Here is a 63,940-nt window from a genome sequence, read left to right as displayed (position 1 = left end):
GAAAGAAAGAAAGAAAGAAAGAAAGAAAGAAAGAAAGAAAGAAAGAAGTAGAATTTGAATGGGATTTCAAAAAACTGGGTTGGGTATTGACAAGGAAAAATGTAGGAAAGGCCATTAAGAGGCTGAGCAAAGTAGGAAGAAGAGAATGTTCCAACTACCAAGAAAAATGGGGACAGGGAGAAACTGCACAGAGGGGCACACAGTTTTCTAGGCACCCCATCTCAAGTATTTACCATGCTTCCAGCATTGCCTATAATTTCAGAGAAATTCCAGAGGGTCAAATAAGCAGAGTGATACTGGATTTGGGGGTGGAGGTCCCTGAGGGATAGTCAGAGAAAGAATGTTTGGAAAAGAGAGGTTCAGGAAGACCAAGTCAAACCTGAATATTGTGACCAAGAAGGGAATCCTCTAAACACATTTCCATTCATTCCTAGACTTCTGAACTGATCTTAGAAGCCACCCAGGGGATAGGGCCTGGCATGAGTACTCTCTACTGAGTGGCTTCTCCTCAGCCAGCCAGCTCAGAACCTCACCTAGCCTCTTCTCTCTGTTCTCATGGCCACCTATTCTCTTGAATCCTCCAAGCCACTCTCCAGATCCAGCAACACCTCCACCCCACCATTTTTTCTCTTTCTCTTTTCTTGCTCCTCTTCATGCTACTGCCCAAGACCTTTCTTCTTCATTTTCCTTCATACTCTTGTGCTAAGTTGATTTAGCTGTTTTTGGTCCAGGAGGTAGGAAGACAGTGCTATTAAAAGTCCTTAAAAAAAGACCAAGTCAGTTGCTCCCAAATATTTACATAGGAAAAATGGTGTATTTAACTGACTTGGTGAGGAAAAAAAAAATTATGTTTGCTTAACTGGGGAAATTGCTTCTTCAGTGCAATGCATTTCCATGGCCTAATAAAGGATTAACAGCACACCTACTGTGGAAGTACCTTTTAAAAGCCTCAACCTATGCCTGTAAACTCTAAATTGCTGTTTTCAAGTGTCTACTTCCTGCTGAGCTGCTTTTGTTCTTTTCATGAAGCTTCCCTGATCTATTATGACTGCTGCGTGCTTCTAATTTTCCTGAGCATACAGTCATTTCTAAGGATGACTTCATACATCTTATATAGGGCTTTTAAAACCATTTGTGAAGAAAAGTGAGTATTTAAGAGCAAAATGCATTTCTGAGGGTCTCCAACAATGGGAGTGATCTCTTAATTAGACATTTCCTTTGCTATTAGGGATAAGATTCTTTTGTAAGCCTGTCTTTTCCCATTGTTGTTCAAGTTCAAAGATGGAAATTAGTGATTTCCTGAAGATTCATGCTACCCCTCTTTAAATAGGAGATTATTGAGAGGTAGGCATATTTTGGGCCTTGATCATTTTAGACATTTTTTACCAACATGAGTACATCGATGTAACAATGAGTTTACTTTTTCCAGTTCATAAAAACTTGAAATAGTTATATATTAAAAAAATGTTATTTTCCTACCCTAAATGAAACCTTATTTTTTTCTTTTACTTCAGGAGAATTTTAGGTAACCAAAAAAAGCTCCTTCACCTTCACTTTTAGAGTCTCTTTTCCCTAACAGTTTTCTTTCATTAATAACATTAGAATAATTTTTATCCCTACCTTTGTCCAACAATAAAACAAAGAATTAAGAATAGCTCTTTTTAAAAGTATAGTTGACACCCATGTGACATCAGTCTCAGGTGTACAACAGGGATTAAATGCTGTTTGTTACGCTATGCTTACCACAAGGGTAGCTACAATGTCATGGACTATATTCCCTATGCTGTGCCTTTTATCTCCGTGACTTATTCACTCCATAACTGAACGTCTGTATCTCCCACTCCCCTTCACCCATTTTACCCAGCCCCCAGCCCCCTTCCCTCTGGCAACCATCAGCTTGAACTCAGTATTTATGGAAGAATAGCTTCCGTTTTTTATTTGCTTTTGCTTCAAAGGTGCAGCAGTTGCTAGAACTGCCTCTGCCATTACAGTCTGTATTATAATTTATATTGTAATGTTCTTTGTTAAAGGAGGAAGGCAAGGTTAAGCTTCTCCTGGAAAGGAGAATTGAAACAACAAGGACTGCTTACATGCAGCTTGTGAGAGATGATATAGAAGAGATAATTTTTCTTTTCTTTATATCTCAGTCTAAATTTCATTCTTACAAATGAAATCCCAAAATGCTTAGCAAATGGAAACTTCCCAGCTGTAAGGCTTGAGCTAAACTTATCCAAATTCATGGCCTTCTAAGATAATTCAAAAATAAACAGTCACCTCACTGATCTATTATGACCTATACCACTTCACAAATCCAGGCACTTGATCCACCAATGGATGAACTTTGCCCGATCTATAGTCCTGGCTAGAAGGCCAAAGGTAATAAAGAAATCTGTGTGACACAACCATTTTGCCCCTGTGTGAGATAACAATGAAAGCTTCTAAATATTTATTTCTCCTAAATTAAAAAATTAAAGATGAAAATACTGCAAGATAATATCAAAGGCAATGAATCAGTCAGGTAATGGCCTGGGCCAGATTTGGGGTAAACATTTATTCATCGCTACTCTCACAGAAAATGTGCCTGGTGCCTGAACTCCCTGAGCCATGTGGGTCTGACCATCTGAACAAGCCTCTTCAGTCATAAGGTCAGTACTTAACCTGATTACACCTTTAGGCTAATTTCTTTTTAATGTGGTTATAGAACAGGCTTTTGGAAAAATTAGTCCATTTGTTGGCCACTGAGTACAGAAGATGTGCATTGGCAGAGTTAGAAGGAGACAGCTCAAGGGTGTTCCAAGACTGGTTTTGCCATGTTCTAAGTCTGTGACCTTGGGAAAGATAATTTTAAAAAGTCACATGCAGAAGTTAATTCATGGTATTCTCTGCATTGCTAAAGATACCAACTATTGAATTGTATTCAAGTCATTTAATTATTCAGTGTACCCAAAATAATACTGCTCAGAGTCATTCTGAGCATTAAACAGGGAAGAAGAGATGAGGAGGTGACTGGTAAAATACACAGGAGCATACATGGGTTGATATGGCCCTCATATTGCCCATTAACAAATAAACATTTCACATGAGAAACCATTTTGTCCACCTCAGTAAGGTAAACAGTGTGGTCCTAAAATGTGTATTTGGAAAACCACTAGGGAATTATTTTTAAAGCAAATCATTCTTTTACAACATCACAAATACCTTCCTACTACTCAAGCTATTATATTAAAATGGACAAGTCTGAAATAAAAGTACACATGCCTGGCCCTTGCTGTACAACTTTGTAATACCTCTGACTAAATGTTAGAGTATATTTTCCAATGACTTTGGGCTTGGCCATGTTTCTGCTTTGTAAACAACACACAATACCACTTAATATTCCCTTCACCTACACATGAGAGCACCTGTTTCTCTGTGGCCTTATCAAAACTTGACATATCATATTCATTAATTTTAACAAATCTGGTAAATAGAAAATCATGTTATTTTAACTTGCCTTGACTTTCATATACATATTGAACATGTGTATTTATGTTTCCATTGAAAATCTTTTTCATATCATTTCCCCTATACTTTACTGGATGCAATCTTTTTGTTTATATCTACAAAAATTATATTTTAAATACTCTTTACTATAACAACTCAACTGTTGTTCAATTTATCCCACTGAAAATTACATTCTTGAGAATGTAAAGATATATATATATATGTACAAGTTGTTCACAATAGTATAATTTAAAATAATTCAAAAAAATTCTTTGAGGGAGAAGTAATGGGAGGAAGTCCTGCATTTTCTTGTTCTTATCTTATCACAATGATAAACATATTCTTTCACAGTTATTAAACTTAAATATTTAGACTGGCAAAAGAAAACTAAAACAACACAATCAGAAAGAAAAAAACACTACTAGCATTTCTACTGTTGAACAGTCTTTCTATTCTACCCATATGTGTATCAGTATGTATTTTTATACTGCATCATTTTGCAACCTACATGTTTCATTTAACAATATATAATGATAATTTTTCTGATGTTAATACTCTTCTACAACATCATTTTTAAAGGATTTCCTTTATTTTATTATTATTATTTTTTTAATGTTTACTTCTGAGAGAGAGACCTAGAGAGTGTGAGCAGGGGAGGGCAGAGAGAGTGAGACAGCTCTCACAGAGCCCAACACTGGACTGGAACTCATAAACCGCAAGATTTGGACGTTTATCTAACTGAGCCGAAGTTGGACGCTTAACTAACTGAGCCACCCAGGTGCCCCTACAACATTATTTTCAATGTCTATAAAATTTCCCTTTGTACTGTAATGTATTTAGCTAATCCTTTCTTTCAGGCATTTATGTTTTTCCTACTTTTCACTATACTAAATAGTGCTTTAATAAATATTTATATTGCCATAGCTTTATGTACTTATTTAATTGTTCTTTTTACTAATCCTTACTTTCAAATATATTATTGTAAATAAAAGAATCATCAAAACTTCATCCACAATATCAATTGTTTCCTTCATACTTTGGGCACAAACCTGAGGCTAATGGGATGATTTTTGATGCTCTACTTATTACAGGAAAAAAATTAAGGGTGAAAAAAGAAATACATACACATTTCCCAGGACTTCCATCCAAATTATCCTGAAAAGTACATTCCCAAATCAGGCAGGCAAGGTTATTATTAAATACATTTCAAACCCATGTTTGAGCTAATATACTGGTTGTGGCCAAATTTATAACCTACCAAAATTCTGCTTTGTGAACTTCATGTAAATTATATATAATAGGTTAAACCATAGGAAATTGCCATTTTTTGACAATTACAGACCTATGAAATGAAAATATACTGCTAGCTCTTGTATGTAATATAATAATCTATTTCTTTTTCTAAAAATGAAAGTCAATTATTGAATATTTATAGTGATGGTTAGCTATCCCTGATTTTATGTTTTGGGTTTAATTTATAGGTTTATATATTACTGAAACCTGAATAAGAAATATGATTTTGAACTCTAATATTGTTTATGGGAAAACAGGTTTCACAGCATTATTGATTTCTAGGAACACATTCCAGCAAAATGGTCATTTCTAGAAGCTATAGAAGAAGAAATGATCAAAAGTGGGCCATTTTTCTCATTTGGTAAAACTATGCAAAATTTAAGAATTATAGGACAAAGGATATTTGGGATCCTTTGTCCAATGTGGCTGAGCATAAACTTTGTAAATATTTACTGATATGACTACTATATTTCACCTATGAGCTTTTCTCATTTTATAGGAAAAACTAATTAATAGAACTAAAATATTTACCTTAACTGGGTATTCTGTGCTTCTTTTACCAGAATTCTGAAATAGGACAACAAGCTTTCCCTTTTAACTGCTGTCTTCAGAGCATAATTTTATAAATGTGAATGATTTTAATATATATCTATATATTCTTTATTTGCACAGTACAGTTACCAAGGTAGAGACCAGCTCCTTGCATTTTAATTAAAAGAGAGAATAAAAGGAATGAATGCTGGAAAGAGAGTCACAAAGCAATATTACTTGGGTTCTCAAAGCACCACCATCCTAGAGTGGTAAGAGTTCTTGATTTCACCTCCAGAGCTCACTGGGGCAAAAATGACCAGCTTCCTGTAGAGATGAAGCAGAAACTCAGCTAGTCTATGTTCATGCTATTGCTGACACCAAAGCCTCCGTATCACTTCTTTCTGAAATGAGAGTATCCCAACCTAACAGAGTGACCAACTCACCTCATCCAGATATCTTTTGTTATACTTCTTGGTGTCCTCGCTTCCATTACAAGGTCTCTTCCAATTTTCCCAGGCCAAAGTAGATCCTCAAGTTGGCAGAGATGTCACATCTTGTCAGTGTTCTGCTTAGTCAGGGGGTGTCGACTTCAAACTTAGCCTGAACTCCAATTATTACACCAAAATTCCACAATATATGGGATCTAGAACTTAATATCAGAGTACAAGCTGAAAATCTCATATAGTCAATGTGCAAACCTTTAAATACTAGCTCTCCTTCCATGTGGAGAGATGCTCACACTATCAGAGGCATATGTGAGCCAAATTCAAAAAGGAATACAAAAGATAAAGTCTTCCATTGCACACCGTGGTACATGCTCTTTGAAATTTAGTGATAGTGAATCTAGAAAGGTCCATAAAAATTAAATTCTTATTTTGACTTTCTAGTTTCTGTCATGTATGTATAGTTGAATTTGAAAGTTTAATTTCTGTATTAATTAAGCAAGTCCCATGTCCTCACACAGATACATCCCAGGGGCAAAATTTAGCTTATGAGCCACACAGTGTCTTCAGCCTCTAGTCCTCCATGCAAGAGTCAACCCTAACTGAGAATCCTGCTCCTCTCAAAGCAGATTCTTGGGATTATTTTTCTTCAAGATGGACTGGTAAAAGCCACTCCAGTCCACAAGATTAGCTTTAACAAATTTGAATTTCAAAAGAGAAGTCCCAGATCTTTTCCTCATTTAAATTTGTTGGTAGAAATAGAAGTGGTACAATTCCTGCACTTAAAACTATATAAGATCATCCAAGCTCCACATAGAGAAGAAAATGACCACCTAGATATGGAGTCTTCATTTGGGTCATTTTACTCCCATATAGAGAGTAACTGCTACATATAAATGTCATTCCATTTGTTTTCTTCCTCTAGGTGCTGTTCTGAAAAGGCATGAAAGTATGAACAGGAGCATGTCTGATGTCTAGAGGAGGGAACTGTATTAGCATTAATCACCACTATTTCTTCTTTGACAGTCTTATTTCCTACATACAAATCTATGCAAGAAATGATATGAATCACTCCTATACTCAAATGGAAAACAACAAACAAGAAAACCAACAAAATTTCTCCAAAGTTATTCTCTTTAATTTAAAAATAACCTATATTAGGGCACCTGGGTGGCTCAGTCGGTTGAACATCCGACTTTGGCTCAGGTCATGATCTCATGGTTTGTGGGTTCGAGCCCTGTGTCAGGCTCTGTGTTGACAGCTTGGAGCCTGGAGCCTGCTTCAGATTCTGTGTCTCCCTCTCTCTCTGTCCCTCCCCCACTTGTGCTCTGTCTCTCTGTCTCTCTCTCTCAAAAATGAATAAACATTAAAAAAAATTTTAAATAATCTATATTAAACGGTTTCCACTACTTTGGGAACTCAAACGGTAATAATCTCAAACCGATGTCAGAGAAATGAGAAAATATTTGAGTTAGTAGAAGTATTTAGAGTGTCTTCTAACAATGGACATTATTTTGTTCTTTGTTTTAGTAATTTAAACTTAATAATTCAACCATCTTTGGATCGCCCATGATAATGATAATCTGAAAACCAATTCCCACATGGACTGCATTATTTTCCCAGTCTTATAGAATTCTTTACAGAAAATTAAAAAAGATATATGGAAATTTGTGCCACAATTGTATATTCAGCTACTTATCACTTTGTTCACAAGGTATTAGAAAAAGAAAATTGTTTTGAAATGCATTTTTTACACTATTTAGTCATCAGTAGGTTATTCCTTAACAAAGTACATGGTCATAACCCACATAACCTCCAGAAAAGCACAGTTGGAAGGTCGTATCATTGCTAAACTAAAACTATTCAATATGTCAGTTTCAAATTTTAAAAATCTCAAAGAATATTCAAAAGAATCAATAAAACATAAAGTAGTAGAATTATGGAGCTATGAGAAGCCTTACATTTTTCTAAGAAAAATATAAAAGCACTTAGTAAACTGTAAAGTACCATACAAATCTATAAAATGTGTGCTGTCCTCGTCTATGTAAAGCCCCTCATTTTACAAGTAACAGAATAGAGAGATTGAGAGATTTAAAAGATTCTTCAAAAGCCTTTGCAATGCTATTCAGAAATCATTAGGACTATCAACACTCGTCCCCAGGCAAATTCCCATTAACTTTAATCCACAATTACTGGTCAAGCGTCAGCAGTTTTTCTAGCCATTTTCTTTTAACTCAACAGCTGCATATATCACTAAACGAATCCAGAGAATATAAGAATGTGTATGTAATAGGCATTTTCCAAATTCCCCACAACTGCATATTTTCTCAAAAAGGCAATGAAAGACAAAACTTAAAGCATATTCTGTTTTTCTTAATGTGGCTCACCAAATCCTTTCAGGTTCTAATATATTATTTTCTTTTGTAACTGATAACATTTAGCTATTTAAACATATAGATACAACATTAACCTCTCACCCTGCAAGCTATTAAGAAAAGCTGTTTAGAGACAAAAAGGCAGCAGATTTTACCTTAAGAGTTCAACAAAAGCTGAGTTTAAGTAGTAAATGAAATTGTTGCTGTACTCCCTGGAGCAATGGCTTTCAAATATTTTATTCATGCATTTCTCTCTTCAAAAGAAGGCTTTCCATAAAGCCAAGGAACATGAATGAACAAGGAACCTCTCTGAAATAGGAGTGGGAAGTCCTTAGCAGTGCGACCTTTGACAGGAGCTCCACAGACTATGAAAATCAACTTAGGAAATAAAGCCCCAACTCCCTAAACCGGCACTTTTGGTCCAGTCTAATTCAACTTTAACCCTGAGATTTAATAAGCAAAGGATAAGACAGCAAGGTTTATCAGTCTCTCTGTGGGCAAATTAGCATATTAAAAATGTACAAACGCAACTGGGTGGTAACTAGGAATGGTAGAAAGAAAATAATGTTAGGAAACAGAAGACTTTCTTTCTAGTTTATTCTATGTAACCTAGAGGGCGTGTCCAAATTTCTAGACCTCAGGTGACCCATTTGTCAAACATGAGGAGAGTATCATACTTTATCAGGATACTGGCTAAAATCATTTCTTTGTGTTATTTCACACCCTAAGATATATGAATCAATTCAACAAATATTTTTTTGAATGACTGTTTCATGCTAAGGCACAAAAGATATAATGATAGACAAGACAGACAAAATCTTTACATTCAAAGAGAACAAAGTCTAATGAAAGAGAAATTATAATAATTGATACTTGGTAATTCACTTGGGTCAGGACTGCACATGTTAGTGACAATCTGAAATTAGACTGATATATGGACTAGGCCATTTTCCTTACATTTCTCTGACCAGAGAACAATGGTCTTAGATTTTTAAGTGTCACAAAGCCACCCTCGCCGTGGGAATGGATCAATTTAGGCCACTGGAGTTGATTTTCCTACAAAGGAATAGGGATACTAAGCAATCAAAGCAATGTATAATCCATAGGCAGCTAATAAAGAAAGCCTGCCTGGAAGAAGTGATATCTAAACTGAAACCTAAAATATGAGAAGGAGGTACCCTAACTGGGGTAGGGGCAGGAGCAGCTGGGCAAGAAGAGTCCTCAGACCAGGCATAAGAAATAGTTTCAGCAAAGACCCAGAAGTGGCAGAAAAGGAAGCATGTGGTAGGGGATAAGGTCACAGAAGAAAGCAGAGGCCAGATTATTCAGACTTCTGTGGACCTTGTCAGAGACAGTGGAGAAGTAAACATGAGAATGGAAATGTTTTAAGCATGGACAATATTCAATTTTATTTGCATTTTTAAAATATAGTTCTGTATTTAGTGTAAAGAGTAGAGATGAAGTATGTATTGCAGACAGTGAAGCTCTATCTAGGAGGTTACTGCAGTAATACAGGATTGTGCAGTGGCACTGGGAGAAAAGAGGTGAAATTCAGATGTGTAGGAAATAGTATTCATGGGAGGTGACTGGAGGTTCAGGGGGACGAATTGAGAATGATACTGAGGTTTCTAGCTTGAGCCACTGGGTAAATGTGGTGTCATTTGCAAAGTTAGAGAACTTCAAGGGAATAAACTTTCAAAAATAATAACTAACATATATATAGTTTTTACAATGTAAAGTCACACATATTAACTCATTCATCCTCATCAACTCTGTGAGATAGCTGTTATCTTTATCCCTTTTTATAGATGAGGAAACTGAGACACATAAAAGCGGAGTGACCTCCCCAAGCCCCACACCAGTAAGTAACCAAGTCTGAATTTGAACAATTTGGGAGCCAGGGAGTAGAAAATAATCAGTTTTAGTCATGTGAGTTTGAGTGATCTATGGGACATGCCAGAAGGAATTTGAACATATGGGTTTGAAGCTCTGGAGGGAGATTTGCAAGATTGGGAAGTAACTAAAACCATGGTAATGGACTATACAGCCCCATGCAAAAGAACCAAGAATAGCCCATTTAGGTTACATAAAAAATTAACAATAAGCATTTTATAGAGGTTAATGAAAGCAAAAGAGTAACATTAAGCAAATTAAACCTTGAGCCCATGCATAAGCAGAAAAGAAAAACAAGGCCTTTGAAATAAGAGTTCAACCCAGAATGGCTTGGGCATAAGACCACGGGCAGTACGGCCATATGTCCATGGAATCAGATCTAATGTCCATCCTCTCTGCAATAATTGGAGAGGATACAGAGGACTAAAAGCCCTCACCAAGCTAATAGGAGAAATTGTAAGTTTATATCAAGTCCCGATACATCAGCAGTACTGCACATAAATGATAGCTTAAGTTCATTATGTACTATTTTCATTTACTCACAACTACTGCATTTGGTCACTCCAAACTAATTGTTTTTCTGCCTCCCTAAAGTTCTAATTAAATAAATTCTGTTTTTTGATAGGGAGACCTTAGCAGACAAGATTTTGTCCTCAGAGTGGAGAAATGCAGATTAACAGCACCCTTTAGCAATTATTGCTTATTGCATCAGTAATGCCCATTTTTATTTGTATATTCCGGGCACTAATTAGCACCATCCTATGCACTGAATAAGTTTTCACTAATTGCTTAGTTATAGCAGAACAGCTAGTAACTGCTACTCTGGATTTAGCCAGTCAAAATGCTAAGCATTTTACATTCTCAATTTGCAAAGATTGAAACACTGTCAGCACAAAAATGATAAAAATGTAGTAAGTAAAAAGAGTCAAACTAATCATCTGTATACATGCCTTCCTTTTTCACATATTTTTTTGTAGCTGTAGAGTTGACTAGAATTCTCTACCCACCAGAAAATGTCATTATAAACCAAGGTTAGATAAGGAATCGAAAAGGTATCATATGAAGAGAACATAAAAGGAAAGAAAACCTGGTTTTGCTATCTCTTCCACAACTTCTACTGGAATTTGTCTCCTTGGAGCCCCAGCTATCAAATGAATTAACCCCTGATAATTCTGAACACAGGTACTGCATGTCTGACATGTGTTTATAGAAGGTGATGGTTTCTCCTGCCCACACATCAGCAGAGCAGAGGAAGGCAAATAGTATTCATTGAGTTCATCCTCTGTGTCCTTTCACTTCCAGTATCTCAGGTGATCTTCCAATTAGTCCATTAATCTTTGCAGAGAGTCATATGGCAGACACTCGCTCTGTACTAGGGATGCCATGGTGAATAGGAAGACATGCCCCCTTTGATTATGATCTGAGTTTTTCCCAGCTATGAAGTGTGGGGTTGAGAATTAGTCAAATATTTGTTTCTTAAACCTCTTGCTTTCTACTATAGCCACCTTTCCTCCCGGGCATTTCAACTCATTCTGGGCGACACAACCACAAAATGTCTATGTCCCTCAAAAGAGGTGAAGAATCAGAGACAGAGGGGCGCCTGGGTGACTCAGTCAGTTGAGCATCTCAGTCAGTTGAGACCTGACTTTGGCTCAGGTCATGATCTCATGGCTCATGAGTTCTAGCCCTGCGTCGGGCTCTGTGCTGACAGCTCAGAGCCTGGAGCCTGCTTCTGATTCTGTGTATCCCTCTCTCCCTACCCCTCCTCTGCTCATGCTCTTTCTCTCTCAAAAATAAATAAACATTCAAAAAAGTTTTTTTAAAAGAGTCAAAGACAGAAATAGGAATAATAGCAAAGTTTTTATTTATACTTTAAGGAACTTGTGAGAAAGTAGAATAATTAAAATGGGCTATTTGTTGGCTGTCATGGTCCAAAGAACAATGGGTAAGGAGTTTTCCAAGATAGGTGCAAAGAAACTATGAGGTAAAAGAGAAGGCACACCTCCTCTAAGCTCAGTTATGGGCCTGGCGAACCATGAAGAGAGATCCATGATTTATTTCTCTATGCCTGCTGTACACTCCATAAGCCCAAAAATGTATCTAATGTTAAATTAGAAAATGACAAAATTCTCCTTCCATTCTTATGCTTTTCTTTTGTTCACAAAGTGGCCATGTAAGGAGCAAGTAGGCAATGAGTTGCCACAAAGTGTTGTACCAGGTCAGTTCACTCCTTGATAAAATTACTATAATATGATGCAATCATAGTCCAAGTGACTAAAACTAGAAGATTGCCAAATATAATTTGCTGAATCACTGCTTCAGAAAATCAAGGTGCTTCTTTCTGAGGACAAAAATCACTAGTGATCTTCCAATTTGACTAAAAAGTATATGAGGCTTACCCCGGTGAAAAGAGCATTGTGAAGCTCCATAGAGGACAAGCCTCCATCCCTAGCCTTGGCTATAAAGTCAGGATCCTCATCCTGCTGGCTCTTCCTTCCTTCAACTCATTTCAGCTTGGGTGAGAATTCCTTTTTGTGCTAACTTCTAACATGCAATCAACTTAATGTAGCAGATGAGAACCTACTCCCTCACTATTTGTATATTCTTTCATTTACTATGTAACATTAAAAGTGTAATAAATGTTTACTAATTTGCCAACCACAATTTTTATCATCATTATAAAGTCCTTAAAGTAAAGCACTGCCTGCTGACAATGGTAATTCTTATTTCAAAGATATGTCTTCCCTCAGCGGCAAGATGACAAAATGGGTATTATTCTCTCATTTCTCAGATTAGGCCTTCTCCTCTGGTGAGGACCATCTACCGAGAGCATTATACTTCTAACACTGCTCAGAGTACATAAATGTCCTCTCAACTGTGAGCCCGGGCTTTGGAGAGAGAAAGTGATGAGGCAGAACAGGGTAGTATAGGCATAGCTCCCTTGGCCCAAATATGCTCTATCATGGAAAGCAGCAATTTCACTTAAGCATGTCCCATTTCAAAATGCAGACCAGGTAAAGGGCTTGGGCAAGGAGTCTGTGGCAGCGTTGTGCCCACAGAAAGGAGATGGGCCTTCTCCAAGGTGCTGAATTCAAGCAGTGGAAGAAAAACCTTGCCCCATAGCTCTTCCCGTATAATACTATATTCTTATGCTCACTGACATGCCGGAAGGAAGGTTTTCTGCTTCTAGACTGGTGTCTAGACTGAACACAAAGCAAGGTAGAAAAATTCCTAAAGATCCACCACCAGAAGAACTTCCTCAGGCAATTGGTCTGGCTTCCTTTATCTCTTCCTGGATTCAGGAAAAGTAGCAAGTGACAATATAGCCACAGACCACTAAGCAAAAGTTCGATTATCCTCAGTTCATTCAGATCTCACCTACAAAGGATCTATTGTCCTATTAAGGACAATCTGAACTAGGGCCTTAATTTATAGTCCTTTTCAGTTATAAACAAAATACCTTCAGTAAACTGTCTACACCACAGATGACTGAGTTAAAAACTACATAGGAATAGCTTAAAAGTTACTTTAATACAAGACCCATTAAATGGAATAAAGATTCACGCCTGGATTGTCCTTTAATAAAGTTTTATTATTTCTTCATATTTATGGGGACCACAGTTACAGAAAGGGCTGACAGCTCTGGAGTTTTAACAAACTACTGCTCAATTCCTAAGGAAAATGAGGACCTCAGAGTCCTTTCTCCAGTCTCAGAGTGAATTATGAATAGGCTGACCTACACTAGTACAGCCTTAAAAAAAAAATTAAAAAGGCAGGAGAATTTGGGAATAAATCAGCTGTCCCCTGAGGACACAAGACAGAGATGAAAACTAGCTGACTTCTTTGAGTTCTCCCAGAGTGACAACTAGGACAAGGAAGCTAAAAAGAACAAAGACTGTACGAGGTAATAAAAATGTCTACTCTGAATTTTAGGCTGTCACCCCACAAAGAAAATCTGGTATTTGAGAGTAATCTGGTTTGATTTTTGTTATCCCAAAGGTTCTAAATTGCCAGGCAAGTCCTATAGAGCCATTGTTTTTAACCAGTTGGTTGAGGCAGAGTCACCTTTAGATCTTTTTTAAAGATATTTTCTGCCCTTGTATTGTTGAAAGGTCAGTGGGTTTAAGGTGGAATCAGTGTAATTTTTCAGAGTTCCTTAGAAGATTTGGAGGCACTCCATTGATTAAAAACCACTGTTAAGGAGACTGACAATTTCCAGGAAGACAGTGCTTCTCCAACTAATGTGCTCGTGAATCATCCCATTACCATCCCCCGACCCCAGGATATTAAAATGCAGATTCTGACTCAGTGAGTCTGAGATGGGACTGAGTGTCTACATATCTAACAAGCTCCCTGGTGATGTCCATGATGCTGGTGTGGGGACCCCACCCTGTGCGATGAGTAAGTAAGCTTTACACATCAACTTCAGAAGGCTGCCCTCAGGTGAATGAGCATGAGGTGGAGGCTAGGAGCCTGGTGCTGGTGCATGTGTGGTTTGTGGATCAGTCACTACAAAATAAGTACCTGAGGTACTTATTAAAATTAGGATTCTGGGCCCTCACCTCAAGATCCCCAATCAGAGTCGGTTAAACAAACTTCCTGAGTAATGCTTTTGTACACACTAAAATTTAAGAACCACTAAAAGTTAGAGAATTATCAGCCATGGATAATTAAAAGAATTATGAGTCCTAAAATCATTCAATGATGAATTATATATTTAAATTCATTATTAATTTAACATATTTCAGCCTTCTCTATTCTCTAGTTAAAACTGTGAGATTGAAGACAATACAGTCACCTTGATACATAACTTTAAAATATATACAGAAAGAACAAAACCAGAAATATCATTAATATTGCTTATCTCTACATTGACTATCCTTTCACCCCTGAGACTGTACCCAGAAGTGTTATACTATGGGATCACTTACCAGCTATGGTAGTCTATTTTCCCCACTACTTTTCCTTTACCAACAGCTGCTCACACTCGCCTTCTTTCTCTCACCTACATATTCCATGTATTCTCTATCCCTGTCAGAGAAAATCACTTTTAATTTTACCCAGAAAATATTGTGGCTGATACTGTGAATTCCAAATCCCCAAATGTCATTTCTGACACTGAAATATAAATCCAAAAAATGGAACAACCAAAAGTCTTTTCTTCTCCAAAGTGATCAGAAGTAAATGCCATTTGCCTGCATATGAAAAAATAGAGAAAATCTACATCTACAAGAAGTTGAGTAGATATAGAATTTTAAATGAAAGCTGTTCATGGAAGCTACACTTGTAGTGAACATAGCATTATGTGTAAACTGGTTGAATCATTAGTTGCGCACCTGAAATTAATGTAAAATTATGTGTCAACTATATTCAAATAAAAACAAAATTAAAGCTGTACCCAGGCATTATAAACTTGGGACCTGAAAATTGCATATTTAATTGGATACTCAGGCCTTAAAATATTTTATTCCTCCATACACAAGCCAGAATTTTTAGTCATATTTACATGAAATTGCATCCTTTTAAATGTATTAAATTAAATATATAATTCTGTATAATACATTATGCAAAATGTTCTGTACATCTTTAGAGTACTTTCATGTGATTAACTATTACAGATTTGACAAATATCTTCTAGCACATCATTTCTCACAATTTAGTCTGGAAAATGTTTGATGGGACTATATGCCATACTCACACATTTGTTCTTACTTTATTTTCATAGTCATACTTCCTGTGTTTACATATTTTGTTGATAATAACAGCAGAGATTGCTATGAACAAGCAAGGGTCAGAAAGGAATGGACCCATTGTACCAGAAAGAGTGGCATGATTATTTGAGTTTCCTAAGATTGCTATAACAAATTACCATAACTTTGGTAGCTTAATACAACATATTTATGATCTTACATTTCTGGGGCTAAGGAGTCCAATACGGGTCTTACAAGCTAAAATCAAAGAGTTGCATTTCTTCTGGAATAAATTAAATTAAATTAAAAAGTAAATAAATAAAGCACAGTTTGCATATCATAGTCTTTAAACAGGAAGCCTCTAGATGCAAGGAAAAGTTTAGAAGATGTAGTCCTAACTCAAGAATTCATGGTTTCATTGGAAACTATTATATGAGGCACCGATACCAACACAACACAATTCTTCACAAGTGTTGCTCATCCTTTAATAAACACAGAAGTATTCCCCCTTAGGATTCCTTAGCACAGCTAGGTCAAACTTAGAACATTAAAGCTGATTTTATTAAATGTTTAAGGGTTTAAAAATATTAAAAACAAAGAACATCTAAATGTCTGTATAACCTGGCTTAGGCAATCTTGCTTGATTTCTAAAGTTTATATCAGAGGTTTGGTTTTCTCCGCCTCCTAGATCCTCATGACTATGCAGTAGGCAGAATCATCATGGCCATCACTCAAGAGCTCACATATGGACATTGACTCTTCTCAAAGTATATACCCCAAACAATGAGGTCACCATTGCCAAAACCCCTATGAAAAGTCCTCTTTCAAGTTCCCTACTTAAAGCCACACTTTCACAAGATGACAGACACCCGAAATACCATTCTCAGCTTTCTTACCTTCTAGCTCCATGGCTCCTCCATCACTATTCATACATGAGTCTCTCACCTCCATCAAAGTGTTAGTCTTACAAACTGACATCAAGATCAAGGACTTAGTCTTGAAGAGGTTTGGCTAGGGGAGGATAATCAAGATTTCAATACAAAATAAATGATAGGATTTTAGAGCAACCTCTATAGAGAATGTTCAATTTTTTTTTCAGATTCCTTCTCTTTTTTTATGTTTCCTTAGAGAAGGTGCAAAAGTTCCCACAAATATGAAGTGCTATCATAAAACTCCTGCCTTACTCTCTGACCACTTATATCATCAATGGAGATGAGAACCAATTGGAATTTGTGAGGGCACAAATTCCCTAGGAAAGCAGATCTCTACCTTGGTTGTAAATTGGAATCATGTAGGGAGCTTAAAACAATATCCTACTCTACGAGGTCTTGATACAATTGTAAGGTTCCTTCCCAAATCATTCTAATCATCAGCCAAGGCAGAGAGTTACTAACCTAGAACAGGATTCCTCTAACTTTAGACTGGGTAATAATTGTGAAGGCTTATTCTTACGCATTGTTCAGTGTTTAGCAGCATCTCTTTCCTCTACTCAATAGACACTCTATTCCAAGTCTTGACAATCAAAAATGTCTCTGATATTGCTAAATGTTCCCTGAGGGGCAAAATTGCCTCCAGGTGAGAACCACTACCCTGGAGTGAAGAAAGCTACTGCTCAATGTGGTTCAAACTCTTCAGTCTTTATTCTCATGAGTTAAGATGCAGGCAGTAAGCATCTGGTAGGCAGTAAGAGTGCTGTCCAGGTTTGAATCTAGGTTCTACAACCTACCAGTTGTGTGACCTGGGGCAAGTTTCTTTTTTTTTTTTTTAATTTTTTTTTTCAACGTTTATTTATTTTTGGGACAGAGAGAGACAGAGCATGAACGGGGGAGGGGCAGAGAGAGAGGGAGACACAGAGTCAGAAACAGGCTCCAGGCTCTGAGCCATCAGCCCAGAGCCTGACGCGGGGCTCGAACTCACGGACCGCGAGATCGTGACCTGGCTGAAGTCGGACGCTTAACCGACTGCGCCACCCAGGCGCCCCAAGGGGGGCAAGTTTCTTAACCTCTTTGTGCCAGCTGTGAAATCAAGCTAGGAAGTTCACATATCTTGAAAGATTACTATGGGAGGAGCTGATACAAGTAAAACCCTTAAAGAATACCTATCATATCATAAGTGCTGGATAAATGTTAACTTCTATTATTGCTGTTAATTGTCTCTCCCAACATTCCAAATCCATGAAGAAAATGAGTAATGCGGGACTCTCACTATAGTTTCTTTCAGTGATTTAGATAGTGTGAGGCAAGTCAGAGCCTTAGGAGGTGACCTAATATCAAGTTTGCTTTGTCTGACAGCCCAGACAATGGGAATTTTTGACCAAGTGAATCCATCAATAAAATCTATCAGTCCCTATTTGACTATCAGTTCCTTAAAACTAGAGGAAAGGCAAGGACTCTCCTACCCCACTTACTACACATGCATACACAAAAACACATATACATACACATAGTCTCCAACATATCATATTCCTTTCTTTGACTATGACTTATTAACACTGTCAATTCATTCGTCCATTTATCCAAAATTTATTGAACATCTAGTAATTATCAAGGAGGTGATAGTTATGTACATACATATACATATCCAATACAATCTAATCTCATGCCCTTTCTTTCCATGGAAATTGGAATTTAGGATTTAATGAAGAAAATCCTGAAATTCACCTAGACAAAGTTGTTAAATATCTATTCACTCACACATGATAATGAATATTAGTGATCATATGTATATAAACCTCCATTTTCCCACAGACTTCTGAGTTTTAAAATCTAAAATATACTTTAAAAATTTTTTTTTAAGTTTTATGTATTTATTTTTGAAAGAGAGACAGAGAGAGTGAGTGGGGGAGGGGCAGAGAGAGGAAGAGAGAAAGAGAATCCCAAGCAGGCTCTGAGCTATCAGTATGGAGCCTGATGTGGGGCTCAAACTCACATACCGTGAGATCATGACCTGAGCCGAAACTAAGAGTCAGACTCTTAACCGACTGAGCCACTCAGGTGCCCCAAAATCTAAAATATACTTATGTTCACATTCTAAACAATGAATAATTTGAACACATCGTTACCTGACTACATCTTTAAAATCGCAATCCTGATTGAGATTTAAATTGAAGATTATAAAGGAAAACTCCTCCCGGGTTTTTTAATTCAAAACACACATACTTCACTTCTGGTCATCAAATGTATGTAGTTTTCCCACACCAAGTAATTCTCTGATTCTCCAGATACTAGCTGACTGTCTCACAATTTAACTCAACGCTGACACTACCTATCTAGAGATAGTGTCAGATCCCACAGGTTAAGGGGTCAGTCCCACAAGACTGCTCCCTCAACTCCAGACACCAATCAAAACACATTATCACCTGTACTTCTAGCTGACAGGCTATAGATTGATGATTCCTATCACCCCATCCTGGATTTGATTATGTGCTAAGATGGCTCACAGACCTCAGGAAAATAATTTACTTACTAGGTTACTGGTTTATGATAAAAGAACATAACTCAGGAACATCAAAATAGAAGAGATTCACAAGGCAGGGTATGGAGAAAGGTATGTGGAGCCCCCGTGCTCTCTCTGGGCATGTTACCCTCTCATCACCAACACTTGTTTACCAATCCAGGAAGTATTCAAACCCCATTCTTTTGGGTTACTATGAAAGCATCATTACACAGGTATGATTTACTAAATAAGTGGCTACTGATTCAACTCCAACAATTGTAACAATAATTATCCATGGAAAACTATCAGAGGAAAAACAAAACAGTGAATAACAATTGCATATAAATACCACGGTTTAAAAAATTATAAGATTCTGGAGGAAAATAAAAATACTGATTAACTTTAGACTTTTATAAATATGCATGCTAAAACATCAAGGTTATCACTTAAAAAATGATATGGAGCATATACTTCCAAATAGAGGAAAGAAACTAGTGGGAAAACAATACAAGAAGCTTCAATCAATGAAATAATGATGAGAAAAAAGAGGTGAAAAAAAAACTAGAATGGCATCATACATAAAGAGGTCAAGTAAATCAAAGGGAATTCATGATCAAAATCTATCTATAAACTACAATCCAAGAAGATTTTTAGAAAGGATATTTCTTCAGGGAAAGAATGAAAAGAAAAAAATTACCCAGAAAACATGACTTATGATGAATCGTTTTCTGATCCCCACCTCCAGAAACTCTCAAGAGGGGAAAGTGGGCAGAGAAAGAAAGGGAGGTGAGAAGCCATGAAGCTACAGATTTAAGGACACCCTAGGTGACTTGATGCTGACGATCTAAAGTGCTGATTAGATTAGTAGCATCAGCATCACTTGGAGCTTGTTAAAAATGTAGAATCTCAGGCTCCACCTCAGACCTTCTGAGTCAGAATCTAGATTTTATTCTCCAACACAATCTCCAACACAATGTGGGTGGTTCATACCCACATTGAAGACTGAGAAGCAATGCACCAAGCACCTCTTAAGGAGTTCGTGCTGTAATTTAGATTTGAACTAGAAAGTATTTCTAAGGTGTGATAACTTTTAAAAATTAATTTCTTAGAAGAATATTCTTAAGCAGAAATTTGTATACATTTCAAAGCAAAATTTAAATCATTTTGTTTAACTATAAATGACATGGGGACAGTGCCCTGACTGTAATTAAATTGTGACTTGGGAGCTTGTAACAGGAATAGGTTTGGCTGTAAGTAACAGAGACTTAGAAAATAGAGGATTACCCAAGACACAAGTTTATTTCTCTCTCAAGTAAAGGTTGTCCACATATGGGCAGACCAGAGTTAGTATTTTGGCTTCACACTGCCATCAAAAACCCGGGCTTTTATCTTTCTGCCTCATCTTTTTTTTTTAATTTTTTAATGTTTATTTATTTTTGAGAGAGAGAGAGAAAGACAGAGAAAGACAGAGTGTGAGTGGGAGAGGGGCAGGGAGAGAGGGAGGCACAGAATCAAAGCAGGCTCCAGGCTCTGTGCTGACAGAGCCTGATGCAAGCTTCAAACCCACAAACCGAGAGATCATGACCTGAACTGAAGTCAGACACTTAACCGACTGAGCCACCCAGGTGCCCCTCTTTCTGCGTTATCTTAATGATTTCTTTATCTCCAGCGATCAGCTCTCAGTTCCCAGCCAGTAGGCAGAAGAAAAGGACAAAGAGGCATCTCTTCTCTCTTAAAGTGTATTTCTGGAAAATTCATGCAACACTTTTGCTTACATGTTGGTGGCCAGATCTTAGACACATGCCTGCAATCTATTATTAACAAAGAATGATGGGAAAAAGAAGCTTCTAGCTAGACATACTGCCACTCCCAACATATCTGGGTTCTGTTAATTAGGGAGGAAGGAGAGAATGGATATTGGGGTGAGCAGCTGGCAGCCTCTGCTGCAGACCTGCTGAGGAGTCCCAGCATGTCTAGAGGCAGCCCCCAATTTAAAATATCTGACTTTTAAAACAACCTCCATTTACAAGGGACCTACTCTATTGTTTGAGAAGACATTGCAAAATGTAATGCTTTGGAGAAATCTGTGAGGTATAACATGAAAAAAGCAAGAAAATGTGTCATGGATTTACCCTAGTCATAGCCACTGAGTGACTCAGCTCCAGGGGCACCTTCCATCTAGTGGCACTTTCTGCAAATACAAAGAACACAGCTTGCATGCTTTGTAGTGGCCCTAACCAGGAACCCACTACTTAGCTCATCTGTGCAAAATCCTTTCCAATATAGCCTGATGTTGTGCTTTGTCCCTCCCCCTTTTTGTTAGCCACAGTGTGTAAAATTCCCCAATTAGCAATCAAGCGTCCTCCTTTAAAAATATTAATAGCCATGGAATGGTTATAGGTCATCAGTCATTTGCTGATGTGAATTGGCTTAATTATAGTAATCTAATGGCCGACAAAGATCAGCTGCTTTGTGGAAGGAGCCCATAGTTTTCAGCCAAGGGAGGTCAGGAAATCACTTTAGAGAACCAAACCTTTCTTCTGCCCCTCAGCTGAAATGGTACAAAGGCTGAGCCTGAAATCAGTGGAGGCCAGAATGAGGGGGGCATGAGAGTAATGGAGTGGAGGGCAGAAAGACTGATAGAAAATTAAATTTTAACTATTTCCAACATTTTCTTGGAATTATCAAAGTACCAGGAGTTGGTAAGACAAAAAAATGTTCCTTCTCTCTCTAGCACATTACTCTCAGCTACCAGGGAAGATAACATAATGTGCTCAGGTGAGTATTAGCACACAGTGTGAGTCCATGGTGAGTTCTGTATATTGTGAAGGGTAGCTTAGAGATGAGCTACCATGTACTGTGTTTGAGAGAAAGTGCACAGAGATGCAAATAACTAACTGATGGGGAAATAAATTTTGGTGCTTATTGTGTACCTAAATTAGGGATTGCCAAATCCGGGACATTTCTAAGCCAATATATCATTGTTGTCGAGGAACACTTTTACATACACAATAATACATAGGAGAACAAATGTAAAACAGAAATCGAGAATACCTGTGCTGCTTAAACCCAGACTCAGCAAACTTGACCTCCAGCTCTCTCCTGGCCCCCAAAGACAGGGCAGACCTTCAGAACCACCATTCTGAACCAAGACGGAACAGTGTCTCAAAATAATGCAAGAGCTCAGATTTCTTTAGCAGGAAACCTAAGTACTGCCCTCACCTCTGCAATGTCTTACAGCACGTTGTATGTGGAACAGAGGCATGGTTATTGGGTGGTTGGTGTTCATTTAAGAATAAACTACTGGGAGGGGCGCCTGGGTGGCTCAGTCAGTTAAGCATCTGACTCTTGGTTTCAGCCCAGGTCATGATCTCACAGTTCCTGGGTTCCAGCTCCATGTCAGGCTCTGTGCTGACAGAGCGGAGCCTGCTTGGGATTCTCTCTCTCTGCCCCTCCCCCACTTGACCTGTCTCTGTCTCTCTCAAAATAAATAAATAAACTTAAAAAAAATAAACTACTGGGAAACAGATTATATCAAATTCACATTTTCAAAGATTTTTTTCACATATATGACCTTTGTATAACATATCAACTCTATGAGGAAGATAGTACAAGTACTATTGTGATCATTTAATCAATAAGAAAATAAAAGTTCAAATAATTTAAGTGAATTTAAAGAGTAACACTGCCCAAAATAGAGAAAGGATTCAAAGCTTCTGACTTGTCAACTCTGGTGGTGTTGTATTATCACCAGGGAGATTTGTGGGGGAAGAAAAAAGTATCAAGGATTTGGAGACAGTGGAAGGGGAATCCTTGATTCTTAAACATCTCAGAACCCCTGTTCCCTCTAACCAAATCTGGCAGAACAAATTTTAACACCCATGGCTACAACAAAAATAGGAGTGTACACAAACCCAAAAACATGGGCAAGAAAGTGGGGAAAACCAGCATCAGTAAATACACACACATTATCCACTTCTGCCTGGGAGAAACAGAAAGAAAGCACAGAAGCTTCCAAAGGCTCCGAGAACCAGAGAGCCCCCCACCCCCGGTGTAAAAACACTCACCGAAAAGTGTGATGCCAGTGTGAGAACAGCTGCAGAACTTAGGAGGGCTTTTCCTGGCAGGGTGTTAATGTGGGGGGTGGGCACTGTGAATTTTCCAAAGGAAGAAAGGGAAGCTCCCATGCAAGATAAAACCACACCCCGGGGGCACCTGGGTGGCTCTTTGGTTAAGCGTCCGACTTAGGCTCACGGTATATGATCTCCCAGTTCAGAGCCTCTGGACCCCTTCATCAAGCTCTCTGCTGTCAGCACAGAGCCTGCTTTGGATCCTCTGTCCTCCCCATCCTCCCTTTCTGCCCCTACCCTGCTCGTGCATGTGCACTCTCACTCTCTCTTGAAAATAATCAGCATTTGTAATTAAAAATAAAACAAAACAAAACAAAACAAAACAAAAAACCTTGAGGAAAATACCAATTGAGCAGCACAGGTACAACAGACCAAAGGAGAAAGAAAATCCAGATAAAAGAAGTGGGGGAAAGGTACAGAGGAGTTGGATTTCAGAAATGACTATACTTTTTTTTTTTTTGATCATTTCTTGATAATAACACTAACGGTAGTTCTAAAGCCCTGAATCTAGAAAAGCTATCCTGGATAATCCTCCCTAAAACATGGGGAAACTTACTTCTGTAACATGAGCAGTATAAACACATATGTATTATAATAACTTTGTTAATACATATATAATATATATAGCAGAATACAATTAAGGCTCTTCAGAAATATATGTCCACAAAACTCTACCTTTCAGAAAAAGAAAACGGAAAATATTTATAAGAAATTATAGAAGCTATGAAAGCACAGTATAAACAGAATTAGAAACCCACAGAAATGAGGTTATTAGAAAATGGAAGCTTTTATGAAAGGATAGGGGACAAGACTCAGGAAAGAACATAACCAGAAGAAAAAATCACTTTAGAAATGAAGACTCAACTCGAAATCCCTCAAAAGCAAATGAACATGATGGATAATGCCTTAAAAGAAACAGAAAGTGGAAATGAGGAAAGTTTTACAATAAAAAACATACAAAGATTTAACATATTTTTGAGAAAAAGATAGCACAGCTGTAACATATTCTTGTAAAATAATTGTATTTCAGAAAAAACAAAAATAAAAAAAAGATAGAGTCAGGTAGGTATGAAGCATGCCTCCTCTCTTCTCCAAAGTCACTAGTTAAGAAAAAGAAATTTTTAAATCAGGTGGTCATCAGACATTCTGATTTCATATCAGCAGAAAATGAAGCAACACATGTAGGATACTTTTGGAAAAGAAAATGTGGAACCATGGTGTGCTAACTGTCCAGGCAAACATAACTCCAAGTGAAAAGGGCACAACTATTATTTTAGTTTTTAATTTTCTTTAGTGTTTATTTATTTTTGAGAAAGAGACAGAGCGAGTGGGGGAGGAACAGAGAGAGGGAGGGGGAGACACAGAATCCGAAGCTGGCTTCAGACTCTGAACTGTCAGCACAGAGCCCCAGGCGGGGCTGGAACCCACAAACTGCGGGATCATGACCTGAGCCAAAATTGGACACTTAACTGACTGAGCCACCCGGGCGCCCCAAGGGCACAACTGTTATTAATTAACCTGCCAAAACAAACAAGCAAACAGCTACAACAACCCTCAAGAACACAGAGAAAACTGTTTCTCTACTAAAGAAAGCTTCAGATAACCAAAGGGACTAGAGAAATACTGATGTAAGATATGGTGGTAAACATTATATACTCATCTGTAGAATGTAGAATATACTCATCTGAGATGAGGTGATGATCATGGCAGAAAATTATAAGGTGATGGTTACAGTCTCAGATTATAATAAAATGGGGGGACCAAAACAGGGACATATATGAAAAGGAGAGTGAGCACACTGATTGCTTTTAGGTAAAATCTAGGAGTAAAATAATATTTCAAATAGATCCTGGAAGAGACGGAGGAGAGAGGGAAGAAATTACTAGGAAACTTCATAATTTCTGGTAGTAAGGAACAAATAGAAAGTAGCCAGAGAGAGAAATGAGAAGGAATGAACTATTGGTAGACACTAGAACATGAAAGAATCTTAAAATAAAAATACTGATGGAAAGAAGCCAGGAAAAAAAAGTACAGAATGTACTCAATTAGTATAAATTTCTAGAAAATTCTGCTAATGTATAATAACAGGAAGCCAATGAGTGGTTGCCTGGAGACAGAGAGGGGTTGGGGGCAGGAGTGTCAGCAGGTACGGATTACACAGATCACAAAGGAGCAGGAGGAAAGGCTTAGGTTGACAGGTTTATTCTCTTGATTGTACCGATGGGTTCCTAGTGTATGCATATGTCAAAACTTACTGAATTGTACACTTTAAATTGTTTTTTATATGTCAATTATATTTTAACAAAACTATTAAATTAAAAAGATAAGAGAAAGGGCCATACTTAAAAGCAACAAGGCATGAGTAATTTAATACCAATAAAATGACATTTACTTTGCTTCTGAACTGAGTATTTGGGCAGCTTATGATGGAAACAACTTCTCTGCTCCAATCTTTTTCAGCTGGGAAAGTGGGATCATCTGAAGGCTCCCTCACTCACAGGTCTGGTGGTTGACGTTGTCTGCTGAGACCATATCTGGGGCTGTTGGTCAGAACACCTACAGGTGATCTCTCTCTGGAACCTTTGATTACAACAGTGGCTGGTTCCCAGGGTGAGCATCCTGAGAGAAAGCCCAACAGAAGTTCCATCACCTTTTATGACCTACCCACCAGAAGTCATGCAGGGTCATTTCTGTCGCATTCTGTTCATTGAAGCTTACAGTTTCAATGGAAAGAAAATAGATTCCTTCTGATGAGAAGTGGGAGCACACGTGGGATTGGAAATATTTTTGTGGCCATTTGCATTTGGAAAATGCAATGTGCCATATGAGATATTAAATGAGCTCTTATGTTAATGAGGAACTAGATTTTTGGCAGGGAAGAAAGGAGATTCAGATGTTAAAGTGAGGAAATTAAAGAAAAACACTGCATTCCTGAATTTTAAAATATATACATATTTCTCAGCTCTGTCTACTGGAAAGGCCTAGAAAATGAGCAATGCTGTAACAATGAGCATGCCTAGCAATCAGATTTGTGTCTCTAAATAGATTTCTCCGTAAAAACCTAGGACTCCTTGGAAAAATGGCTGTTTCCAGGAATGTTCAAGATGAGCTTTCATACCAGAAAGTAAGAATGCTATCAGAGGCTACTAGGACTATGTCTGAGGGGCTCAGAATCCAAAATTAAGAGGCTTCTCTGGCCATTGTTGAGGCAATTTAAGCATAAATAAGGAAAATAATTGTAAGATATTAAAGTAAATCAAATATTTCTTAATTCATGCTTTCATAATAATGCCAGTAAAAAAACTCTTCATTAGAACAAATGGGAACCATGTCATTATTTGAAACCTGATAAATGAAGGGAAAGAACCAAGCATTTTTTTTTCTTTGCTATATAAACTATTTCTTGGGATAATCAAAGAGTTGATAAGGGAAAGGTTCTCATTACAGAAGTACTCCAGCTAGTAGGTAAAGAATCACTGAACTGAAATATCACCATCTTGTAAACCTTAATAAAAAAAAAAAAACAATGAGTTTATCAGAGGATGCTAATATCACAAAAAGAGAAACAATCAGAAATGTTTTACCTAATGATGTCTGTGCTCAAAAAATTTATTAAATAGCCTTTCCAAAGTGATCCCATCTAAATCCTATCAAACTTATAGCTCTACCTACCAATTTATAGGAAATAAAGGAAAGCTGTTTAATGATGTCACAGAAATTCAGTCACTGGTAACCCTTTAGAAAACTCCATAATACAAATGACCCAGTCCCCCTTTTTTTTAAGTTGATTTATTTATTTTTGAGAGAGAGAGAGAGAGAGAGATAGAGAGAGAGCATGAATGGGGGAGAGGCAGAAAGAGGGTGAGAGAGAATTCAAGCAGGCTCCACACTGTCAGTGTGGAGCCTGACATGGCACTCGAACTCACAAACTGTGTGATCACAACCTGAGCCACAACTAAGATCGGATGCTTAACCAACTAGGCACTCAGGCACCCCTGACCCACTCCCTTTTTTAAATTGCGAGAAAGGAAAAGAGATGGAGGTAATCTATAGATTGAAAGAGACATTAAGAGACACATTAACAAATCTCATGAATTCCCCTCACTTGAATCCTAATTTGAGCCATCAAACAATGAAAAATTGGGAACAACTGAGGAGGTGTAAACACTAACAGGGTATCTTGATTATATAAAGGAATTAATTAAATTATTAAGATTTTAGGGTCCTGATATTGATTCTTTTAATGAGTTATCTTTTAGTCACACATATGCATATACAAAAATATTTACAAATGAAATGATATGATATCCAGGACTCATGTCTAAAAAATCCAAGAGAAGGAGGCAGTGAAAGTAGGAACGACTGGGGTATAGATGAACAAATTGAACAATGAATTGGTAGAAGTTGGGGGGTAGCTACATTATCCTGTGGGTACATTATATTATTTTCCCACTTTGTATGTATGTTAAAGATGTTCCATAATGGAAAGTTTTAGAATACACAGTAAGTAATTACATCCTCACCCCACCTCCAGACATTCTGATTTAATTGTTCTGTTAATACCCAGGTTTGTCATCTTTTTTAATTTCTGGGGAATTTTAATGAGCAACTGTGAATGAGAACCACCTCACTGAGTCGCACACACAGATACACAGCTCATAACATGGGAGAAAAACATAGCCTGTCACCTAGGTGACTGATTGATCTCAGAAGCCACAAATAATAGAAAGAAGCAGAGCCTTCACATATATGAATACACTATACACACACGTATAAATATGCTAAAATAGTACATATTGCTGCTTGATAGGAAGAACAGCCAGAAGGCAGTGAAGTGTCTTCTGAGGGGCTCTCCTTCTGTGCTTGGTTGTTTACAGAGCTGGCTGGAGCAGGGTGGATTAGGGCAGAGCTAAGGTGCAAAGTCAGTGACAAGGTGGCTGAGACACTTGCTTGAAGCAAGAATGCGACGGACTTGTATCTGAGCATTTTTGGTTACAAATAACTCAGCTAAAGTACTCTTTATCACTTTCCATGGTCAGTGCATTTGGTTAATACCACAGTGTGCTATTTTCAAGTCCATCTTGATTAAATGCCTTCCATGACAGTCAAAACTGAGCAACACTTGAGATGTGGAATGACTCAATACATCACACCCATGGAAAACATAAACACACCCTGGTTTTCTTATTGTGCAATTTTAAGACATATTAATATTGCTCTCTCTACTAACTGAAATGAATAAAACCCTGAATCTCAACAAGCCACCTTTTATTAACACTATTATTCAAAATCGCTATAGCAGGTTATAGCACAAGAGCAATTTTTCCAAAAAGGGTCTAAAATATAGTACTGAGAAGACAGTCCTCAAAACATAGAATACCGTTATACGCTGGAGTCCTCAGTAAGCTAGCTATAAGGTTTCTTTTTTTCCTTAGAAACTTATTCCTGTAAATTGTTCTACGTAGAGGACATTTCAGGAAAATGAAATCTTTAAAGAATTTATCAACTATTGCCGGTACGTGTGGTAAAGACTGCTTGAGTACTTACTTTTAAGAGACAATTCAAAGCAGTGCAATTTCTATCAAAATCGCACAAGAAGGCACATATTCAGCCAGAATCTAAGTGATGTAGTCAGAGCATTAGCAAAACCCAGGACCCATTTCTTTTCAGGAAGTAAGGGTGGTCATCACCTCCCAAAAGCCTGAGGGTACTGGGGCCTGACATCTGGTTCAGCTCCCACTCTTCACCCCCAGCATCAGTGTCCCCGACTATAAAAATACTGCTGCCTCTCTGCCCAACATACAATATTCAAAACCTTACTTGGAGACATGAATAGGCTCTTTAATTTTCCTCCAAGGGCCTCTCCAGAACCCTTCCATGAAAGTTGTACTTTTCAAGTAAAAAGTACAAAATGCTGTCATCAGCAGTTTTGTTTTTCAGGCTTCAGCACAGGAGAGTGCAAAGGTCCTAGGGCTTGGGTTTCATAGGTCAGTTGGGGGTCTACGGACATTATTTCACTTCTTTGAACTCCAGTATCTGCATCAGCAACATGGAAGTCAGATTACCTGTCATATAGGGGTAATTAAAGGTTAAAAAGAGTTACTGTGTGGGGCTCCTGAATGGCTCAGTTGGTTAAGCATCCAGCTCTTGGTTTCGGCTCAGGTCATGATTGAGTTCATGAATTCAAGCCCCACATCGGGCTCTGCACTGAGAGTGCACAGCCTGCCTGGGATTCTCTCTCTCCCTCTCTCTATGCCCCTTCTCTGCTCTCTCTCTCAAAATAAATAAACATTTTTTTTAATCTAACTTAAAAGAAAAAAGGAGTCACTGTGCAGTGTCTTACACATCACGTGTGCTTGGTCAATGTGTATTCCCCAATTTACCAACCCCAATTAGAAGAACGGCCCAAAAGAAATGAACACAACCCCTGTCATCAAAAGTCTTGCTAATCTAGACAGTACACCTCCAAATGCATTCCAGGATGATTACTTTCTTGAGACCCTGTTAGGTGATCCACTGAGTCGCTGAGGGGAAAAGGGAGTGTTTGTGGTCAAATAAGTTTGGGAAATGCTGGGTTAAACCCCCTCATGAGTTTTTCACCTGCTAATGGAAACTGTGCCTCTGAAGGGGAAGACAAAGTGTGCTACATTTCCCAACATTCTGGGCACTAGAAACCTTTTTGTCAGGAACACTGACCAACACCCGAAGGAGCTGATATTTGTGGAACTGAACTGACAAGAGCAGCGGGCAGTATTTGTCACCTGAGCAGATAACAATGCTTTTCTGGTATCTTTTCTGTGCATGATGGGATTGCTCATCTGCATCATGAGGACCAAATACCCTCAGCAATTCACTGTGTAGCTACTGGGTGATTTTTTTTAAACATGTGAATGCAAAAAATGCTAGAAGTAAGTTGTTCATTCTTGCGAGCAATTCAGTGAATAATTACAGTTCCTGCTCCTTGGCAAATGAGCAGGATTTCTAAAGGTGCAGGGGTCACTTCAGTCAGAAATATAATTAGCTGGACAAAAAGAAATTTGGTGTTTTTGTACTTTTAGTAGACTGTTCAAAGTAGTTTGGGGGAACAGGGGTCATGGAAATTCAAATTTTGTATGCACCGGTCCGATACATAATAAATAACCATTCTTAAAAGGAAACTTTGATTTTGTTTAACAAATATCTGCTCGTATCTGCACACCTTCTATATACAGTATATAACATACTGGCTAGCAAACCAATAGCGGTGTTAGAAGGCATACATCCCGGGGTGCCTGGGTGGCGCAGTCGGTTAAGCGTCCGACTTCAGCCAGGTCACGATCTCGCGGTCCGTGAGTTCGAGCCCCGCGTCGGGCTCTGGGCTGATGGCTCAGAGCCTGGAGCCTGTTTCCGATTCTGTGTCTCCCTCTCTCTCTGCCCCTCCCCCGTTCATGCTCTGTCTCTCTCTGTCCCAAAAATAAATAAACGTTGAAAAAGAAATTTTTTAATAAAAAAAAAAAAGAAGGCATGCATCCCTTTGAACAACAAATGAAAACGAGTCTATATTGTAAACTTACGTATGGCACAAAGGCTCACACTGGCTCTTCAGGTAATCACTGGATTTGAGTGTCTGCCACATCTGGGGTTTTAGCACGCTGTGACATTTTAGTTCCAACTCTGCGTAGCGATGCCATTGCAGAAACCATTTCAACTAGTGCTCAAATGGGACAGAATATGTGTTGGTTGCCAAAGCAACTGCACAGTGTGTGGTCTTGCAGATCAGTTCCAGAGCAGCTGTGGTCTACTTTGGGGGAAGGTGAAAAGGAGGTCACTTGGATTGCAGTGGCTTCCAATCTACATATTCAAATGAGTGACATTCAAATTAACCATGACAATCACAAGTACATGAGGAGGCTGAAGCCATCCCAGCTTGGTAGGGGCCTGGTCTCTGTAGCAGACAGAATTCCAAGGTAGCCCCCGAGATTCTCACTCCTTGCCCACAGCCTATCTCCTCTCCTCCTATTGAATACAAGTCTGTGAATAGAGCCAATTTCATTCTCATGATTAGGTTACATTATATGACAAAGGTGAAGGGATTCTATAGATGTAATGTAGGTCCTAAATAAGTTAACAATGAGTTATCAAAAGAGAGATTATCCTGGGTAGGTGAGCCCATGAAACAGACTGGATCCATCCTAGAGGATGAGATTGGAAGTGAGAGAGATTCTCCTGCCAGTCCCAGAGAAGCAAACTACCATGTTGTGGAGAGGGCCAAGGGCAGGGAATGGCGAGTGATTTCAAGGATCTGAGAATGACCCCCTAGCTGACAGCCAGCAAGAAAGAGGGGACCTCAGTCCTAGAATTACAGGGAATTGAATTCTGCCTACAACCAATGAGCATGGAAAAGGACTCCGACTGTCAAAAGAGACCTAGATGGCAGCCTGGTGAGACCCTGACCTGACCAGAGGATACAGATAACCATGCCTGGACTCCTGACCCAGAGAATCTGTGAAATCATATATGGGTATTGTTTCTATAGTGGCTTGTTACACAGCAATAGAAAACTAATACAGTCTCATAGACTTCCATCAACAATGGTCTCCACACTTCTTAAATATTTTCAGCAAGAAATGAGAAAGAAATCATACAATATTTGACCTGTATGAAACCATCAAAGTCTTCTCCTTAAAATTTTCACATCAGTGAAAAAAAAATCTCAGATGTAAAATGATGATATAACCCGTTAAGGGTCATATGTCAAGCTAAAAGTACCGAGTCCGGAACAGAGGTCACCTGCCTTTCAGTCTACTGTTGTGTAAGCAAATCTTACCTGTCACCTAAGAATTACAAAGCAGCACACAGAGAATCCAGTGTGTACTTTAAACCCCTCTGTTAAGTGAGTTTAATTGTCCATATTTTCAGGTGGGAAATTCCTCCAGTGGGTTTGCTCAGAATATGGAGCTTGATTTCAGGAGGCACAAATCAGAACAGGTGTGCCAGACCTATCAAACCTGAAGTCAAGCCTAGGGTTATAATAACGGTATTCCTAAAATTCCATACACAAGCATTCTGGAATTATCCTCCCTGCCCAGGGGTTTATAAACACACATGGCTTATCCACCAGGGTGCCAGCAAGAAACAAAAACCATGTGAGTTATCTGAGTGGGAGAATTTAGTATAAAGATGTGATAGCTAGATAAATAGCTATTAACTAGGTAACTGAAAGGATAAGAGGACATTTCTATAGTACAACAGGTGTAATGCCTGCAAGAGACAGCTGTCATCCCAACAGCCAGGGAACAAAAGGGAGAGACTAGAGCATTACAACTTACAAGGAATCCTGGGAAGCTGAATCTCAGACATCTCAGGAAGGACTGAGCATTGGTGGGTGTATCTGAGCTTGGAGGAGGGCCCATGAGACTGAGACCAAGACCCCTCTAAGGAGGGGGCTCAGTGGGGCAAAGAAGCCTTATTCTTCAAAGGCTGGCGAATTTTGAACTGGATTCAGCTGCTGCTGTAGGCAGGTGCGGTTGTTGCCAGGGTGAAAAGTGAGGCTGAGGCAGCCCCTCTGAGAACAGCCAGCAGACTGAGAGTTTGAGGGAAGCAAACACAAAGGAGCATGTCTACATTCTCCATCAGCTCTGCAGTCTCCCCATAGTGACTTACTGGCAGAGCCTACCATGGAACCATCCAGGGGCCGACATGGTTTCAGAGTCCTTGTCCAGCACCACAAGACGAGTATAAAAGGGTGAACTTGGAACTGGAAACAAAAAAAAAACCTTAATAACTGACATACATGGTTCATGTTACTTTCCCTCTACCTTGTTCCATTACCCCACATTGTCTGCCAAACCTGAAAATCCATGCTGAAGTTTTCCTCTGAATGATATAAGGTTGACACAGAGCCCATGGAGCAGTTACAAAACATGCTGCCATCACCAATCCAAGTGTCTCCATGATCTGCTACCACTAAACTCACAAAGCATCCAAAAGCAGAGAGCCTTCTTCTCTGCAACAGACACTGTGCCTGAGCCTTGCAGACCAGGGGGAGCCACACTGTGGACCCAGCAGAAATGAGGAGACACCCTCCTCTGTGTGACACTAGCTATAGGGGTTCTCCCAGCCACACTGCCTTGTATTCCTGCTGTCTTGGAGACAGCATGGAGAAGCTGGCCTCTCCCTCTCCATCACTAGGGCTGGAACTCAGGGTACTGGTTGGAAAATTACAAGATGAACAGATATTGCTGTGAGACCTCATGTGCATTCTGCCTCTCTTTCCCCCTATGGCGGATCAGATCTCATCCTTCAGTGCCATCAGCTCTGCGATAGACTTATGGGCAAATCATGAGCACCCTTGAATGTAGCCTGAATGCATAACCTTTACCACTTGAGACAGTACACCATCCTAAATGCAAAGTGCATTTTAAGGGGTAAAATAGCATCACAGCTTTGTACAGGCTCTACAGCCAGATTGCTTGGGTTTGAATCTTGCCTCCATGTGTAACCTTGGGCAAGTTAGTTACCTTCTCAGGACCTTGGGTTCCTCAACAATAAAATGGGGTGACTATGGTAGTTCCTGCCACGTAAGATTGTTGTGAGAATTATATATGTGACTGTAGGTGGAACCCTTGGAAGACTGACTGCCATAGCAATTGCTTTATAAATGAAAAGTGTTCTTATTATTTATTCCTAAGTGTCATTGTGAAAATGTAACCAGATATTATGTCACTATACCAGGGGAATTCTGACTCTAGTACCAAGATATTCTATCATCCACCTGAAATCTTAATTTTGGACTTCCTCAGGACTCTGTGAAAGGTGTGCTTTTACACCTGATTATTTTCTTCCCTAAATGATTTCATCCTTTACTAGGACTGTATATAATTTATGTGTCATCAACTCCAAAATTTACTCTTCATACACAGATCACTGCTCTCATCTTTAAACATACACATATCCCATTACCTCCCTGAAATAGCCACTTCAATAGCTTATAGATATCTCAAACACAACATGCTCAAAACTGAATCCTCAGTGGCCCCACTCTCTTCCAATTTCTTCTTCTGGGTAAATGGTATCAGCAACCATCCAGATGCTCAATCCAGAAATCTGAGAGTCATCCAAGATTTACTTCTCTCCATAACATCTCCTATTCAATTCATTAATATTTTAATCATTTTTCTCAAAAATGTGACTTAATCCATGAATTTGTCTTCCCACCATACTTTTATTATTTCTTCCATAAACTACTGTTTCCACTCTTTCCCTCACCAAAATTCTTCCCCATAAGTCAGCCAGGAGATAATTCTTAAGTGTGGATCAGGTCCTGAGTCTCCTCTTAAACTCTTTGACGGCTTCCCATTACACTGAAAATAAAATTCATGCTTCTTTCCACGTGGCTACCTATGGATACTGGTGATATGACATGTTTCCTCTGCAACCTTTCTAATCTTTCTGGGCATCTTTCAGCCTCTTGTACCCACCAAACCCTGTCTTGCCTTAGGATCTTCATGCATGCTGTTCCCTTTGCCTGTAATGCTCTTTCTTCTTTCTTCTAGCTTCTCTCTCTTAACCTGAGGTCTTAGCCAAAGTGTCAACTCCTTGGAAAGATTTTTCCAATCACTCTGTCTAAAGTGAGTTCCCTCACCTACCACATCACTCTTGTTCTGTGATTCTCTTCCATGGTTTCTCATTCCCTTTAAAGCATTTATAAAAATATGCAATCATTTAGTTATTTCTGTCATGTACCATTGTCTGTCTCCGCCTGCAAGACTGTTCTGAATCCTTTTGTCTGACCAGTTTCTACTTTGCTACTAGCAAAGTGCCAATCCCACAGTATATATTAAAAAAAATTTGCTGAATGAATGAACAAGCATATTACAGGTCTTCCTCTATGAATGTGTTTTTGTGAGGACAACAGAATTAGCCACCCAGATTGAAAGTGGAAACTGCAAAATCCCTTGTGATGAAATGGCACAGTAACATATTTAGAATATTATCATCACAAAAAGCTCAAAATTCATATTTTCTCACCTTTCAATTCCAGGTATAAGCAGATAATTGATAAGCTGAACCACCGAGCTTAACATTGAATGTAGTTCTCTATTGCCATCCCCAGTAGCTACTATGTTTTGAATCCTCTCTTCTTGGGAACAACCATACCTGCTAGTTCTAATTATACCATGCAAATTTCCAATACTTAGAATAAAGGCACAAATTCTAGCTCTGGATCAATCAATAGTCACATCCTTTGTGTTAGTGTGAGATACCATTCCAGACCCTAAAATGATCGTTCCTAATATCCTGTGCCAAACTCATGTCCCCCCTTTAGCTCATGCCCAGCATGTGACCCAGGCTTCTATGTTTGACCTTCATTATTCTACTTGCTGAGGTAGGCTTTCTTGCAAATATGTTGAAAAACACCTTTAAGTAAAGAGTTGAAAGTGTTAAGTCTACATGTATCATACTTAAACCCAAACCAAGAAACAAGGCAGGGCTTACACTAGATTATTTTCATGGGGAGACATCTGTGCCTCTGGAAAAACCTCCTCCCTAGAAGCACCCATCCCGCCAAGCTTCTCCATCTCAACAGGACCATGCCTGAGCTTCTTCTGCTGAAGACAGAATGCTCCATGCATCCCTCATTGTCCTCTAGCTAACCATTCTATCCCCCTTTCCCCAATAAGCTAAATTGTAAGTAAAAGTATCCATTTTCACCCATTCTACTCTGCTCTCAAAACACCTCCCTTCCAAAGCAACAAAACTCCAGTGTCTGACTGAGATGAACTATAAAGACCTGGCCCCTCATCCCAACTTTAGGCAACCCCGAGGTGTTCTCCTACCTTTGGGGCTCTCCTAATGTCAGCTGAAGTCTTCAATGAGCCTACATCACAATCCAATCTGATCTCTCCTGCTCTCTTTCCTTCCACAGGTGATGCCCTCAAGAATACTCTTTAATAAATGTCCTCGGGGCACCTGGGTGGCTCAGTCAGTTAAGCGTCTGACTTTGGGTCAGGTCATGATCTCGCGGTTCATGAGTTCGAGCCTTGCACCAGGCTCTGTGCTGACAGCTCAGAGCCTGGAGCCTGCTTCACATTGTGTCTCCCTCTCTCTCTGCCCCTCCCCCAATCGCTCTTTCTCTTTCTTTCTCTCTCTCTCTCTCTCTCTCTCAAAAATAAACAATAAAATTTAAAAAAAAAATAAAATGAAATAAATAAATGTCCTCTACTCTGTGAACCCAACCTGTGACCAGACTTCAATATTATATAGTATCCTTTAGTTCTCTTTCAGATCACTTTCAACAATTGGATTTTCACATGTAATTATGTGACTATTTGATTAATGCCTATTTCCTCCTCAAGTTCTATGCTCCATGAAATGAAGGGCCATGCCATTTTTTTTTTTTTTTTTTTTGCTCACTATTGTTTCTCCAGTACTCAGGACAGTATATTTGGCACATATTTGGTGAATAGTTCTTGCATTAGTATGTAAAACAATTCACCATTTGGAATTCATTTCTTCACATTAAGTTACAGTTTCCTAATTAAAACACAACTGGCCCTTTTATTTAGTCAGTGCAACCGAGGCCAAGCACATAGTTTCCTGGGGAGCAAAGTCTTGCAGAATAGACTGAGACAGGATGCTGAGTTGAAGAAAAGAGCTAAATGCTAATGGAAGACCAACCATCAGCATAATGTACCTGAAAGTTTGAAAAGGCATGGCTTTTGGACTCAGCCAAGCATGGATCTGAGGTCAGATTGTCACTAGCTACCCGTGTGATCTGTCATAAAAATTAAAAGAATTCCAGGTAGAAAACACCACACATAAAGCAAACTCAAAAACTATTGGTATCTTCTCCATATACTTCTTCACCATATACTTCTCCATCCTCCTGCTCCTACTTTATGACTTTTTCTCAGGAGAGGGCTGCCAGGGAAATTGCCTTAGCTGAATATCCACAGAGGAAGAAAGCCAGCATGGAGATATAGTTTTGGCTCCTTCAGATCTTTTGCTCTTTCTTCTTAAATCTTCCTAGTTTCAGGTTTATTTTGGTGAGCCAGTCATCACAGAATCCTTGAGATGATTGCTGTTGGATCTGGTTAAAAGCAATGAACTGAAACAAAGTATCATGGCAAAACTATGCAAATTGACCCAAACCTAAATCAAACTAATAGGCATACCTCTTACCCACTGCCAGCTAATTTACTTCATGCTACTGGATATTGATTCTACTTGGAGCAGTGGGAAATCTGTCATGCTTAAGATGCCATCTGCTCCAACTGCCAATGGAAGTGACTTCTCCCTTCCAAGGTCTGTTGGCCAAGAACTCATCCCTTATTTCCTGCAGGCTTTTGAAAGCTTCATTAGGTTTCAGGTCAACAATGGGCCAGGAATCCAATCTATTTATTTTCATTACTTCTAACAATTAACTAATTTTATGCTTTTAGTTAGGAGCTTCCCCTCAACCACAGACCCAAAAATCAAATGGAGGAAGAAAGACTTGTGGCAAAAGGATATGAGTGTTTTCTGGGAAAAGACCTCAGAACTGTGGACAGCTCAAAGAAGTTAATTTTATAAGATTCCATGAGGATACACAGTAAGGATTGCACAGCAGATATCAGTTTGTTAGAGGAAACGGCCAGCAAACTTTCAAAGAGAAGTATGCGTCTGGATAAATTCGAGCAAGAAAGAGTCTTTCCCAAAATTATGGAAATTGTACTTTCTGGAACACCAGAAACATCTCAAATGCTGTGGCAGATACTGTAGTAACAGACACCCATTTGTACTGACCCAAACATGAGTGAGTGATGTATTTTTCATACTATATTATGAGAGAACCAAATGAGAGAGGAGTATGAACACCTCAACCAGGAAGGAAACAGGTTTAACACTGAACAGTGAAATCTAATAAACATTTTAGTGTTTAGAGAGGTCTAAAATTATGTCAATGTTATCTCTTCTCAAAGGTATATTTCTGGGGCACCTGGGTGGCTCAGTCAGTTAAGCATTCAACTCTTGATTTTGGCTCAGGTCATGATCTCATGGTTTGTGAGTTTGAGCCCTACATTGGACTCTGCACTGACAGCGTGGAGCCTGCTTGGGATTCTCTCTCTCCATCTCTCTCTCGGCCCCCCCCCCCTCTCTTTCTCTCTCTCTCTCTCTCTGTCAAAAATGAGCAAACTTTTTAAAAAGACTTAAATTCTTTTTAAAAAGTATATTTCTTTGAAGTAAACTTACTCAGTTTAAAAAATTGTCACTATTCAAAACTCAAATGATATTCCAGTTCTGAACATTCCTAAATATAGCATTCACTGACTTTTCAGAAGCCAAAGCAAAATAAAACAAGGTTCTGATCCATGGGTTGATACCCTATCCCACTTTTATCTAGTATCTATCAACCTAAAGTTGGCAGTATAATTAGTGAGTAACTCCTACTTTAACCGAAGTTGGTGAATTTTTTGCATAGCTGTATTTAGAAGTGAAAACAGTTTACCTAATGTTAAGGCTTTGGGGTTTTTTTGTTTGTTTCTTTGGTTTGTTTTTGTTTGGGGGTTTTGTTCTTTTTTTAAGCCCTGGTGAAAACAGGAAGAAGCAGATTTGAGGCATGAATAATATATCCAAAGTTTAGACATACAAATAGCCTACCCATTTACTTACACAGTTAAGTTTGTAATCTTGTCAAAAGGCAAGTTAATGTGGAGTGAGTGAATTTCGAGATTTAAAAAGCCTTAAATTATTAAAATTACATCTTTTAAAGAGGTTTGAATTATGAGAGATCTAGTGATATGCTAAAGAAGAGGGGACAATCGCACACAATATGGCAACTCAGCCTGCGTTCATACTCAGCAGTAGATGTTCTAGAACGGCTTCTCCGGCCACGAGCCTACGATTTCAAGTCCCTGAACTCTGGGCACTGTAATGTCCCCGTGTTACAAACGTATCATAGAGAGGGGTGCCTGGGTGGGTCACTTGGTTAAATGTCTGACTTCAGCTCAGGTCATGATCTCATGGTTTGTGGGCTCAAGCTTCACATCATGAGTTCAAGCCCCACATCAGGCTCTCTGCTGTCAGCATGGAGCCTGCTTTAGATCCTCTGTCTCCCTCCCTTTATACCCCTCCCATTTTTGTTCTTTTTCACTATCTCTCAAAAATAAGTAAACATTGAAAAAAAGAAACAAATGTATCAAAGAGGGACTAAGTTGAAGACCCCTGTCAGTTATACAACTTTTTCAGGGAAATTTATTCCCTGTATTTTAGTAATATTTTTGGTCTATTTATAATAAACATTAGGGGCACCTGGCTGGCTCAGTGGTTTAAGTGTCTGACTTCGGCTTAGATCATGATCTCATGGGTTCGTAAGTATAAGCCCCGTGTCAGGGTCTGTGCTGATAGCTCAGAGTCCGGAGCCTACTTTGGAGTCTATGTCTCCCTCTCTCTTCGCCCCTCCCCCACTCATGCTCTGTCTCTGTCTCTCTCTCTCTCAAAAATAAACATTAAAAAAATTTATAATAAACAGTAACTGTAGAGAGTTGAAGAAAATTAAAACCACTCACATTCTTCCTCATAGTAAAAGACCTTGGTGAATACACATTCATCCTTTTCTGTATATGCAGACATATATACATAACATTTATTTAAAAAATTGAGAATATTTAGGGGAATGGTATTATAATATGTATTTTTTAATTTACATAGCTTGAGAGTTTTTCTGACATAATATTTTTAATATTCTGTGTATTTTCATAAACCCATCAACAAATATTTATTGTCAGAATGTGAAAAGTACTAATAAGAATATAGACCAAAGTAAGGAGGATAGGGAGAGAGTAGGATTTGGTGGGGGGAGGGGGGGAATGACACTGTTATTTAGGGGGCTCAAGTAGGACATCACTGATCATGTGACATTTGGAAAGGCATGAGCAGCATGTGCTGCAGCCCTGAGCAGGAGAGTGGCTAGCAGGTTCAAGGAACTGCTGGGAAGTCAACGGGGCATTGAAATGAAGTGAGCCATGGAGAGGGTCAGGAAGTGAGTGAGAGTAGAAAATGAAAGATGTCAGATGTTGGAGGTAGAGATGCTAAGTAGGTGGGCAGACCGTGTTGAGTCTTTTGGTCTTTGGAAGGACTTTAGCTTTTACTCGGAGCAAAATAGGAAGTCAAAGAAAGCTTTTAAGCAGAAAAGTAACATAAGTAGATTTAAATTTTATTTATAATTTGTTTGTTTGTTTGTTTCTTTAGAGCCTGCATTAGCAGGAGAGGGACAGAGGGAGAGGGAAAGAGAGAGTCTTAAGCGAGCTCCACGCCCAGGATGGTACCCAATGTGAGGTGCTCAATCTCAAAACCTTGAGATCATGACCTGACCCAAAATCAAGAGTTGGACATGTAACCCACTGAGCCACCCAGGTGCCGCCACCCCCACACAATAGATTTCTATTTTGAACAAACCAGCTTTTCCTGTCTACGTTTAGTACAGTGCAGAGTGACAGTCGAGAGAACAAACAAACATAAAACATGGAGTAATCTATAGGAATAATGCAGTTAAAAGTTAATGGTGGCCTCCATCAGAAGGATAGCTATGGGGATAGTGAGAAACAATCAGGCCCTGGATATATTTTTAAGGTACAGCCAATACATTTGCCAATAGATTAGATACAGAGCATGAGAGAGAGAGACGTCAAGGATGACTCCAAAACATTTTATCTGAAAACTGACCCTGAAAAAAAAAGGCAAAGGTGAACTAACCTTTCCTGTAAAGGGCCATATAGTAGGTATTTTAGGCTTGTAAGCATACAGGCTCTGTCATAACTACTCAACTTTGATGTTACTATGTGAAAACAGCCAGACAATAAATAAACCAACAAATGTGGCTGTTTTCCAACAAAACTTTATTTACAAAAACAGACTGGCTAAATTGAGCCAGAGACCATAGTTTGCTGACCCTTTAATCTGTTGTCAAGTTTGTGGACATACAGTTTATAGTATTTCCTTATTGTCCAGAAAGACAGTAATCACTTGCAGTTTTAGTCACCCACACTATCATGCACTTGAGCCCTACTTATTTAATGGTCATTAATTTTGCTCCCTTCCTAATCAGCCTGATGCTATTTACCCCACAGTCTTCATGTAGGGGTGTGTATGTGACTGTGAGTGTGTGTGTGTGTGTGTGTGTGTGTGTGTGTCTTCCCTCCAGAGTTTTTAAAGTGTCAGTGACAGAGATAGACTATAATCAACTTCAACTTGGCTGAGACTGAAATCTTGATTGATTTTTGAATATTGCTATCCTGCATTCTTTGGATAAATCCCACTTGGTTATGGTATATTTTCCTTTTTTTTTACATATCACTGGATTTAGTTAATATTTTATTAAGGACTACTACATTAATGTCCACGAAGGATATGGCTATGTCATTTTCTTTTTCTGTAATGTCTTTACATCTTCTGGTTTAGCAATAAGGTAATATTGGTCTCATAAGATGAGTTAGGAAGCTTGCTCTCCTCATTAATTTTCTGAAAGAATTTGTATAATTTCTGCCTTAAGTGTTTGATACCAATTACCTGTGAAGCCATTTGGCCTTGGAGGTATTTTCTAATATATAGTCATTCAATTTATTCTTGAGTCAATTTTGTTCCTTGTTATTTTCAAAGTATTTGGCTATTTTTATCTGTTTTTTAATGTACTGCATAAAATGTTTAATAATATTCTTTATTATTCTTTTAATGTATGTAGGCTCTATAGCTGTGTCTTTTATGCCTGACATTGTGTTATAGGTCTTCTGTTTTTTTCTTGTTCAATGTAACTAGATGTTAATAAATTTTATTGATATTTTCAAAAAACCAGGTGTAGGTTTTATTGATTTCTCCCATCACTTTTGACAGATTTTCATACTTATCTTCATTTTTTCCTTTCTTTTACTTATTTTTTAATGTTTATTTATTTTTGTGAGAGAGAGAGAGAGAGATGGAGCATGAGTGGGGGAAGGGCAGAGAGAGAGGGAGACACAGAATCCAAAGCAGGCTGCAGGTTCTGAGCTGTCAGCGAACCAGACATGAGGTTTAAACCCATGATCTGAGCTGAAGTCAGACACCTAACGGACTGAGCCATCCAGGCACCCCTCTTTCACTTATTTTGAATCTAACTTGTTCTTCTTTTTTCTAGCCTCTTAAGTTGCAAACTTAGATAATTGATTTTGGACCCTTCTGATTTTTTTCATAAAAGCATTTGTAACTATAGACTTCCATCTAAGCTGCTTTTGGTGCTTTCCAAAGACTTTCGGATGTTGTGTTTTCTTTTTCATTACTTCCAATTTCAATTCTTTGGTGTACTGGCTGTTTAAAACTGTGTGGCTCAATTATTAAATATTTTTGTATTTTCCAGATATTCTTCTGTTAATGACATTTATTTTAATTTTACTATGCTAAGAGAATATGCTCTGTGTTATTTCAGTACTTTTAAGTTTATTGAGACTTGTTTTATGGAAAGAAATATAGTTTATCTTAGTAAATATTTCAAGTGTTTTTTAAAAAATAGAAAAAATAGTATTCTGTATTTGGGGATGGAGTCTTTAATAAATGCAATTAGTTCAAGTCAGATGATAGTGTTGTGCAAGTCTTACAGCTTTTATTGATTTTCTGTTTGATTACAATATTAATTATGGAGAAAAAGTTTTGCAATCTTCAACTGTAATTCTGAAATTGCCTGATTCTCCTTTTAGATCTATCAGTTTTTCCTTCATAAATTTTTATGTTCAGTTACTGAGGACATAAACATATGGTTGTGATGTATTATTAACTTTCATTATTATGCAATACCCCCTTTATTCTTGATAACATTACTCATACTTCTTTGCTAATAATACAGTCACTCCAACTTTATTATGATTAGCATTTGTATGGAATATTGTTTTCTATCCTTTTTCTTGTAACCTATGTTTTTATATTGAAAGTGGCTGTCTCAGCAGACAGCATGTAATTAAGTCTTGACTTTTATTAATCCAGTCTGATTACCTCTGCCTCTATTAGAAATATTTAGTCCATATTCATTTAACATAACTACTGAATATAAAGTAAGACCAGTCAGTATTTCCTTTCTTTTTTTTTTAAGCTACATTTAATTGGGAAATGCAGGCTCAGTATAGTTAGAAATATGATTTTTATCCATAGCCTCAAAGTTGAAGCTTTTTCAGGAAGTGTGATGAATTGAGAATGGGGCAAAATACTGAGGGCATGTACAAGAAATATATAAGGAAGGAAGGAAAGTACAAGCAAGCCTAACAGTAATGAAAGACTTGTACAAACAATGGATTATGGGACCTGACGATGTGAATATATTGTTGGAGTCCAACTACTTGAGGGAATAAACTTCAAAGTTAAAAGTAACTGTACAAAGTTTTAGAAAAAGTATAGTGGTGATGAAGTTTTCTCATTGGAAGTTCAAATACATGCAAAGAATGTAATTTTTATCATGTTGTAAATATTAAAAGTTTAAAGTAAAACTGTTATATCATTTTAATAATGTAACATATGAAGCATTCTTCCTATAGCAATTTTTAAAAATACTTGTTTTTATTTTTTTAATGTTTATTTATTTTTAAGAGAGAGAGAAAGAGAGAGAGAGAGAGTGGGGTAGGGGCAGAGAGAGAGGGAGACACAGAATCCAAAGCAGGCTCCAGGCTCTGAACTGTCAGCACAGAGCCCAACATGGGGCTCGAACCCATGAGATGTGAGATCATGACCTGAGCTGAAGTCAGGCACCCAACCGACTGAGCCACCCAGGCGCCCCAACACAGGTATCCTTTTAAAAGGGAGGCAAGAGTTTCAGATCAAAGGAAGCAATGGAAGATGTTATGTTGCTGGCACTGAAGTTGAAGGAAGAGGCTAGGAGCCAAGGAAAGTGGCCAGCCCACACAAAATGACAAAGGCAAAGAAACAGCTTTTTCCATAGAGGCTCCAGAAGGAACTCGGCTCCATTAATACCTTCATTTTGGCCTCATAAGACCCATTTTCAGGATTCTGACCTCCAGAACTATAAGATGACAAATTTCTGGTGCTTTAAATCTCCACATTTGTAGTAATTTGTTCTAGCACCAATAAGAGATTAACACAGGTAGTAAAACAGGAGAAGGGCAATTGAGGAAATGGAAACAGAAAAGGATAACTGACATGACGCTCACCACCATCTCATTCTCAAGTTTATCTATTTCAGGAAAGGGGACTTCTGAATCCTGGGAATTTGGAAAGTGATTTCCTTAAATTACCCAAGAATTCCTTAAGAAAGTCTTTTGTGTTTCAAAGCACAGGCACTCTAATTTGAAAACTACTGTTGGTAGGAGTTGACTGTGACAACATGTTGCTTAAGTGTTGCAGTACTATAGCAGAAAAGATCACTGGAGGAGACATCAAGGAATTGAGAATCCAGGGTCAGAATGATCATCTAAATGTACATGAGTTAAAAAATATATGAAGGAAATATATTCAGGAGAATAACTGAGAATCACGAAGTAAGACCACAAAGAATGAGAGTTGGTGACAAGGGAGCTTATCAATGACTACAACAAGAATGAGAGTAGGTGATGGGCACCTGGGTGGCTCAGTTGGCTAAGCGTCTGTCCGATTCTTGATTTCTTGAGCCCCACATAGGGCTCCACATTAAACATGGAGCCTACGGAAGATTCTCTCTCTCCCTCTTCCTCTGCCCCTCCCCCATTTGCACTTGCTCTGTCAAACATAAATAAATAAATAAATAAAATGAAAAAGAATGAGAGTAGATGATATCCACTGAATACATGATGCATTTTAATTTATTATTGATTACATAAATGGTTCTCTTATCCATTTGTAATTACTTCTAATATTAAAGTTAATATACTTACACATTCATCTGGCATGTTTCTTATTTTCTCATAGTTAAAATTCCCAGAAACTTAATTACTCTGCAAAAGTGCCCACACATGTTCAAGACTTTTATTTCTTACAAATTGCCATTCAGAAATGTTTATAAATTTACACTTCTACCAGCATTGTGTGAGGGCCTGAGGTTTACTGACACCCTAGAAATAATAAATTTAAAATATTTGCTAATTGTGTGGCAAAATTTATCTTCCTACTGATTTGATATGAATTTTTGTTACTAATTATCTATCTATCTATGTATATATATTTACTCTACATTTAGGTCTCTAGTTTATAAATTGTATCACTATATACTTTAATTAACACTACAAATGCATTATCTTGGCAGTGTCCTTTTTTATTTTTAATTGAGTGATAATAACTCATATTCTATTATATTTAGTTTTCAAGGTGTTTGAATCTCACAACCATCTGTTGGAGTTGGAAAAAAGAGTACATTATCCTACTTACAGATGAACAACCTGTGACTTAGCAAAAAGAGTTTTGTTCAAGTTTAAACTCATAAATGAAGACCCAAGACCAGATCCTAGATGTTCTAAATCCCAGTCCAGTGTTTATTCTACATTCCCCATCTTAATATATTATAAATGTTAGGCATGGAACAAATATTTATCTATAATCCTTGGTTTTCCAGGTACTGCTTCTTATAAAAATGTCTCGCTCAGGACAAAATTGTAACAAAATGTCAATACATTCTATTCTACATTTCTCAGTCTCAAGGGAAGAGAAATGATGGAAAAAATATAAAAGGAATACTGAAGAAGGCAAAAGAGATTTTGCACTCAGTCTAGTAAACTTCACAAATCAAGCCAAATGCTTTTTTCACTCAGGAAAAGATTTACATTTCTAAAATAACAAAGATTTACTTTTCAAGAAAGGCCATGAATAGCAGAAACTTCTGAGTAACAGCCATGAGTTACAAAGGAATCCACACAAAGAAGTGCCATGGATGGAAGAAACCTTTCCCAAAGCACTGTTGCCTGAGAAAACAAGAAAGATTGTGGTATTTGATATTGTAGATAGGAACTCATGGTTTCTGTCAGAACTGTGCCAAGTTATCCAATCAGAAATGGGACTGCTGTGTAGTAAAGTAAGCTCTGAACACTGTTTATTCTATGTTACGGGCCCCTTTCTTTTTTTTTTTTTTTTTTTCAACGTTTATTTATTTTTAGGACAGAGAGAGACAGAGCATGAACGGGAGAGGGGCAGAGAGAGAGGGAGACACAGAATCGGAAACAGGCTCCAGGCTCCGAGCCATCAGCCCAGAGCCCGACGCGGGGCTCGAACTCACAGACCGCGAGATCGTGACCTGGCTGAAGTCGGACGCTTAACCGACTGCGCCACCCAGGCGCCCCACGGGCCCCTTTTTAAAGTTTAGATCACTTGCATACAAATAAAAATTCTCTCCCCAACCCCAGATTTTTTTCTAAAATATTTTAACAGTTTTCTAGAAGTCCTTCTAAGACCTAAACCACTGGAGTTGATTAACCTGCATTCTTGAAAAGTGATAACCATCCCTTAGACCCAAGCTGCTGTCAGGGTCTCCATTGGTTAGTCTTGCCTCATTGCTATAGCACATCTATCCCTGAGGGTGCGACTAGATTGTTTCTAGCTCATGGCTTTCTGATTTTCTGGATTATTTTATCTCTTGGCTATGTGGTTCTCTCCACCAGAAACAAGTGTTGAGAGGTGGTACCTATCTTTACTCTGGTCATGTGTCTGATTTGGATGATAGGAATCCAGGAAACCTCTGACTCAGGCTTTCTAACAACCAGGTCACAGGGGCTACAGTCTTAACAATATGGTTGAGAAGGAAAGTTGTCCTATGTCCTATGTCCACAGATACTACTATATTTTGCTGATGAAAAAAATCTCCAAATCTCTTATGTTGACAGATATCTTTGTTTTTGTGTGTAATTAATTATAAGATACACTCCCCCCCCCCCCCATCTTATCTTAAAACCTCTGCTTCTTTATGTAGGGAAAGACAAAATCTTTTTCTTCTACCCTTTTAAGTTCTTAGCTGGGACACCTATAATAAAAGACAGATTAACAAGAGAAAAACATACAAGCTTATTTAATGTAAGTTTTATGTGACAACGGAGCATTCATAAGGAAATGAGGACCGGAAGAAACAGTTAAATTTGAATGATTTCACACTAGGTTTGATGAAGGGTGGAAAGTAATGAAAAGATAATGATAAGACAAAGGGTATGAGTTAATCATGGCAAACTGCAAGAAACTTACCAAGACACATTTATTCAGACTCCTCTCTATGTCCCTTCATCTTCAGAGACAAAGATGCTCCTTTCTTCTAGGGATATAAAAGGCACCTCTCATATGAGGGTTTTAGGACCTGCTTTCCAGGGGAGGCCACAAAGGCCTTCCTGCCACATATGCTGTTTCTCAAATTCCTTCATCTTAAAATATTCAATATGCTAAGGTGCCATATTTTGGGGTAGAGTGTCCAGCATTTAATATACTCTCATTATAATCACAAGTATGTATTTGACTAAGTGGCATTCCTTCATTTAAGATCATCCAAATTTTCTGTGACCCATAGTTAGTAATTGTGCCTTTAACATAATCCTTCACTTATGGGGAGAATTTGAGTTCAAGACAAAAATCTCAATAGCCTAATGGGCTGCTTTCTTTGATTGCTACACTGAATCCTCTCTATATCAACATGAGTATAATGTAGCTTTTTTTTTCTTTTCACAAGATTCCCTGTTCAATGTAACAATGAAAATGTAGGAAAAAACCAAACATGCGTTCCTTCTCCTTCCTTTGACATTTGCTGAGGATAAAGACTCTTAGGAAGAAAACTTGAAATTATTTCACAGCTTCCTTACCCATAGCACTTTCAAGGGACACTTCACCCATTGTTCCTTTTCCACTCTCACAAAATCTCATATCCTTTCTAATAGCTGAGCCCACCCTTAGCAAAAAAGAGCTTTCTCTTCAATACCCAGTAAAACCTTGCTCACCTCTTCAACTCCATGCTAAGGTTCACAACATAGTTAAATACTGTCACAAATTTATAGAATACAGGCAAAAAATACACAGAAATTTAGAATAATGTTATATTTCTATACCCTAGACTGCCAAATTTCCATCAGTTTAATCAATTCTTGGTTAAGAATATCAGAGAGAGAGAAAACAGACTAGCCAAAGTAGATAGAAACCTAATGAACATCATACCAGAGGATGGGTATATAACAAATAATTAGCTTCAAAAGAAAATTATTGTAGGCCATTCATAATGTCATCCTTATTAAGACTGGATAAGTATCCAAAACTATAGGTAAAAGGTTCTTGAATCAATGACTTTTTAAAAAAAGTCTTGCTGATACCTTTATATAATATTCTGGTACACATACATATTAGAAACAGAAATAAGAAAATTACTGGGAGATTTGAGATTGGCAAGTGGCTCATCTGGAAAAATTACCACAAGTAGCTAAGCACTATCAAGACTCTTAAAGAAGAACAAAAGAAGAGGGAAAAAAATCTCACAGCATTACAAATCAAACAATTGAATGAAGATGGCCAAGATCGTTGGAAACAACAAATTTCCTTTTCAAAATCAGTCCTCCTTGCTCTATAAATTTTAATACTTAACAAGAAACTTGTGAAAGAAACCAGAAAGAATTTGGGCATCGGAAAAGAGAAAGCCCTGTGATGGCTCAAAGAAGATTAAAAAGGCTAACCACATGTCCCACATGGGACTCCAAGATAGGTTCCTCCAGGGTACACATTCACAAATAGCTTTTTCAGTAATGATGTTAGCCCCCCAAAATAAGCTTAGTATAAAGTTTAAGGTAAACCTTGACACCTCTATTAAATACAAGTTTCATTATTTTCACATAAAACCCTTCCACTTTACTTCAGTTGGTCCCCCAGAGTAAACTGTCTTTCAGTAAAGCTAGACTATAATCGCACTATAAAGCTAGGTTATAATTTCTGTACCTTTACATTACCTTCCTCTTAAGAAGCCATAGATAGATAAGTTCTCTCTAGCCTATAAACAAACAGTTCAATAGATATATGCTGTATATTCTAAACAAAAACAATAAAAATGCAGATAAAGACCCATAAACCCATTCCACAAACTTTCCTAATACCCACCAAAACCAGAATCTATGACATGCATGAAACCAAATTTAATTCTCTGACCTATGCTATGCTCTTACATATTTCCTGTTTTCCTGAGTTGGGAAATATAATTATTAGTGTAATTACAGATTCTCAGCACAATGAATGTAAGCTTGCTTTCCAAAAGAAAGCCCAATAAACGCCTTCCATGATTTTTAACCTAGCGATTGGACCTATTAGAAAACACATCGGCATATGTTTATATAGCTTTGAGGTTTGATTTTACTAATTTTAATTACTCTTATTGTTGTTAAACTTCAAGGAAATAGGCCTAATACAAGATAAAGTCTCTTCCCAATGAGTTTCTACCCATTAGGGATTGCACTGGAAGCTAACTAAAAAGCCTCAAGGAGAATATGATCCATAAGAGTAGACAGTTACAGTATCTACCACAGAGGTACCATTTAAGCCAGGATTTCCAGTCCTAGATATATATTCAAGAGAAATGAAAACATACATCCATACAAAAACTTGTAATAAAGAGCAAGCAGCATTATTCATAATAGCCAAAAGGTGAAAATAATGCAAATGTCTATCAATTAATAAATGGATAAATAAAAGGTGATATGTCCATACAATGGAATGTTATTTGGCCACAAAAAGCAATGAAATACTGACACATGTTACAACATGGATGAATCTTGAAAACATTCTAAATGAAAAAAAAAAAGCCAATTACAAAAGAAAACATACTATAGGAGTCCATTTATGTGAAATCCAGGAATATAAAAATTTATTGAGAAATAAAATAAATTAGTGGTTGCCTAAAACTGGAGTGGATGGAGGATTTAGGAGGTGATGACTAAGGGGTATAAGGCTTCTTTTAGTGATGATGAAAGTGTCCTAAAATCGTGGTGATAATTCAACTATTTGGTGAATGTACTATAAATTATCAAGTTATACCCTTTAAATAGGTAAACTGTATGACTGATGCATGAACTATATCTCAGTAAAGCTGTGAATGAAAAAAAAAATCACAGTGCTAGAAATACTTATGGTCTCTCAAGGAGGAACCCATGATGTACATGGAGAGAAAGATCATCCTAATATCCCTGCTAGTCTGACCACTCTCTCTCTAGAAAAGTGAACATATCACTGATCAGGTAACCACAGGACAACCTAGCATCACCTAAGATCCCTGCCTTTGGTTTACAAGTTATTTCACTGAGTGGGAAGTGGAGCCAGTTAGAGAATAACAATGCTAAATACAAGGTTTGCCCGTGTCCAATATCCATGCTTATGCACTAGAGCTAAAAGTGGGAAAATCACATGCCTCAAACCCATTATGAAATCAAATTAACAATGCTGAATGGGAAAATCACAAAGCAAACTCATTTAGTCAAATCTTCACCTCAAATGAATGGCTGACCAAAAGAAGGGACTTAAAGGGGGAAAAAAATCTAATTTTGCACAATATTTCCACAGCCTGCCTGGAAAAGCTTTGCATTTCTCAATTAAAGAGACTGTTTTCCAAGATGGGCTGTGGGTGAAGGGCTTTCCTAATACCGTCTATGAACAAGAAAATATCCAAAAGAACATATGCTTTTGCAAGCAGATGAAAGGGGAATCTCAAAAATGGTGAGATTATTTGCTATTATTTTATCTGCCATAGGCCAATTAGGCTATGCACATAGCAAGTGTTTAATACATATTTGCTGAACTGGAAAGAGATTTTGAAACCACGTAAAATAAGGAGACCTGTAATTTTTTGTTTATCAAAACCTATTGGTTTCTGTCATACCTGAACAAAACATTTTATAAACTGGAGTTGGGACTGCCATTTAATAATCTGAGCTCAAAATATCATGTACTGTCCCTTTTCATGGGCCCCTGCCTTTTAAAAACCTGGCACCTTGCATGTAAATAAAACTCCTTTATTTTTTCCCAAAAATTGTGTATGAGTTTAAGTAAGGGCAAAATATTCACTTCTCACTGCATTTTAAAATACAATAAAAATATGCTTCCCAACTCAAAAGTTGCTATGTCAGTTTTGAACATTCTTCTCTTATGCAGTCAAACTGATGTGAAAATGATTAGCAAGAATTAGAACATGAGAAGACAAACCTGGAAAGGAAAGAGGATTACAGAGGCTCAATTCAATTTTAAATTTTATTTTTGAAAAGAGACTTTTAACATTGAAAACATTAACAGAAATAAAAGTTTGAATTTAGTCGATAATTGCCCATCTGAACTTTTTTTTTTTTTAGTTTTTTTTTTTTAATGTTTATTTATTTTTGAAAGAGAGAAAGACAGAGTGCGAGTTGGGGGAGGGGCAGAGAGGGAAAGGGAGACACAGAATCCAAAGCAGGCTCCAGGCTCTGAGCTGTCACCACAGTACCCAACAAGGGGACTCGAACCCATGAGCTATGAGACCATGACCTGAGCCAAAGTCTGTGGCTTAACTGACTGAGCTACCCAGGTAACCCCGAACTTTTTTCTTGATGTTGCTGATGTTATTTTATTCTTCATTCTTCACCTTCTCTTTTTTTTTTTTCTTTTCAAAGGTTCTTTATGTGTTCATACAATATAGCCCTCTCTTGATAACCATATTCAATTAGTCACCAATTTCTAATGATGTCCCCCACCTGGGAGCCTTCTCTTCCAGCATCACTCTGGCCATCCTGGTTCAGGCTCTCAGCACTGGTTTTCATCATCCTGTGTATATCTGGGGGTTTCATTTTCCCAACCACTTCCGTAAAGCCAGAGATTTTGTTATTATTTTATCAACTGCAAATCCAAATAGCTATGCATGTAATAAGTGTTTAATACATATTTGTTGAACTGGAGGTGGAAGAGACTGGGAAATCAATCACGCTAAATTTGAAGATGAAAATACTAAAAATATAGAAAATCCACTCTATGGCCAGTCACCAAGAAGAATGCTCAGGTCCACGTCTTCCAGTTGCATGTTTCCATTACTTAATGTCTAAATACAATCTTAAACACAGATATGATACATTAAATTGCTGGGTATACCAGAATCTTGGTTACTTAAAGAAGACTCAGAAATGTTTGCAGTAGTCCAAGTTGTTATTTCAGTCAGGCAATTAAAAACGTCATCCAGAAGGGGCGCCTGGGTGGCTCAGTCAGTTAAGCATCTAACTTCAGTTCAGGTCATGATCTCAGGCTTCGTGATTTCAAGCCTCATGTTGGGCTCTGTGTTGACAGTTCAGAGCCTGGAGCCTGCTTTGGATTCTGTGTCTCCCTCTCTCTCTGCCTCTCTCCTGTTCATTCTCTCTCTCTCAAAAATAAAATAAACATTAAATTTTAATTTAAAAATGTCATCCAGAAAATGAATACAGTAGTTCCCTCTTATCCATGGGAGATACATTCCAAGACTTCCAGTGGATGCCTAAAGTCATGGACAGTACCAAGTCTTATATATACTACGCTTTTTCCTATAATTACATACCATGGTAAGCTAATTTATCAATGAGGTACAGTAAGAGTTTAAGAATAATACCTAATAATAAAATAGAATAATTATAGCCATATCCTAGAATAAAATTTATGTGAGGGGGGTCTCTTGCTCTCAAAATATCTTACTATACTGCATTCACCCTTCTTCTTGTGATGATGTGAGATGAGAAAATGCCTATGTGATGAGGTCAAGAGAAGTGAATGGCATAGGCAGTGTGACAGCGTTAGGTTACTATTAACCTTCTGACAATTTGTCAGAAGAAGTAACATCTGTTTCCCAACCATAGTTAACCATGGGTAACTGAAACTATGGAAAGGGAAACTGTAGAGAAGAGGGAATTACTGTAACATGCAAATTTTAGTCTTCATTGATCCAAACTGCCTTTCCCCCAAGCAATCAAGCAATCATGTCATTAAAAAATTAAGCACTTATGTTGCACCCAATTAATAACCAGAGCAAACAGTAATCATGCTAATGATAGAATATACAGTTCAAGAACTAACTGAAATTGGCATAAGCAATTGGGTAGGCATTTATTTTATTTAATTTGTTTACATGATGATTACTCATGGCCACATCCCATAGACTTTAGAGTCAAAATCCTTATGTTCAATTGCCTGCTCCACCACTTAGTCTCTGGGTGATCTTGAGTAAGATAAAATTATATATAGTTTTTGTGAGGAATTTTTGTTTGTTTGTTTGTTTGTTTGTTTAAGTAGGCTTCACGCCCAGCATAGAGTCCAGTGTGGGACTTGAACTCATGACCCTGAGATCAAGATCTGAGCTAGGAACAAGATGCTTAACCAGCTGAGCCACCCAGGCACCCCTTCTTGTAAGGATTAAATAAACTATAAATATAAATTAGAGTATCTGGACCAAAGATTTCATTAAATAGTAACAATTTTTATTAAAACTTATTTTTATTTGTTTCAGTGTTTGTTTTTGCTTCTCAACTTTACTTCTTCCTTGACTATCATCTGGCCTCCCCTCAAACTGCAATTTTAAGAAATAAACTTCTAGATAATACACTGGCCTCCCTAGACAATCGTTTCTCCACAGTTAGGATTATTACTACTTAGAGAATCAGACACGTTACTACAAAATTATAATGTGAAACACGGTACTGTGAAGAAGAAAAAGTAGTTGGTATGGATCATTCTTTTGAGCAGCTCAGCAGTTAAGAAAAAATTGTGTTAGGATAGAGATGTATTATTCATAGAGGAAAAGGAACAAACGGAGAGGGTAGGAAAGGGAGAAAACGGGAGATTATAAAAGAGGAGAAAAATTAAAGTGCAAAATGGAGGAAATACTGATAGAGTAAGCTTCTAGAAAAAATAGAAATGAATGAAATCAAGAGTGCATATCAATGGATCAGTCCTAGAAAGAAAGTGTAACATCTTCTGAGAAATGACAAAAAAGGAGCTAATGGGTGACGATATAGAGAAAGCATTAGCTGAGAAAGAAGCTGAAGAAGTAAGTTGTCAAATAAAACATGGGACACCTGGTTACATTTAAATTTCAGACATATAATGCATACTTTTTTAGTATAAGTATCTTCCTAATGTTGCCTGGGAAATACCTATACTTAAAAAATGGATAGTTTATATGCAATTCAAATTTAACTGGGCTCCTGTATTTTTCCTTGCCTAATCTAGCAACTCTATGAGGAAATTCACTTTTTATGATCCCTTTATATTCAGAGAAGCCAGCTATATGAAAACCTGCTTGGGGAAGAGATGGAGACATGAAAGTGGGAAGGAGTGTTAACAGCCATGGTGAAGCTATGCATCATGATCTACTTACTCAGCATAGAATTTTCAAACAATTAGGTGAGAGACACTGACTTTCTAGGCCAAACGTTCTCTGGTGTTAAGGAATCAATTCAAATATTGTGGGTTCTTTGCACATCATCTTCCAGTAGGTCAACATCTAGCACTATTTTTCATTCTCATTTTCCACATTTAATTCCCTTCAATATTGAGACCAGAATTAGTGTCCTTGGTGCCTAAGAAAATAAAATTCTTTTGATCTCAACTCAGGTCTAAAAAGTTCTTTTTAACTACCCTTCAGAGTATCCCAGGCACTGAATTAAAGACTTCCCAGGATCCTTCTAAGAATGACTTTTTGCAATCTCTCTTAATGCCTTGTTTTGTTCTGCCTGGAAAAGTTCCTTTCTTAGTGGCTGGCCACTTGGAAATCTTCCTTCACCACCTGCTTGATTCTGCTCAGTTAATAATTCCTAATCTGGCTACTTCCAGGCATCTCTGATCCTGAGTATTCCCTTACCCACTGTATCGCACATTCTGAAAGCCCCAGGGTCTCTAAAGTCATACCCCCTCACATCTCCACCCCTGGGGTCACCACCTGGATGCCTGGCACACAGAATAGTTTCTTCAGTATTTGGGGGCTGACTACCTGGTCACCATACCCCAGGAGGTCAAAACACCATTCAGTTACAGCCTTATCATATGTTAAAGTTGTATTTAACTTCAATGGAAAAATACTTAATAAGTAACTTTCAGAAATTGTAGATGCAGGATGAGGAGATACACTGAAACTCTCAAACAACATGGTAGGCTATCTCTCTCCTGGAATGACTTGTCATGTAACACCCTAACTCTAAGTGCAATAGCTAGAAAAGTCTCCCTTACGAGGTTAAATTCCAGGAAGAATTTGTTCTAAGAGCACCTGATGCAACCTACCTAAGAGTTCATTTTTATCTTGATGCTTCTGGTAACTCTCTATTAATGTTTATGATACTCAACCCCACAACATATAATTGAACTATTCATGAAGCTTTAATCTTCTTTTTAGATTAGGAGGAAGTACTAATTCATCAGAAAGAATGTCAGACTTGTAGTACACCAGACTTAAAAAAAAAAAATCCCCAGTTTTCTGGTCACTTGAACACTGTCCTCTGAATCTTTAAACTTTTCAACTGAAGGCCAAACTCTGAGATAGGCTGTTGAAGAAGACATTTTTAGAATGTATTTTAAAATCTCTCACCAGATGTCAAAACTCCATTTTTGAAGATTTCTGAGAGAAAATAAAATAATTATTTTTTGATTGTATAAAACACATGTGATTTTAAATATATAAAATATTAATTATAACTCTTTGAGGCAGAGCCTTAAAAAATATGGGGGGAAGACAACAGGGACTGTCACCAGGTTCTCAAATTCTGCATCTGTGTCTATGAATTTGGTATTTCTCCAGTTACACTTAGGTACCCTGCCACTAAAATGGTATTCTTCCAACTTGAGGGAGGCAATTGTGAGGAAAAAAATAATTTTTTTTTAATTTCAAATTATTTTTGTGCATGTATGTGCATGTGAGAGACAGAGACAGAGAAGGAGACAGTATGTATTTGGTATTAGCTTCTATTCATATATACTAGAATATAATATAGATTATTTGACTAACATGAAATTCTATTTGAATTTAAGTAAAACAAGCCATCACAGCCTTTTCTGTTTCTCTGCAAAGAACTTCAAGAGTCCAATGATCTCTGCTATCTGCTTGTAAAAAGACTGAAAAGAACATAGTCAGGGGCTAGGAACTTGGGTTTGACTCCTACTTTTGCACTATTTCACTATGTGAAATAAGCAAGTTCATGTATTTCTATAGACCCTAATTTCCCCAAATATAAAATAAGGATTTGGGTTATATCAGTGGATTTTGAAATTTTTTTTTTTAATTTAAGAAAGCAATTTTAAAACAAAATCGTACCAAGAAATATAAGATAAAAGCAAAACATCTTTGAATGGTAGGGGTAAAAAGGAAGAGTCCAAAATCACCCAAAACTTTGTCTTGATAAAGACAAACTCTCATTCCCAGAAAATCCCACACAACCATTGTTATTACATATTATTTATGCCTATTTTAATCATGTGGCTAAATAAACTTTAAAATCTTCTCCAGTTTTATCAAGAAACTATTTTATTAAATGCAAATATACTATAATAAAGATACTATATGTGGTCTATTGAGTCAATACAATTAAGCAAGACTGTAAATAAAATCCCACACATCACATGTCTGAATATTTAAGACTTAGTAATCAACATTTTTAGTCAAAATTATACAAATAGCTATTTTTTCCCTATAGGTGGGAATTTTCTCAACAAATGCTGAAAATGACAGCAATTCTAATAACACCCACATAATTGTGACCTTTTGGCTACAGCCTCCCTCACCATTATTCCCATAAGTCTGTCTACATTTATAAAGCCCTAGCTCTTATATTAAACCCCTTCATTCCCCTCCTATTTGAATCAAGATTGGAATGATGTTGGTATGGGAAAATGAAAATGTTCTAAGAATAAGGGTCTGAATTGGTTCTCTGATTGATGAAATCTAAAAACAGCAATGATGCCACAAAGGTTATGTAACTTTGGAGAATTGAATAGACTCTTAAGAGTACACTCATCTAAAGTATATTTAAGGCAAAGCATATGGCATAGAAAAAAAAAGAAGCAAACACAGGAAGCATTGGGGGCCAACAGACTTGCAGGCTCAGCCACTCAAGTTCCTTTCTGAACCACCCAGGATGAGCCTCATTTCTGGACTATGAGCCACCATACATCTGGATATGTATGAGAATTCTCAGTTCAGGAGAGCTCTGGCAAAAATTTCCAGAGGGGTCTTCTATGCCCTATTTATCCTAGAGACAAACCCAGGTTATGTAACTGGTTAAACCAGCCATAAGTCACCCAACCTGCATGTCCCTAAAGAACATTAAAAAACTGGCCCTGGCCTCTACCAAGGAAATTTTGCACTTTTAACAGCACATTAAAAAATCACTACCTAGCCTATCTCATCCTTATCTTGCCTAAGTGTCAATACCAGACTTTAGATTTCCCAGAGATAAGCGGAGATCTGTCCCTGTCCAAAAGCAAGATAATTGTATTTTTTTTTTTAATTTTTTTTTTCAACCTTTATTTATTTTTTGGGACAGAGAGAGACAGAGCATGAACGGGGGAGGGGCAGAGAGAGAGGGAGACACAGAATCGGAAACAGGCTCCAGGCTCTGAGCCATCAGCCCAGAGCCCGACGTGGGGCTCGAACTCCCGGACCGCGAGATCGTGACCTGGCTGAAGTCGGACGCTTAACTGACTGCGCCACCCAGGCGCCCCAAGATAATTGTATTTTACAAAAACCTCATTGGCACAGGAAAATAAGACACGGGTAGCCTTTGACATGGATTGGTAAAACAAACAAACAAAATACTGCATTCTGGAGAACTACAGAGATTAATGCCACTGTCAAGGACACGAAAAATGGTGGCGAGGTTATGCCTATCAAACTCCACATCAGCTCACCTCTCTGGACTATGCAGAAGCCAGATGGATTTTAGAGAATTACAATGGATTATCATAAATTAATCAAGGAGTGACTCCAATAGCAGCTACTGTTCCAGCAAATCAGCACAACCTCTAATACCTGATGTGAAGTTAGTGATTTGGTACAATTTTTTCTCTCTCTATTCCTTTAAGAAATGAAGAAATTGCAACAAACTTCCTCTGCCTTCATTCAGGAATACATTAACTTTCCAGTCTACAGTTTCAATCTAGGCTGTATGGAAGTTGACCATCTGGCCATTTCAGATCATGACGTAAATTCACTAAATTGAATGCAGACCAACCTGGTGAGCAAGGAATAACAAATACCCTAGATCAGTATAACTCAAAGTGTAGTCTGCAGACCAATTTGTCGCTAATATGCAATAGGTTAATTATAAAAATTTACAGTAAGATATAAAAATTTAGAGGGGCGCCTGGGTGGCTCAGTTGATTAAGCGTCCGACTTTGGCTCAGGTCATGATCTCACAGTCCATGGGTTCAAGCCCTGCATCAGGCTTTGTGCTGACAGCTCAGAGTTATCAGCTCCCTCTATCTCTACCCCTCTCCCACTCATGTTCTGTCTCTCTCTGACTCTCAAAAATAAATAATTAAAAATTTAAACGAAGTATTTAGAAATTATATAGAAATTTGATAGCATAATTTGTTGAACCTAATATTAAAAAATTTAAACTTGTATGCCCTATGTGTTTATAATTTTATTTTTTAGCTATTCGTTTTTTGCTGTATTTTACAAAAGTAGCAGTCTTGAAATGGAGTGGAAATTTTAAAAGAAAAAAAAAGTTGGAGAAATATTGCCCAAAGCAGGGATCAACAAACTATTGGGAGCCTGTTTTTACATGGCTCATGAGCCAAGAATGATTGTTTATATTTTAAAGAATTGTTAGAAGGAGAAGGAAAAGAAGGAGGGGGAAGAAGAGGAGAAGAAGAAGGAGGAATAGTAGTAGTGCTATTGTGACAAAGAATGTTATATATGTTATATGATCTGTTAAGCCTAAAATATTTAATATCTGGCCCTTCACAGAAAAACTGTTTCCAATCCCTACCCTAAATACCTTGGTAAGACACATGTATGACAAAGCATAAGAAATAAACCCCTCAGTAACTCAGAGTTCTGTAACTTGAGTAAGGTTTCTACATTTCCAATGCATGTCAACATATCGATCTGAGGTGAGGGACAAGCTGGTATATCTGGAACCTACTACCACTAAGAAAGAAACACCATGCCTACTAGGCCTCTTGTTTCTTCTTTTTTTCTTTTTAGTTTATTTATTTATTTAGTTAGTTTATTTTATTGAGAGAGAGAGAGAGAGAGAGAGCACATGCAAAAGAGTTGGGGAGAGGCAGAGAGAGAGAGATGGAGAGACAGAATCCCAAGCAGACTCCACTCTGTCAGCTCAGAGCCTGACACGGGGATCAAATTCATAAACCATGAGATCATGACCTGAGCCAAAATCAAGAGTCAGACACTTAAGCAACTGACCCACGCATGCACCCCAAGGATTCTTTGAATTTTGAAGACAACATATGTCAGATTTGGGCATGAAAGTTGCTTGGACATATTTACCAAGTAACTTACACGATTTCTACTTTTTAGTGGAGTCCAGAGAGCAGGCCCTGCCATGGGTCCACACCCATGCAAGCCTCTCTGCTTCTTGTGCCTTATAATGAAGCTGTTCCCACGGTACATGAGGTATCTGTGATGGATATGGTGCATGGAGTCCTTGGCATGGCACTATTGATGAATCATCATGCAGACCCTTCGGATTCTAGAGTAACTCATGCCCTCTTCTGCAGAAGGCAGAACCATTCTCCTCTGAAACACAGCTTCTTTTCTACTTGGGGCTCTGAATAACTGATATGAGCCACAGAGTTACTATGGAACCCAACCTGTTCATCACATGCAGTGGTATCTGAATCACGAAGCCATAAACACTGATGAGGGTGGCAGCAGTCCATCACCAAGTGTTAGTGGCATATGAGAAACTGGGCTCCAGATGGTCCTGAAGGCACACATAAGCTGCATGAGCATGTCTCTCAGGGTGCCTACTTCTGTTTCATTGCCTCTTCTCCCTCACCTTACATGTGGCCTCATGGAGACTCCCCTATTACCAGTTTACCAAGAGAAAACAGTTGGGCACGGTTCACAAAATGGTCCCAAAAGATAATCTAAAACCACCCAAAAATGGAAGGCAGTAGTGGCCTTTGAAGGGTCGTTGTTTCATGGATATCTTTCCTGTAGATAGAATTTTGAGTTGTTATTTGGTTTGTCTGGAAGACAAGATTGCCTAGGAAATGGAAATATAAATCCACACTTTTATGTGTGCAGACACCAACAATTTAGCTGAGTGAGTGGTCAGGGATCTGAAAAGAGCCAGATTCAAAAAATTGAAAATCTGCTTAGGAGAAAAGGTATGTGGACAGATCTTTCAAGAAGGTCACAGAGCTTGAGGGGTATTGTGTCTCATGTAACCACAGCAGCACAAACAGCAGAGGAGACTTCAAAAATCAGATGTATGAAACGTTCCATTTTGTGAGTAGTATCATGGCTGGAGTTATGGACATTACGTAGAGTCTCAAACATAAGAATTTGCATTCACCACGGCTAATGTGGCTATATCCACTGCTAAGGGAACAATTTATCACTTCATCAGTTCTGAGTCCCCATTAGGCAGGAAACTGTGATAAACTTGCTTAGGGCAAAAGGGACTATCAGTAATGGAAGTCAGAAGTTGTGAGTATCAAGAATGGCCATGCAACAAGTTGTAGAAAAAGGGCTAGTAACTGTCTATATTTTCTTTATTCTTTGATATATATACTTTTGCATAAATTAACCTTCTTCTCCATCCTCCATTGTTAAACATAAAATATGCTCCTATGGGTTGACTCTACATTTCAATATTCAAGTCATAGAATATCAGAAGTGGATAAAATGGCATAGGAGCCTTTGTACTTTCCCTTCCGGGAGAATGAATGTGTCTGCACTTGAATCAAGGTTAGTTGTATTAGACTAGTTGGAAATGAGACATTATATTTGTCATCACTCAGAAATTAAATGAAGGGGCTGCTTGGGTGGCTCAGTCAGTTGACTTTTCGAATCTTGGTTTTCAGCTCAGGTAATGACATCATGGGGCCTTGCACTGGACTCTGCCCTGACAGGGTAGAGCCTGCTTGGGATTCTATCTCTGCCCCTCCCTCACTCCCATGCACACGCTCTCGCTCTCTCTCTCTCTCTCTCTCTCTCTCTTTCTCTCAAAACAAATAAACTTAAAAAAAAAAAGAAATTAAATACAGGGAGAAGTGCTGAGTTGGTAAAGGGGTGAATTTTGTTGAATTGCTTTTTATTAACTTAGTACAGCATTATCCCCTCCTTTGCAATGCAGAAGATTAGCCAGGAACTGTATTTTTGAAGATCTCCTATTTTGATGGCTTTGGGTTAGAGCTGGCCAATGAGGGAAACTCTCGTGATATTTTGCAGGCAGACTAGAGAAGAAATTCTTGAGATCTCTTAGAAGTTCATAGAAACCCAATTCATGATATTTTTGGGACTTCGTGATAACCAGATTGATGGCTGGATGAGGGATATTCAGGACTTCCCAGACATCCCAGATGCACCCACATTTTTGTGATTGTCTGACAGTTGGTAGGGAGCTTTCCCAAAGATGCCGAGGTTGCAGCAGTTTCCTGGCTGCAATCACACACTTTTAAGAATCACACACTTTAGTGCTTCAGGCTGAGGTCATTAGTGACTATTCCTGCTGTAGACTTCCCAGCACTCACTCTCTCCACTCTTGCCACAATCATGTAAACTCGAATTCCTTTGATTGATATTTTCTTCCCCATAATACCTAAAGTGGCTCTGTTTTCCTCACTAAATCCAGATAGATACAAAATTGTTTGCCTTTCCTTTTATCTGTGTACCTTTTGCCCTCAAATTCTCTCTGATTTCCAAAAGCACAGTCCATCTGTGATGACACTGGCAGAAGCATGACTCACAAACTTTTATGGCATTTGGATATGGCTACCTTTTGTTTTGAAAATATAGGGCAAGATATGGAGAGGTACTTCTCCAAGACCTGAACAGTATTATGCCATGAGAACGAATGTTCATAGTTTTTCAGAATGCACTGTGCCCGTGCTGAGTCCTGAATCCCAAGCAACAGAAATTATCACATGTTCTTAAATGAATATATTCTCTGTGTGTTTGTGTGACACACAGGGACCTCTAAAGTTCAGGGCCTCCAATGGTGGGTCTGTCTTGTCCCAATCTAAAGGCAGTTCTAAGAGTGAGGGTCATCAGTCCAGGAAGACTGCAAAGGAACATATATAGATGTTATGTCTTCTAGTCTATATGTTGCCATCATTTTAAAAGCTGCCACGGTGAGAAACTGGAATGTATTGCTTACACATTTATGTAAAGCCACTGAAATACATGGAGTGATTCATTCATGTTGTTGCATAAATAAAAGCAACTGACATGAAATTAGTCACAAGAGCACTAAGTCACACTTTCCCTTTATTACTTACATCAGAGGCCCAAAGGTATATATACCCTCAGGGTGATTCACTGGTGGTAAAAAAGCCCACCAACTATTTTAGGCCTTTTAGAATTATACATCAAAAATGCTTAAAATAAATATGCTTAAAGTAGCCAATGGAGAAACCAACCAAGCTACATAAATGCTGCAGTGCATTTGTGGGACTTTTCCTACAGAATCTGTGTTATCTAAGCCCATACAGAAGACATCAATTTCTGTCCCAGCAGTAAAGAAGATTTCAGGTTCATTTTAATCCTAAGATTAAAGGGATAGAGGAGATGCTGAGAGATCTTCAAGTTCATCAAGATTAGACTTAAATTGTTCCAAGGAGAACAGAATCCAATCTCTTTAGACTCTCTAGGGAAGGGATATTCAACTTCCTCTGCTACTATTCTCACTGTTGGGTATCATTTGAATGCTTCCTTGTAACTCTAACATAAATCAATTCTGTTGCTATTTCCTGTCCTTTGTCCCACACTAGATAGGACAGTTTACATCCTCTCTGTCAATGAATGCTTTGAGATTAATTTATATGTATATAAAATGCATATGTGACCCTGAAGCCTAGATTCATTTCTGCAACACCCATCTTATGAGCACCTCCTACGTTACTGTTGCTGTGCTAAGCACTGGGAAAGAAACAAAAGAAGTTCATAACCTAAACTGTGAACCTAAAACCACAATTAACCTTTGTAGCTCTTTATGGTTTATAAAGTGCTTTCATTCTCTTGATAACATTTGAACTTTGTAAAACTCATCTAACATTTTCCAGGATTACTCTCTCAGTAATACAACCCGAGACATAACAAAGAAGTGAGGGATCTTGGCTGTTATCCCATATCTTTCATTTCTTTGTCCAAGGCTCTTTCTATTATGCCTGTTTTGTGAATACTCTTCTCAGTGAAATGAAGGCTGAAGCCATCACCCAGCACATCTGAGATGCAAGTCTGGACCCCATTGCTGCAATCAGTCAATCCAGGTATCAATCTTGCCATCCAACTTATTCATCCTACATGTTCAGTATAAGAAGACATACATATCCAAAGTATAGTGAATGGTATGTTTTCTGAACATTTCATGGGAAATGAAGGAGAGGGTACAGATCATCTACTAGGACTTAGTAGAAATTAGAAGAGACTATTTTTCCCCAGTTTTCTTTTTTTTTTTTTTTTTTTTGTGGCCACTTAGCCAATCAGTGGTCCATTTTTCCTTGCTCTCCTTTAGTTTCTTCTGTTTTGTTGCAGCAGTATCTACACTGCCCACAAGTGATCCTCACTACTCCATGAAACAATCCTGGCAGGTATACTCGAA

The 63,940-nt window shown here is 38.0% G+C and overlaps 1 long non-coding RNA gene across 1 annotated transcript; it reads right to left on the bottom strand.

Moving 5' to 3' along the window:
- Positions 1-5,756: 5,756 nt before the first annotated feature.
- On the bottom strand, positions 5,757-31,130 carry LOC121044585 (uncharacterized). The gene is made up of 3 exons (XR_005797372.1): positions 30,827-31,130; positions 16,605-16,719; positions 5,757-5,956 (listed from the first exon to the last, which is right to left on the bottom strand). It is a non-coding gene; the product is annotated as an uncharacterized LOC121044585 (long non-coding RNA).
- Between the last annotated feature and the right edge of the window lie 32,810 nt (positions 31,131-63,940).

This window comes from Herpailurus yagouaroundi, unplaced genomic scaffold (assembly GCF_014898765.1).
Source record: "Herpailurus yagouaroundi ecotype Mexico unplaced genomic scaffold, PumYag 188, whole genome shotgun sequence".
NCBI lineage: Eukaryota > Metazoa > Chordata > Mammalia > Carnivora > Felidae > Herpailurus > Herpailurus yagouaroundi.
The sequence above is the reverse complement of the archived record's forward strand: the minus strand, read 5'-3'. Positions and strand labels throughout refer to the sequence as shown.